The 53,061-nt window shown below is 44.6% G+C and overlaps 2 protein-coding genes across 2 annotated transcripts; both read left to right on the top strand.

Moving 5' to 3' along the window:
* The first annotated feature begins 3,150 nt into the window (after positions 1 to 3,150).
* On the top strand, positions 3,151 to 21,428 carry LOC144600298 (sodium- and chloride-dependent neutral and basic amino acid transporter B(0+)-like). Its single transcript, XM_078411865.1, has 10 exons — positions 3,151 to 3,200; positions 4,426 to 4,558; positions 6,732 to 6,872; positions 14,887 to 15,115; positions 15,414 to 15,539; positions 16,773 to 16,891; positions 17,792 to 17,818; positions 18,250 to 18,453; positions 18,544 to 18,714; positions 19,318 to 21,428. Exons 1-10 carry the CDS (start codon positions 3,151 to 3,153, stop codon positions 19,447 to 19,449), a joined length of 1,332 nt encoding a protein of 443 aa, XP_078267991.1. The 3' UTR covers positions 19,450 to 21,428.
* Positions 21,429 to 26,086: 4,658 nt separating this feature from the next.
* LOC144600297 (sodium- and chloride-dependent neutral and basic amino acid transporter B(0+)-like) lies at positions 26,087 to 50,725 on the top strand. Its single transcript, XM_078411864.1, has 11 exons — positions 26,087 to 26,149; positions 27,299 to 27,452; positions 31,865 to 32,042; positions 33,760 to 33,892; positions 36,066 to 36,206; positions 44,141 to 44,369; positions 44,668 to 44,793; positions 46,027 to 46,163; positions 47,503 to 47,706; positions 47,797 to 47,967; positions 48,571 to 50,725. The coding sequence occupies exons 1-11, from the start codon at positions 26,087 to 26,089 to the stop codon at positions 48,700 to 48,702; spliced, it is 1,668 nt and encodes a 555-aa protein (XP_078267990.1). The 3' UTR covers positions 48,703 to 50,725.
* Positions 50,726 to 53,061: the final 2,336 nt, after the last annotated feature.

Genomic DNA, 53,061 nt, shown 5'->3' with positions numbered 1-53,061 from the left:
AAAAGGGAGTAGAGGAGAGGGCTCAGCACACAGCCCTGTGGAACGCCGGTGTTCAGGGTGATGGTTGAGGAGGTGTCGTTGTCTAATCTAACAGACTGGGGTCTGTTGGTTAGAAAGTCCAATATCCAATTGCAGAGGGAGGGGTTGATGCTCAGGTCGTTGAGTTTGGCAATCAGTTTGGAAGGGTTGATGGTGTTGATAAACAGCATTCTCACGTAGGTGTCTCTGTTGTCAAGGTGGGAGAGGGTGGAGTGAAGTGCCGTGGAGATGGCATCCTCCGTACTCCTGTTCTGGCGGTAGGCGAACTGATAGGGGTCCAGTGTGGGAGGTAGGCAGCCTTTGAGGTGTGCCAAGACCAGCCTCTCGAAGCACTTAGTGATGATGGGAGTAAGTGCAACTGGGCGGAAGTCGTTGAGGCTCGCTGCAGTGGAGTGTTTTGGCACCGGCACGATGGAGGTGGTTTTAAGACTCGTAGGGACAGCTGCTTGGGCAAGTGACAAGTTGAAGATGTCAGTCCAAACATCTGTCAGCTGCGCAGCACAGATCCTGAGGACACGCCCGGGGATACCATCAGGGCCAGCAGCCTTCCGTGCATTAATCCTGCTCAATGCCGTACACACGTCGGTGGGGGTGAGTGTGAGGTGCTGATGATCAGCAGGGAGCACAGCCTTGATGGCCACCTCTTGATTGTCCCTGTCAAAGCAGCCATAAAAGTGATTAAGCTCCTCAAGGAAGGAGGCGTTGCTGGATGTGGGGATCGAGTTGGTGGGTTTGTAATCCGTGATGGCCTGGATGCCTTGCCACACGCGTCGGGAGTCGGAGTTGTTCTTGAAGTGCTCCTCGATCTTTAGCTTGTAGCTGTGCTTGGCCTTCTTGATGCCCCTCTTCAGGTTAGCCCTGGGGGAACTGTAGGCCCGAGCCTCACCTGACCTGAAAGCGGTGTCACGTGCTTTCAGCAGTAGTCTGAAAGATAATAATAAAGGAAAGAATGCATTGATTTAACAGAATGTAAAATTCAATGTTTGAGATGAATATATTAATGTTAAACTGTAATGATGAAATGAATGATGAACAGAATCTCTGAACTGTCAAACCTCCCTTCACCTGTATCCACCTATCTCTTGCCAGGCTTCATCCCACACTCACCTATTTTTTCCAGATTTTTTTCCCTACTGTAATCAGTTTGAAGAAGAGTCCTGACCCGAAACATCACCTATCCATGTCCTCCAGAGATGCTGACTGACCCGCTGAGTTACTTTAGCACTGTGCGTTTTGCTGAACCTTGGAATTGTTGGTTGTTTATAATGTCTTGTTTCCTAGAATGAGGATAATGATTTATTCCTCACTGCTTGTTTTTCTGGGGACATTGAAAGCAAACACCGCTCTGAAGGTCTGGAGTCACGTGTACATCAGTCCCTCAAGTCCTGGCAACACCCTCATAAATCTTCTCTGCACTCTTTTCATCTTAATGACATCCTTCCAACAGTAGGATGACCGAAAGTGAACACAGTACAGCTAATACTGCCTCACCAACAACTTGTACAACTATAACATCATATCCCAAGTACTATACTCAATACCCTGACTGATGAAGGGCAAAAAAAACCTCAAAGAGCTGAGCGGGTCAGGCGTTATCTCTGGAAGACATGGATAAATAGCAAAAGCGTTCTCTACCATCCTTGTCCATCTTGGTAACATAAATGAGGCTTGACCTTAAGAGGTCAGCAAACCTGATGTATTAATGTCCAGTCAGAATGTTCCCTTGCTCATCCTTGCTGTCCTTTTAAAATAAACCATTCTTCAATCTTCCAGAGCTTCAGCTGTGGCTAAAGATGATGCAAATACCTCTGCAAGGGCTTCCAAGTGTGCAAGTTCAGCTCCCAGGGATGTATTTAGATGGTTTATCACTAGGGCAATATGTAGATGACAAACAGGAGAGAACCAGGATATATCTTCTATTTCCGGGAGACTAGTCATATTGATGTGGGTAGTCACCTGTCTCTCAGTCTTTATCATTGTGTCCACGATAAAGTTCTTGTGTGTTGGCAGTGAGAGAGGCAATTGGTAAAAATTAACTGATGAACAGAGGTCCAGCAGTAGAGCTGCTAACTCTCAGCGCCAGAGACCCAGATTCGATCCTGAGTACGGGTGCTGTCTACACGGAGTTTGCATGTTTAGTTTAATTTAGAGATACAGCGCGGAAACAGGCCCTTCAACACACTAAGGACAATTTCCATCCAAAGCTAATTAATCTTTAAACCTATACGTCTTTGGAATATAGGAGGAAACCTGAGCACCCGGGGAAAACTCACGTGGTCATTGGGAGAATGTACAAACTCCACACAGAGAGCACCCATAGTTCTCCCTGTGTCTGTGTTGGTTTTCTCAGGTGCTGTGGTCAGCTCTCACATTCCAAAACCGTGCAGTTTTGTTGGTTAATTGGCCTTTGATTATAGTCTCTGGTGTGTAGGGAGTGGATGAGAAAATGGGATAACATGGAACCAATCAGATTTGACCAGCGTATTTGCAGCTCTTGATAACGCTTGGGGAGCGCAAGACAATGTTTTTACGGCGCGCTTCCAAGTCTCGCAGCTGCGACAGGCTCCAGAAGAGAACATCGACAATTTTATTACGAGACTAACTTTGGCTGTTCAAGATTGCAAGCATAAAGATATCCAGCCGCTCAAGTTCAAAGAAACAATGTTCATGTAGGCGTTGATTATCAGTACCTGTGACGAAAAAAACATGCGAGAGCCTTTTGTGTGAAAAGCATGCTCTGTCCTGGGACAAGGCGTGCTCCACTGCTCGTTATATGGAAGCTGTGAATAAGGGTCTTACCAGCTTCAACCTAATCATTCACAGCTGATTCAAGCAATATGGGATCGAGAACCCCCTCCCAAAGACGTCTATGTTTGCCATCGCCGACTAACCCGTGACTCACAGCTACGACCACGTCAACCTTCACAAAGGTGCCTTCGCTGCGGTGAAAGTCACAGACAGTGGTCTGACTGCAAGCACAAAAACATAGTTTGCAGGTTCTGTCGAAAGGTAGGGCACATCGAGAAGGTATGTTTTGCAAAGCAATGCACTGGGGGGAAACGGCAAACATCGACTCACAACTCTACATGAGTAGACGGCCATTACATAGACATGGGGACCATATTCAAAACCCATGGGACGAAAAGTCAGAGCCAGCCTCCGTAAGTGGTTATGCTGACAGTGGACAACCAACCCGTGAGGTTTGAACTGGATACAGGTTCAGCCGTCACTTTGATAGGTGAGTCGTCATTACTGCGAATATCAGCGCCTAGACTCAGTCTTCCACAGCTACACCGGAGATGGTGGCGATGTACTTGGAGTTTTTACGGCAGAAGTTGTTCAGACTGGTGACCTGTTCCACTTACCAGTGAATGTGGTCAGGGGAGGCCAACAGTTGCGTAGAAATTGGATGAAGAAAATTCTATCCTATATTAACCGTCTTAGTGGAAGCCCAGCATTAACCTCCCCACTACAGAAACATCAGCGCGGAAACTGTCAGCCTAAAGTTTACAAAGCCCGTCCAGTGCCTTACGCTGTCGGCCCGAAGGTGGAAGAACTGTCTGCCTACAGAAAATGGGTGTGATCGAACCAGTGCCATACTCTGTGTGGGCAGTTGCGATTGTACCAGTTGTCAAGTCTGATGGATCCATTAGCATTTGGGGTGACTATAATCAAACTGCCAACACTGCGACAAAATTGAACACGTATCCCCTACCACGAATTGAAGATTTATATGCATCCCTCTCAGGAGGACAGCACTGCTCAACATTAGACCTGAAACGTGTCTTTAATCAAGCTACGCTGGACGAAGAGTCGTGCGACATTACAACAATCAACATATATCGGGGCCTATTTCGCTGCAAGCAGTTACCATTTGGAGTGAGTTCTGCCCCTGGTATATTCCAGTGTCTTATTGATAACCTTGTTGAGAATATCCCTTATGTGGTTTTTGGTTGGCAGATGGTTGTACAATGGCCAGAGATGAGAAGACTAAAAGAGCGAGGTAAGGAGGCAAGGACTGAACAGATGTGAAATGTGAACCCACGGGAAGGGTTATAGGTGGAAGGGAATGGGAACAGCGAGAAAGGGAAAGGGAGAAATGAGTGATAATCCAGGTGGGGCAAAGGGAAGAGAGGAGGGGAAAACGGGGAGTGGCTTTTGGGAGGTGAGTTAGCTAAAATGTGGAATTGAACATTCATTCCATTGGGTTGTACGCCACCCAAACTGAATATGAAGGGGTATACTTCCAGTTTGCATGCAACCTCACTCTTGCAATGGAAGAGGGCCAGAACAGAAAGGGCAAATTCATGTATATTTAGCTAAATATTTTTGTGCTCTTTATTTAATGATGACTGATACAAGATGCCTTCTGGTTTTTTTTTTTAGAAATTTTGTTTTACGCCGCACAAGTTCAGTGGGCGAGACGGGGGAGATAGTCTGGCACTTGGCCCTCTGTCTGCTTCTGGCCTGGCTGATCGTTTGTGGAGCACTTTCTAAAGGAATCAAATCTTCAGGAAAGGTGAAATGATTGCTGACAAACAGCACTAAAAACTGGTGACAATGTACAGATGTCCACATTTACAAATACGCTTTAAAATTACTGTGGGCAACACACAAAGAAACTTGTAGAGGGAATTAATATCAAAACAAGGATCCCAATTAAAAGAGATGACAGTACAGAAATTAAGGAAATGGCTGACTTATTGAAAAATTCCTTATGTATTCATTCCAGAGGAAAAGCTGCATTTTGATGATGTTATAGGAGTCCGTGTGCATTAACCATTAAAATCCTCTGGCTATGAACTGAAAGTAATCAATGGGGCTGACCACTGGGATTTAGAAATTGATGACAGGTCAAAAGTCAGGTTTCTTGCAGCTAGTGGCTCTCCTTAGAATCTCCAAAGACTTTCCATATTCAATAAGGGACCTCCCTGGCATGTGGTAAAACATGCTCCATCTGTTGTAATGTGCACAGATACAAGAATAATCTTGAAACTCGACATCAATCAGGGAAAAGCTAAATGATCTGTTAGATGTACCGAGTTTTAGCAATTTGACAGAGTTGCTTTTATAGGTGCAAAAGCTTTAAGCATCACTGCACTAGTTGCTGAAACATAATGGAAACAAGAAATTGTATTCTGAGAGTTGGACCAGTTTCTACTGAGTTCACAGTTCTTGCTCATGATGAGTTAATTTGTTCAATGGTACTTAATTGCCATGTAATTCTTAGATTTGGGTGCAATTCTGTAAAATCATATACGTTAGCACAAAAACGCAGCATTTGTAGTGCATGAATAGTAGATGTCACCACGGCAGTACGCAAAGGGTGAATGTCAAAACAAAGAACTGCAAATACTGGTTTGTCCACAAAAGGACACAAAGTGCTGGAGTAACTCCGTAGTGCTGGAGTAACTTTCATTTCACTGCGCATTTATGTGTATGTGACAAATAATATTGACTATTGACTATAGGTAAGGTAGCATCTCTGGAGAACATGGATAGGTGACGCTTCTGGTCGTTCGGAGATGTTACTGATCAATCGATTAATTAATCAATTAATGCTCTCTTAATCGCTAATTTTAGATTTGCGGTGATTATTATTTATGAGCCAAGATATACACAAAGCAAAAGTCTGTGTATGGAATTAGTCGTCAACTAAAGCAGACGAGACTCGAGCAGTGAAACAAAATGTTCAAGGGACCACATTTCCCAATGTGGGCCACCTAAGATTGCAAAATAAGCTAAAGAATACATTTGTGGTGCATAATTGATTCAAAATGGGCTTCTCCTGTGTAAATGTTTTGCTCCTCTGAATATTGTAGAATGATTTAAATTCTGTTTAATACGCTTCTCAATTATGTGATGTAATAATAATAATAATATATTTCTTTATTCGTCCCACACCGGAGAAATTTACAGTGTTACAGCAGCAATGTGGATAGCAAGAGAGCAAGAGATCATTCATTATAAATAAATAAAAGATACATAAATTGTCATCAGCTTTCTGTGTGTTCTTACCTGTTATTGTTGACTGGTCTGCTGGGAGCAGTGCTGATTGTGCAGTCTCACAGCAGCGGGAAGGAAGGACCTCCTATATCTCTCCTTCACGCACCTGGGGTGAAGGAGTCTGTCAGTGAAGGAGCTACTCAGTGCAGTGACAGTGTCCTGCATGGGGTGGGAGTCGTTGTCCAGCAGCGATGTTAGCTTTGCCATCATCCTCCTCTCTCCCACCACCTGCACTGAGTCGAGGGGGCAACCCAGGACAGAGCTCTGTGAATAATCATCTTTAACTCCAATTCTTTTACTTAGTGTAGACACAAGGAATTGCAGATGCTGATTTACAAAATAAGACACAATGTGCTAGAGGTACTCAGTGGGTCAGGCAGCATCTCTGGAGAACATGGGTATGCTGTAGAAGGTTCCTAACCAAAACCACCAATTGTGTTCCCCAGAGATGCTGCATGAAAGCATTTTATTTATGACTGTGCTAACGTATATGATTTTACAGAACTGCACGCAAATCAAAGAATTTCACTGTATGTAGATGCATGACAATTAAGTGCCATTGAGCAAATTAACTGCGTTACTCCAGAAGCTGTGTGTCTTTTTTTATTTAGTGTTTCATTAAATCAAATATTGCAGATGTTAAAGCAGGAACAGAAGACAATCTAACAATCCTTTTCCACGTTCAGGTCGTTTATTTCACAACAACGTTTCCGTACGTGGTTCTGACCGCACTTCTGATCCGAGGACTGACCCTGGAGGGAGCTTGGAAAGGGATTGAATTCTACATTGGGAGCCAGTCGGACTTCTCAAAGCTGGCTGATGCTGAGGTAATCTCACCAGTGTAATCCACCTTCTTTTGGCTGAATATTTCAATCAGATATTTCCACGTGTGGAAGAAATTAATTTAGAGGGAAATTAATGGAAAATGAAAAGCGGAGACTTTGCAGATTTTTTTCGAGATTTTATTGCATGATATCATGGAGAGAATGGCTGCAGTAAATTGCCCACCAGTTCTCTGACTTCACAGCAGAATTAGCCGACAATTCTGTTATACTGTGCAGTAAACAACTGTTGATTTTTGTTAGATACTACTCTATGAAAATATTCCATCAACTACATGGGTACCTATTATTTAATTAGTCATTACATACTTCTTGTTTTTGTTAATCTTATTCAACAACAAATGGTTAATGCAAGTCAAACACGATCCAACGGCATCTTGACATTATTTTATCTCACCTCTTAGGCGTCCCGCACCACCAACCCCTCTCCGAGCCAATCACAACCTCCCCATTTACAGTAACATTTCTATGCCACTAGTGGTAAGGGACGCGGGTGGTCTACTGTAACTTCTCAGGAGGGGAAAACAAGCTTTGTTATCTCCTCTACTATTTCACATTTACATTTACCATCCACCTGCAACACATTCCCAGACAAGATGTAATACGTCTAAACGTACTCTGCCGATTCCCATGAACCTCTTCTGCACCTGGTCAACCAGAGATACCAATTGTCACATCCAAGCACCCTTTCGTTACCTTGTTCAATTACAATCAAAATTAAGGAAGGATATTAATTTTTCTTCCACAGTTCCCTCCTTGTTGATCTTTATGAAAGGATTTTAATATTTTCTCTCAGTAATCAGTTGTAGAAATGGAGGCATACATGTCCCATTATAATTTTGGTTGGAACTCGTCCTTGAGCTCGCAAAGGGATACCTCCTTCAATGTGCATAGGGATATGGGCACAACCCTAACTTCAAATCAGATAAGGAAGCTTGCTTTTAATAGACAATAGACAATAGACAATAGGTGCAGGAGTAGGCCATTCAGCCCTTCGAGCCAGCACCGCCATTCAATGCGATCATGGCTGATCACTATCAATCAGTACCCCGTTCCTGCCTTCTCCCCATACCCCCTCACTCCGCTATCCTTAAGAGCTCTATCCAGCTCTCTCTTGAAAGCATCCAACGAACTGGCCTCCACTGCCTTCTGAGGCAGAGAATTCCACACCTTCACCACCCTCTGACTGAAAAAGTTCTTCCTCATCTCCGTTCTAAATGGCCTACCCCTTATTCTCAAACTGTGGCCCCTTGTTCTGGACTCCCCCAACATTGGGAACATGTTATCTGCCTCTAATGTGTCCAATCCCCTAATTATCTTATATGTTTCAATAAGATCCCCCCTCATCCTTCTAAATTCCAGTGTATACAAGCCCAATCGCTCCAGCCTTTCAACATACGACAGTCCCGCCATTCCGGGAATTAATCTAGTGAACCTACGCTGCACGCCCTCCATAGCAAGAATATCCTTCCTCAAATTTGGAGACCAAAACTGCACACAGTACTCCAGGTGCGGTCTCACCAGGGCCCGGTACAACTGTAGAAGGACCTCTTTGCTCCTATACTCAACTCCTCTTGTTACGAAGGCCAACATTCCATTGGCTTTCTTCACTGCCTGCTGAACCTGCATGCTTCCTTTCATTGACTGATGCACTAGGACACCCAGATCTCGTTGAACTCCCCCTCCTCCTAACTTGACACCATTCAGATAATAATCTGCCTTTCTATTCTTACTTCCAAAGTGAATAACCTCACACTTATCTACATTAAACTGCATCTGCCATGTATCCGCCCACTCACACAACCTGTCCAGGTCACCCTGCAGCCTTATTGCATCTTCCTCACAATTCACACTACCCCCCAACTTAGTATCATCTGCAAATTTGCTAATGGTACTTTTAATCCCTCCGTCTAAGTCATTAATGTATATCGTAAATAGCTGGGGTCCCAGCACCGAACCTTGCGGTACCCCACTGGTCACTACCTGCCATTCCGAAAGGGACCCATTTATCCCCACTCTTTGCTTTCTGTCTGTTAACCAATTTTCTATCCATGTCAGTACCCTACCCCCAATACCATGTGCCCTAATTTTGCCCACTAATCTCCTATGTGGGACCTTGTCGAAGGCTTTCTGAAAGTCGAGGTACACCACATCCACTGACTCTCCCTTGTCAATTTTCCTAGTTACATCCTCAAAAAATTCCAGTAGATTTGTCAAGCATGATTTCCCCTTCGTAAATCCATGCTGACTCGGAACGATCCCGTTACTGCTATCCAAATGCTCAGCAATTTCGTCTTTTATAATTGACTCCAGCATTTTCCCCACCACTGATGTCAGACTAACTGGTCTATAATTACCCGTTTTCTCTCTCCCTCCTTTCTTAAAAAGTGGGATAACATTTGCTATCCTCCAATCCACAGGAACTGATCCTGAATCTATAGAACATTGAAAAATGATCTCCAATGCTTCCACTATTTCTAGAGCCACCTCCTTAAGTACTCTGGGATGCAGACCATCAGGCCCTGGGGATTTATCAGCCTTCAGTCCCATCAGTCTACCCAAAACCATTTCCTGCCTAATGTGGATTTCCTTCAGTTCCTCCATCACCCTAGGTTCTCCAGCCCCTAGAACATTTGGGAGATTGTGTGTATCTTCCTCAGTGAAGACAGATCCAAAGTAACGGTTTAACTCGTCTGCCATTTCTTTGTTCCCCATAATAAATTCCCCTGCTTCTGTCTTCAAGGGACCCACATTTGCCTTGACTATTTTTTTCCTCTTCACGTACCTAAAAAAACTTTTGCTATCCTCCTTTATATTATTGGCTAGTTTACCCTCGTACCTCATCTTTTCTCCTCGTATTGCCTTTTTAGTTAACTTTTGTTGCTCTTTAAAAGAGTCCCAATCCTCTGTCTTCCCACTCTTCTTTGCTATGTTATACTTCCTCTCCTTAATTTTTATGCTGTCCCTGACTTCCCTTGTCAGCCACAGGTGTCTCTTACTCCCCTTAGAGTCTTTCCACCTCTTTGGAATAAATTGATCCTGCAACCTCTGCATTATTCCCAGGAATACCTGCCATTGCTGTTCTACCGTCTTCCCTGCTAGGGCCTCCTTCCAATCAATTTTGGCCAGCTCCCGCCTCATGCCTCTGTAATCCCCTTTGCTATACTGTAATACCGACACTTCCGATTTTCCCTTCTGCCTTTCCATTTGCAGAGTAAAACTTATCATGTTGTGATCACTGCCTCCTAATGGCTCTTTTACCTCTAGTCCCCTTATCAGATCAGGATCATTACACAACACTAAATCCAGAATTGCCTTCTCCCTGGTAGGCTCCAGTACAAGCTGTTCTAAGAATCCATCTCGAAGGCACTCTACAAACTCTCTTTCCTGGGGTCCATTTCCAACCTGATTTTCCCAGTCTACCTGCATGTTGAAATCTCCCATAACCACCGTAGCATTACATTTTTGACACGCCAATTTTATCTCCTGATTTAACTTGCACCCTAAGTCGAGGCTACTGTTTGGGGGCCTATAGATAACTCCCATTAGGGTCTTTTTACCCTTACAATTTCTCATTTCTATCCATACTGATTCAACATCTCCTGATTCTATGTCACCCCTTGCAAGGGAATGAATATCATTCCTTACCATCAGAGCAACCCCACCCCCTCTGCCCACCTGTCTGTCTTTTCTATACGTTGTGTACCCCTGAATATTCAGTTCCCAGCCCTGGTCCTCTTGTAGCCATGTCTCAGTGATCCCTACAACATCATACTTGCCCATGACTAACTGAGCCTCAAGCTCATCCACTTTATTTTTTATACTACGCGCATTTAAGTACAACACTTTAACTTCTGTATTTACCTCCCCTCTCACATCGTTCACAATTGGCCCTGCCCTTAATTTCTTTTCCGCTCTAGAACTTCTGTTCCCATTCTTCCGAGAGTCTTTTGCAATATCTCCTGTATTCCCTTTTACCTCATCTTCATATTCACAATTTGTTAACCCCTCCCCCCCACTACTTAGTTTAAAGCCACAGGTGTCACACTAGCAAACCTGCCTGCCAGAATGTTTGTCCCCCTGCTGTTAAGATGCAACCCGTCCCTTTTGTACAAGTCACCCCTAGCCCAGAAGAGATCCCAGTGGTCCAGAAATCTAAATCCCTGCTCTCTGCACCAGTCCCTCAGCCATAAATTCATACCCTCTATCTCTCTGTTCCTGGCCTCACCAGCACGAGGTACCGGTAGCAGTCCAGAGATAACTACCTTCGACGTCCTACTTCTCAGCGTTTTTCCCAACTCTCTAAACTCCCGCTGTAGCACCTCCTTCCTCTTCCGCCCGACGTCATTCGTGCCCACGTGCACAACGACTTCAGGTTGATCGCCTTCCCTCGCTAGGATTTTCTGAAGCCGGTCTGTGATGTGTTGAACCCTGGCACCAGGGAGGCAACAGACCATCCTCAAGTCCCTCCTGCTGCCACAGAATCTTCTATCCGTCCCTCGGACTATGGAGTCACCGACCACTACGGCTCTTCCAGACTTCGGTCTCCCCTGTCGTGTATCCTTGCCAACAGGTCCGCCACTCGGACTGGAAACGTCTTCTGCCCCGACAGTTCCCAAGAGGGTATACCTATTTGCAATAGGCACAGCCACCGGGGTCTCCTGTAGTCCACGTCCACTCCTCCCTGAAACAGTCTCCCACCTTCGCTCGACCTGGACCCTTGGCGTGACAGCCTCACAATAGGTCCTGTCGAGGAAACTCTCGCATTCCCGGATGGCCCTGAGGTCATCCAACTGCCTCTCCAACTCCACCACACGTCCCTTCAGGAGCTGCACCTGGACACAGTTCTTGCAGGTGTAGCTCCCAGAAGCTCCCGCGACGTCCCTGTCTTCCCACATCCTGCAGGAAACACACCGCACCAACTTTTCCGCCATCACCTTGTGCCTATAACCAGCTCTGGCTTAAAACAATGGTATCCTCCTCACCTCAGCCTCGCAGCCAAAGACTCGCACTTCCCTCACTGGGCACTTCCCTCACTGGGCACTTCCCTCACTGGGCACTTCCCTCACTGGGCACTTCCCTCACTGGGCACTTCCCTCACTGGGCACTTCCCTCACTGGGCACTTCCCTCACTGGGCACTTCCCTCACTGGGCACTTCCCTCACTGGGCACTTCCCTCACTGGGCACTTCCCTCACTGGGCACTTCCCTCACTGGGCACTTCCCTCACTGGGCACTTCCCTCACTGGGCACTTCCCTCACTGGGCACTTCCCTCACTGGGCACTTCCCTCACTGGGCACTTCCCTCACTGGGCACTTCCCTCACTGGGCAGCACCTGAACAGGGCTGCACCCTTTTGTGAGCCTTGCTTATATCACCAATTTAAATTGCCTGATTGTCCAATTTACCTAACTTCTCACTTAAACTGCCTGTTGAACTGTGATTAGCACTTACTTTACTGCTCAGCCAACGGGCGTCCTTGCTCTGCTCCCGGACTTTTCAAATTGACTACTACTTCCTTTTGGCGCTCTTTTTAAACTGCCTGTTCAACTGTGATTAGCACTTACTTTACTGCTCAGCCAACGGGCGTCCTTGCTCTGCTCCCGGACTTTTCAAATTGACTACTACTTCCTTTTGGCGCTCTTTTTAAACTGCCTGTTCAACTGTGATTAGCACTTACTTTACTGCTCAGCCAACGGGCGTCCTTGCTCTGCTCCCGGACTTTTCAAATTGACTACTACTTCCTTTTGGCGCTCTTTTTAAACTGCCTGTTCAACTGTGATTAGCACTTACTTTACTGCTCAGCCAACGGGCGTCCTTGCTCTGCTCCCGGACTTTTCAAATTGACTACTACTTCCTTTTGGCGCTCTTTTTAAACTGCCTGTTCAACTGTGATTAGCACTTACTTTACTGCTCAGCCAACGGGCGTCCTTGCTCTGCTCCCGGACTTTTCAAATTGACTACTACTTCCTTTTGGCGCTCTTTTTAAACTGCCTGTTCAACTGTGATTAGCACTTACTTTACTGCTCAGCCAACGGGCGTCCTTGCTCTGCTCCCGGACTTTTCTTACAGCTGTGAGTTCACTGTGTTCCGTGTGAAAGTTGTTGGTTGAATTTCATACTCCAACTTCTATCTGAATCATATTACTTGTAACTATCTAGATGCCTCACTTCACCCTCATATCCTCTCTGATCCCACATAATGTTAGTATATTCATGTATTTAATACTACAAACATAGTTAATAAGGAATATGTCTACATTTTGACACTCTTTTTTATCACTACAAAAATGTTATGGTTCTTGTGTTTCCTTCTGTTCGAGGTTTCTGTCTGAGTGCTGTAGTTTATATCTGGGGGCATGTACCCAATCAGGTTTTTCTTGTACTTTTACTGCTGTTCGTGTTGTTAGCAGCAACAAATATGGTCCTTTCCATCTAGGAGAGAAAGAACCTTTGTTTATTGCTCACACATAAACCTGATCTCCTGGTTTAAACGGGTGCACATTTTCTTTTGCCGGAGGGTCCTGGGCTTGCTTAATTTTCTCATAAATTTTACCAATCGTTTCACTCATGGCTTCAGCATATCTTAAGGATTTGTTATCATTCCACATCAGGGCTACCTTCTCAGTAGTCATCAGGGGTGGGGTTCCTGTTGTCATAGATCACCCCATCAAAATCTCGACTGGTTGATATGGTATGTGTAATTTCCACTGCAATCCACGAGCTTTCGACAAGTTCTACACTAATTTATTGGTGAAAAGAGTTCCTCTGTCAGTGTTTATTCCCATGGGTATCCCGAATGTAGGTATTATTTCTTTCATTAAAATATTGACTACCATCCTTGCATCATCCCTCCTTGTGGGGTGTGCTTCCACCCATCTGGAAAACATATCAACTATGACCAGAATGTACTTAAAACCCTTTGCTGCTGGCATATGTACAAAATCAATTTGCAAATTCTCAAAAGACATTTCACATTGTGGTAGATGATCAAATTTTGCAGGCATCTTCCATCTATTATTTTGTTGACACACCTGACATGGTCTTGCAACTTTATCAATTATGACTGATATACCTGGTGCATACCTTTGCTGGGACAATACATGTGGCATCCCCCCTTTTCCCATGTGAGCCTGTCCATGAGCTTGGCGAGACAGGGGCAAAAAAAGGCTCTTGGGGCAAACTACCCGACAATCAGGGAGGACCCTGATTCTGGACACTTTTCTGCTTCTTTCTTCATGGGATGAATGAGATATTTAGCTAAAGAAATGAATGCTGCTTTTGAATTGTTACATAAATCATATTAACAATTGCATTTTGGTTTAGAGGTCTGAAGAAAATGCAACTGAACAGCTTTATTGTGGGTATGTGTATGAAGGAACTGCAGATGCTGGTTTAAACCAAAGATAGACACAAAATGCTGGTGTAACTCATCAGGACAGGCAATATCTCTAGGAGAGAAAGAATGGATGGCGTTTCGGTTCGAGACTGAGGAAGGGTCTCGACCCAAAACGTCACCCATTCCTTCTCTTCAAAGATGCTGCCTGTCCTGCTGAGTTACTCCAGCATTTTGTGTCTATCTTTAGCTTAATTATAGGTTTAGGTTTAGATTTATTATTATCGTCACATCTACCAAGATATAGTGAAAAGCTTTGTTTTGCCTGCTATCCAATCAATCATGTCATATACTATACATAAATATAATCAAGTACAAACTCAAGTACAATGGGTGGAGCAAATGGCAATGTACAGAATGGAGACTATGGTTCTCAGCATTGTAGTGCACCAGTTTCAGAGATAAAGTCTAATGACTGGAATAGTGAGAGGTGAATCGGACAGTACCCTAGCTTATGGAAGGGCCATTCCTTTGCCCACTTTTACAGTTAATCGATATCCTGTTGTAACATTGGACAACCTCCTTCACTGTCCACTGTACCAACAATTTTGGTCCCATCGGTAAATTTAACTCTATGCGAACTAATTACAATTTCCATTCACCAGGTCTGGAAAGATGCTGCAACACAAATATTCTATTCTCTTGCAATTGGCTGGGGCAGTTTAATAACCCTGTCGTCCTACAACAAATTCCACAACAACTGTTACAGAGACGCCATGACTGTCTGCATCATTAACTGTGCCACGAGTGTGTTTGCTGGATTTGTCATCTTCTCCATCCTGGGACACATGTCTCACGTACAGGACAAGCCTGTTTCAGAGGTCGCTAAGTCAGGTACCTGTGCTCTTAGACTTGCCATCTTCTGTTGTGATTTAGATCCAGTGATGGAGTGGAGGTAATGGGGCTGAGCAAGAGATCAGTTGGAAGGTAATTGGAAGAGAGAGACATAGGGGAGGGGAGAGCAAGGTATGGGGAAATGTAAAGTAAATAAGTAAGTATATGGAAGAGAGGAGCACTGGGGACTCAATCTGATTGTTAGATTAATTAGTGGACTTTTGCATTATAAACATCGTTATAATCTTTTTCTTTTATACATAATTAATCTGATCTGAGCACTGTATCTCCCATTCAGGTTTTGGTTTGGCTTTCATTGTTTATCCAGAGGCTTTAGTGCAGTTGTCATGGGCGCCTCTTTGGTCCGGCCTGTTTTTCTTCATGCTGATCACCCTGGGACTCAGCAGTCAGTGTGTTGCTGTAGGTAAGAGCCACTTCAATCCTTTGCCAAGTCTTTGCCATTTCCCTAAAATCAGGGTGTCTGGGTCTTGAAATTGGATCGCGCTGAAATTTACATACAATTCTAATAGTCATATTTTTGTAAAAGCGTTTAATAGTATTTCAGAGTTGTTTCCAATACAAACCCTCATTCCTTTACTGTGCAGCAAGAGCACAAAAAAAAGAAATTGGAGCAAATGCAGTCTTTCCCTTGTATAGAAGGGAAAGAAACATTTAGACAGGTACATGGATAGGATGGGTTTAGAGGGATATGAGCCAAATGCAGGTAGGTGGGGCTAATGTAGATCGGACATATTGGCCGGTGGGAGCACTTTGAGCCAAATGGCCTGTTTCCACACTGTAAGACTATGACTCTATGACGCTGGAACATAGAACAAAGGACAGTATAGCACAGGAACAGACCCTATGCCCCACAATGTCTGTGCTGAACTTGGGTCAAGCATGGGCAGATGGAGCATCTTGGTCGGCATGGGTGGGTTGGGCCGAGGGCCCTGTTTCTGTGCTGTATGACTCTATGACTCCTCTGCCTGAAACATTGGAGGGACGTACTCCCCTTCTAACTTCATGAGGGGAACATTACCAGGAATGTTTGAGCTCCACCCATGGTTGAAGTATGCCGTGCCCCTGATGGAGCAAGTTGGTGACTTTAATGCTTGCCCTAGTCCTAGACTGCCCAATCACTCCCCATAGCTCAGGCCCTCAAGTCCTGGCATCATCCTCATAAAACTTCTCTACACTCCTTCCAGCTTAATGACATCCTTCCTATAGCAGGGTGACAAAAACTCAACATAATACTCCAAATGTGGACTCAACAACCTTTTTTACAATTGGAACATAACATCCCAACTTATATACTCTGGACCCTTACTGATGAAGGCCAGTGTACCAAAAGCCTTCTTGACCACCCTGTCTAGCCATGACACCACTTTCAGGGAACTAGCCCACTGCCCTACAGTAGTCCGCAGGGCACTGGCGTTTACTGTGAAGGTCCTGCCAACTACTGCACTCAGTGCTCTGACTGCTGAAGGTCAATGTACCTAAAGCCTTCTTGACCACCCTGTTTACCAGTCATGTCACAATTGGATAGAAGAGGCTGCCACAGCTCTTCTGGTCTGCTCAGTGCTGGAACATCCAGCGCAGTGATTCTCTGAGATTTTGTAAATTATTCATTAAACTCGTTTAACTTTTATTTGATTAGAAGCAGTAATAACGACCCTACTGGATCAGTTCCCTGGGTTTCTGCGATCAAGGCGTCTGTTTCTTACAGCTGCTGTTTGCCTGATATTTTATTTGCTCAGCCTTACCTGCACAACACAGGTAAGATGCAATTCAATAGTATCTTTACAGGCCAGCTTTAACTTATCACGTGGGGAATTTGATATGATTAAATAATAGAGACTCGTTGTTTAACTTGCTTGACAAGTCACATATTATTCTGATTGTGAAATACTTCACAGCATCAAAATCTGGGACACAAAGCAACTGCAGGTACTGGCTTACAAAAAAACCCACAAAGTAACTCAGCGAGTCAGGCAGTATCTGTAAAGAACATGAATAGGCAACATATTGTGTCGAGACCCTTCTTCAGACTGATTGTAGTGGGGGGGGGGGGGGGGAGGGGGGGGGGAAGAGATGTGGGGAGGAGTGAGAAAAAGCCTGGCAGGAGATAGGTGGATATAGGTATGGGGTTTTGTTTATTGGCAGGTGGATGGACAAAGGCCAAAGATGAAAAGAAGACAAAAGGCTGTTAAGATAAGTGGAGAAGGGGAGTGAAAGGTGAAACCAGAGGAAGGGATATAGGTGGATGGGAACAGCGGAATGGGAAGGTGGGTGGGGAGGTGCAGGATAGGTACGCATCTGGGTAGGGCACAGGAATGGAAGGTGAAAAAGGGGGTAGCAGGGAGTGGGGGGTTGTTACCTAAAATTGGAGAATTTAATGTTCAGATCATTGAGCTGTAAGCTTCCCAAGTGGAATATGATGTTCAGTTCCTCTTTCTGGCAATGGAGGTGGTCTAGGACAGTGCGTCACACGCTGTGATCATACTTCCAGAGGTTGGGCTGCAGAGAGCTCAACAGCACTTTTCCAACAGCAGTAAGTATCTCCAATAGATGTTGGCCTTTCCAACAATCCCTGTGAGAGTGTGATAACAATAGTCAATCAATTAATTTATGCCACTGAACTACCTGGTGTCTCACCCAGAAGCCCAGTACCACGAGGATGCCATTCATCTGGGCCATTTGACAGTGCCCAGAGAGGATGCCACAGAGTGGTCAAGGTCACAGTGTGGAAACAGCTCAAATGTGAACACTCACTTGGAAGCATTCACAGTAAATGGAGCATTTTACAGTTGGACTTCAATAATCTGGCAGCACTGGGGCTGTGCAGGTGTCTGGGTAACACATTTGCTCCTGTTAAGATTAATTTTAAGTATAAAAGTCAGGAAGTCATCATGGGAAGGAAGTGGAGGCTTTGTAAAGAGTACAGAGCAGATTACCAGAATGCTGCCTGGAGTAGAAGGTACTGGCTATAGAGAGAGGCTAGACAAACTTGGATTGTTTTCTCTGGAGCGTGGAGGTTGAGGGAAGACCTGATATAGATAAAATTATGGGAGATTATATTTTTAAACATTAAATATAAAATTATGACATTTAAAAAAATTATATAAATTAGACAGAACCATTTTCCCAAAGTGGAAATATCAAAGTATACAGGGCATAGCTTCAAGGTAAGAGGGACAAAATTTAAATTTGGATTCTTGTTGTCCACAGGAGTGAACAGATTCATCAAGGACATTGAGATGATGATTGGGGAGAGGAGTTGGCTCTTCTGGTTGTGGTGGAGAGCGTGCTGGCTTTACATCTCTCCATGCTTGATGGCAGTAAGGAGATCTTGAGATCTTACAGCAGTTTAAACAGAATAATTAGCAAGTGGTTGTTCCATCTCCTATTTCTGACATGTTTTTGTACAGGCAATCGTAGTGTGGTCTCTGGTAACATTCGCCCCACCAACATATGGGCTTGTTGAATACCCCGTCTGGGCAACAGCTCTCGGCTGGTGTATGATCACCTTCTGTATTATGTGGATCCCCATCGTTGCCATTAAAAGAGTTGTCCAAGCAGAGGGCTCCACTCTGTGGCAGGTAAGGGAACACCTTGAAGTCTATGAGAGAGGAAAGACTTGCGATTCAAGAGAATATCTCTGTCAAGCTAGCAATGTGCAATACAAGCATTCTGTGTCTTCAGCATTTCTGCCAGTCTTTTAATACATTTTAATCTTTTGCAATAAAAAAAATCACAATTTACATGACCTAATGGCAAGAATATGGTCGAAGTAGAGAGCAGGGCACAGGCGATGTAAGAATTTAGGTTTAGGTTTATTATTGTCACATGTACCAAGGTACTGTGAAAAGCTTTATTCTACATGCTTTTTAATCAGATCAGTTAACACCACACATAAATACAATCAAGCCAAACTCAAGTACAATAGGTAGATTGAAGGGGAGGATGCAGAGTGCAGAATATAGTTCCTAGCTTTGTCACTTCCACAGACATTGTCCAATTTTCACAATCAGGTTATAGGTGAATTGGACAATACCCCAGCTTATGGAAGGACCGTTCAGAAGCCTGATAACAGAGGGGAAGAAGCTGTTCCTGAGTCTGGTTGTGCGCGCTTTCAAGCTTCTGTACTTCTGCCGTATGAGAGCACACAAAAACGATATAATCTTTCAAATTATTTTTCACAGAAAATTTCTGCTGCATGCACATCGGCTCCTGATTGGGGCCCGTACTTGGAACAACATCGAGGGAACAGATACAGGCAGGGGCCTGATTCTGCAGAAGGCCATTTACAGTGTACAGCTCTGAGCAGTCCCTGATTTACGAAAGTGACAGGGAAGTTTCTGTTTAATTTGTAAACAATTCCCTGGAAGTTTGTAATTTATTCCCACCTTAGCATCAGTGGGAGTTGTCCTGAACAATCAGCATCAGTGACTTGGGTTATATCCCTGTATCATAGTTTATATCTTGCATATTGCTTGACACCAGTTCAGATTCAGTTTGGTTTATTCCCATATGCACCACAGTGCCATGGAATCCCTCGAACACACAAAGTATACAATATAGTAAAGGGATTTGTTTGTCTGACCTGCCTGAATCTTGCCTTCAGATGGGGCCCAGTAACCCTATTAATTGCAGTTTAGATCAGCACCGCACACAAAGGAACTCTCATGCAACAGTGAAGAGTCTCTCGAACAAGGTGGTTCATTCAGGCCTTGTCACAGGGGAAGCACGGCTCGAAGATACGTCACTGACTCAAAAAACTTATAACAATCTGTAGTATTCGTGTTATGATGGTTACATTTAATGTTTATACTTCAAAATAATTCATCAGCAACCCACCTTTCCGTAGAGCATTTGATACTGGTTTACTAGGAGTTGCCTCTATCTGTTTGACAGCCTGCACTTTATCTCATAGAGTCATAAAGTGATACAGTGGGGATTCAGGCCCCTCGGCCCAACTTGCCCACACCGGCCAACATATCCCAGCTACACTAGTCCCACCTATCTGCGCATGGTCCATTTCCCTCCAAACCTGTCCTATCCATGTACCTGTCTAACTATTACTTAAATAACAGGATAGTCCCCGCCTCAACTACCTCCTCTGGCAGCTTGTTCCATACACCCACCACCCCTTCTCCTTGTACCATGTCCTCTGGTCCTCGATTCCCCTACTCTATTCTGTGCGTCTACCCACTTTATTCCTCTCATGATTTTGTATACCTCTATAAGATCACCCCTCATCCTCCTGCGCTCCAAGGAATAGTCCCAGACTACTCAACGGCTCCCTATAGCTCAGACCCTCTAGTCCTGGCAACATCCTCGTAAATCTTCTCTGAACCTTTCATGCTTGACAACATCTTTCTTATAACATGGTGCCAAGAACTGAACACAATACTCTTAATGCGGTCTCACCAATATCTTATACAACTGCAACATGACCTCCCAACTTCTATACTGAATACTCTGACTGATGAAGTCCAATGTGCCAAAGGTAATTTTGCTCACCTTATCTATCTGTGACTCGACATTCAAGGAACCTTGCACCTGCATTCCTAGATCTTTCTGCTCTACCACACTCCACAAAGACCTACCGTTCACTTTGTAGGTCCTGCCCTTGTTAGACGTCCCAAAATGCAACACCTCACATTTCTCTGTATTAAATTCCATCAACTATTCCTCAGCCTACCTGTCCAATCGATCAAGATCGTGCTGCAATCTTTCACAACCATCTCCTTGCCAAACAACCATTTCCCCGTTTCCTCTGTAAATATGTGCTCTAGATTGAGACCATACCTTATTGTTCAGACTCTTCTTATTTTATCTGCAGTGATCTCTGCTGTCCATTCTAAACAATGTCCCTAACTAATTACTGCCTCTTCTACAGTGAACTTAAAGTTGGGCTGAGTGACCTTTAGTGCTGAGTTATTCCAGCATTTTGTGTCTATTATTGAGGGCTGCCGCAAGGCTCAGTGCTGGGACCCCAGTTATTTACAATATATATTAACGATTTAGACGAGGGAATTAAATGTGACATCTCCAAGTTTGTGGATGACATAAATCTGGGTGGCAGTGTGAGCTGCGAGGAGGATGCTATAAAGCTGCAGGGTGACTTGGAGAGGTTGAGTCAGTGGGCAGATGCATGGCAGATGCCATATAATGTGGATAAATGTGAGGTGGCAAGAACAGGAAGGCAGATTATTATCTGAATGGTGTCAGATTAGGAAAAGGGGAGGTGCAACAAGACCTGGGTGTGCTTGTAAATCACTGAAAGTAAGCATGCAGGTACAGAAGGCAGTGAAGAAAGCTAATGGCATGTTGACCTTTTTTTCCAATCTCCTCCTCAACGGAGATGCGACCTTTACCGTGTCGTGTCTCCGTTCGCGCTACGGCCTAACACTGTGGAGTCGGCGGCCTCCAGCTGGGATCCACCTTGAAGACTCCGGTCGCAGGGCCTGGACTTACCATCTCGGAGGCTTCGGCCGTGGGCCCTGCAGACCGCAACATCGGGAGTTCACAGGTCCCTGGCTGGCGACCGGCTTTCGGGAGCTCCAGCCGTAGCATCTTCGACTGCCCCGGAGCGCGAGGTTTGATCGACCCGCTCGCAGGCCCATCATCGCCCTGCGTGGCTCGGCCGCAGCACTTTCCATCGCCCGGTGGGGGCTCAGGACCTTCATCGGCCTGCTCGGCTCGGCCCTGGGACTTTCCATCGCCCGATGGGGGCTTCAAAAGTCGGGAGCCTCGATCGCCTCGTGGCGCCACGGGAGAAGAATGAGGAGGAGATAAGAATTTTCTTTGCCTTCCATCACAGTGAGGGTGTGCCTGGAGCAATCACTGTGATGGCTGTTTGTGTTAAAAGTTGTAATTGTGTGTCTTGTGTTCTTTATTGTCTACTGCCGGACCCTGACGGGAGAGGACGCTGGCACTATTTGTTCGCCGCTTCTCCGTCAGGACAGTTCGTTTGTTTGTTTTTATGTCGTGACTGTTTTTGTAAAGCGTCTTTGAGCATCTGGAAAAGCGCTATAAAAAATAAATGTTTATTATTATTATTATTATTGCAAGAGGATTTGAGTTTAGGAGCACGCAGGTCCGACTGCAGTTGTGCAGGGCCCTGGTGAGACCACACCTGGAGTATTGTTCTCCTAATTTGAGGAAGGACATTCTTGCCATTGAGAGAGTGCAGCATAGGTTCACCAGGTTAATTCTGGGAATGGCGGGACTGATATATGAGGAAAGAATGGGTCGACTGGGCTTGTATTCACTGGAATTTAGAAGGATGAGAGGGGATCTTATGGAAACATATAAAATTCTTAATGGATCAGACTGGCTAGATGCAGGAAAAGTGTTCTCCATGTTGGGGGAGACCAGAACCAGGGGTCACAGTTTAAGAATAAGGGGTAGGCCATTTAGCTCTGAAATGAGGAAAAACCTTTTCACCCATAGACTTGTGAATCTGTGGAATTCTCTGTCACAAGAGGCAGTGAAGGCCAATTCACTGGATGTTTTCAAGAGAGACTTAGAATTAGCTATTAGGGCTAACGGAATAAAGGGATATGGGGTAAAAGTAGGAATAGGGTACTGATTTTGGGTTATCAGCCATGATCATATTGAATGCCGATGCTGGCTCGACAGGCCAAATGGTCTACTCCTGCACCTTTGTCTATGTTTCTGTCTGTAAGTTATCTTTACCATCTTGGCCTCCTTTTCCATCATCCTTTTGCAATATGTACATCTCTAGGATGAAACATGTTAGAAACTTTACAATTTTCTTATAGAACATAGAACAGTATAGCACAGGAACAGGCATTAGAGCCCACAATATCGGTGCCAAACATGATGCTAAGACCAATTCTAATTTGCCTGCACATAATCCATATCTCCGGGTTCAAACCTGACTATGGGTGCTTTCTACAAGGAGTTTGTACATTCTCCTGGTGACCGTATGGGGTGTCTCCAGGTGCTCTGTTTTGCTCCCACATTCCAAAGACATGTAGTTTTGTGAGTTAATTGGCTTCTGTAAAATTATTCCTAGTGTATGGGGATTGCTGATCGGCGTGGACTCGATGGGTCATTGTCTCTCTAAACTAAATTAAACTAAAGGAACTGCAGATGCTTGGTTACAAAATCAGACGCTAAGTGCTGGAATAACTCAGCCGCTCAGATGGCATCTCTGGAGAACATGGACAGGTGATGTTTTGGGTGGGACTGTTCTTCAGACTTCAGTGTTTGGTCCATGGAGAGGGGGAGCATTTAGGGTGGTATTGATAACAGAGCTCATGCATCATGAACACACAAAGCCATACCCACCTACCCAAACAAAGACACAAAGTGCTGGAGCAACTCAGCGGGTCAGAAAGCATCTCTGGAGAACATGGATGGGTGGTGTTTTAGGTCGGGATGCTTCTTCAGACTTCAGTCACCCCTCACCCTCATTCCACCCACCTTCCCTAGACTCCATGTGTACTGCTACTGAATCAGTTACCTATCCACGCTCTCCAGAGATGCTGCCTGACCCACTGAGTTACTCCAGCACTTTGTGTTTATGGAACTTTGACCGATGTGCAGTCATTGCAATCTGAAGGCAATGTGATTTGGACCTTAAAGTTCCATTTCCTGTCAATCATTAAAATTAGTTAATTTGTTCAAAATTACTTTTTGTCAAGCAGTGTATCATTTTAAACCATCCATTTTATAGCTTTACAGAAGGTCAAATGAACTCTGATAAATCGACCACTATGTTTATCCTTTATTCCTGGCCTTTTAATTACAAAGGTTTGTACAGAGGATGAATAATGACGTTGATCCTGAGACTGGAATGGCAGGGAATGGTGGATTCCTAACCAATGGGAGCTGAGTGGCTCAAGCCCATCATCAGTGGTGCATTGAAGGAACCACAGCAAAGAAGAAACGCCACCAGCCCTGATGGTCTGGACTATATCTACAATTCTCTGCAATTTCTTGCGGTCTTGGATGGAGCTGTTCCCAAACCAGGCTGTATCCCAATGTATCCCAATAAAATGCTTTCTCCAGCACATCTGTAGATGTTGGTGAGGGTTGTTGGGAACATGCCCAACTTCCTAGGCCTTCTCAGGAAGTCGAGGCGCTGGTGTGTTTCTTGACCACTGCTTCAATATGGGTGGTCCAGGATGAATTGCTGGCGACATTTATTCCTAAGAACTTGAAGCTTTCAACCATATCTACTTCAGTGCTGTCAATGAATACTAGTGTATGTGTTCCCATTTCCCCCCTCCCCCACACCCCTCCCACTGAATCCCTACACTCAGCCCTCCCCTCCCACTGTTGTTCCCAACAGCAACCACACCTCATACTCCTTCCATCCCTGTCAGATTCCAGAATCTGCAACATTCTGTTCACCCGCCCTCTGTTGCTATCTCCATCCTTCCCTTCTGCACCTGACTGTGGCCTGCCAATCGTCCCACCTTCACCTGCATCCACCTATCGCTTGCCAGATCTTTTTAGTTTGTAGATAAAGCAAAGAAACAGGCCCTTCAGTCCACCGAGTCCATGCCAACCATCGATTACCCATTCACACTAGTTCTACATTATCCCACTTTCTCACCCATTCCCGACACACTAGGGGCAATTTACAGAGGCCAATTAACCTGTAAACCTGTCTTTGGGATGTGGGAGGAAACCAGAGCACCCGAAGGAAACCCACGCATTCACATGGGGAATGTGCAAACTCCACACAGACAGCACGTGAGGTCAGGATCAAACCCCCTGGCAGCTCATTCCCCATACCCACCACCCTCTGAATGAGAAGGTTGCCCTCTAGGTTCCTATTAAATCTTGCGTCTCTCACCTTAAACGCAAGTCCTCTGTTTTTTCATTCTCCTACCCTGGGTAAAGGACTCTGTGCTTTTACCCTATCTATTCCCCTTGTGACGTTAAAATCCTCTATATGTTCACCCATCAGCCTCCAATGCTCTAAGTATTGGCATGATTTTAACCAGAATTGATCACTGAGCAGCATTGTTGCAGGTTAGATGAAAAGTGGATCATCTAGCACCGTGCTGTGCAATCTAATCCAGTTTAACTAAGAGATTGTGAGAGAGTTGCACTGAAGAATTTAACATAAGCAAGTTGAGGAGAAGATAGCAGGTATATTCAAACTTATTGACATCTTTCGTGCAGCAGGGTAACCAAACTGAACCAAGAGGAGGTAGTTGAGGGAGGTCCTATTACAGCATTTAAAATACACTTGGACCGGTACATGGAGAGGAAAGGTGATGAGTGATATGGGCCATATGTGGGAAAATGGAACTAGCTGAGATGGGGCATCTTGGTCGGCATGGGCAAGTTTGGCCGAAGAGTCTGTTTCCATGCAGTATGGTGCGAACACTCATAAAATTCTGATCATTGGCTCTTTGATCCAAGGCTAACTTCCATTACTATTTATAGTTAACTGTGGGTTTCAAATTAATGCAGAGTTGGGCAGACTTTTCAAGATTATCGTATATGCTAAATTATTGAACAGATTACCAATTCTACCTTAAGAGAAGTGAATTATCCAGTTAGTTTGTGCCATTTCTGATCAGCTTCCTATGCTCCTGATTTCAAAATGGAAAATCAAAAATGCACGATACTTGCACTTTGGCACTTCTTCTATCGCGTCCATCATCTATGTTTCAAATGTTCGGCCAGGCTCTTGCACAGTTGAGTGCTCCAAAATGAAAGAATAATCCTTCATCTATAAATTAATTAACAACATAAAAATTCTTGGACCCTGGATCCACCAGACTCAGTAGACCAAGATACACTTCTTTTAAACAGTGTAAGGCACTTGCCTCTGGCTGTGCAAGACGTTTTCCCAGGAGTAGAAATAAATTGCTATTATTCAGAATCAAGAGAGGACAAAATTCAAAGGCATTGGATGAAGTAATCTCAACAAGGACAACTTAAACATATCGGAGAATCGTTTATCATTGCCCCAAAATGGAGGAGAGAGAATTGGCTTTATCCATCCATGGCTGTCAAGCACACAGTCCAGGTTTGACAGTAAGTATTTGATCAGGAATTGTCAATAACATGCTGATGATCTGGGCATTTTAGTGATGTGTTGCAGTTCCCTGAGGAGTTCAGAAGTGATGCAAACGGCCGCTATTTCCTGGTAAATGAAGAGGAGTGCCATGTTTCCGTGGATGTCCAATCCCTCCATACTTTCACCTCCTACTGGGATAACTTAAGGGCCCTTCCTTGTTCCTGGACCACAGCCCCTGTCAGGCCTTCGATTGAACACTCTTTGCCTGAACCCTAACATTGAATAACTCCTCTTTAAATTCCCCTCACTTCTCCAAATAAGAGATATTGCTAAAGGAACCTATCAAAATCCAAGCCATATCTGTGTCTTTATGGGACAGGTAGGACATTTGATGGTCACATTGATGCCTCTCCTTACTGAACGATTGATCAGCAGGGAAGTAGGCCTTTCCATACCAACCCCTTCGCACAAGTTCTAGTCTCCTTATCTGCCAGCTTTCCATTCTCCCAGTTTTTTTCATCTCTGTCACATCCACTGTGACCATATTGTGCCTCACACAATCTGAAGATATCACAGCTATCACCTCTACCATGGATTCCGTTCCACTATAATTGACATCAACTATGTCTGTTCCAAGATGTCCCATCGAAGCAAGTTCCATATGTCCACTTTTGGTCCACATCCCTCTAAACCTTTCCTGTCCATGTACCTGTCCATATGTCTTTTAAATGTTGTTTGTAATATTTGCCTCAATTACCTCCCTTGGCAACTCGTTCCATATACCCATCACCCTCTGAGTGAAAACCTTGCTCCTCAGGTTCCTTTTAAATTTTCCCCTCTCACCTTTAACCTACGATTATGCCCTGGTGGTAATTTCCTGGTTCTTATCACCTCATCTTCCCCCTTTTACGTCATCTTAAAACCATCATTCATATTTCTATCTTCTATATCTAACGACAATGTCTTATTTGAGTTCATTGACTTGAAACATCACCATGTTTTTTGCTCCACAGATGCTGGGTGACCTGTTGACTATCTTCAGTAGTTCCACTTCTAAAGCTATTTTTTGCATATTTTTCATTGTTTCTGTAAACTGTCCCCCTGTTTGTTTTGAATACATATCTAATGATGACTAACCAGTTGGTCATTTCCCCTCTCTCCCCCAGTCCGCCACCGATGGACACGTGGGTGAAAGTGATGAGAACGTGGAGCGAGGTAACTGGTCCTCGAAGACCGACTACCTGCTCTCTGTGATCGGCTGTGCTGTGGGTCTGGGCAACGTCTGGAGATTCCCTTACCTGGCGTACAGGAACGGAGGAGGTACTGTAGAGGTTCCACAATACATGAGAGGGAAATTCAGAAGAAAAGCCAACAGTTCATTGATTTATAAATAGCATTAAACTCAAAGAATGTTAATTATACCAAGTTCACAAGGAGAACCCAAGAAGCAAGTACTTTAGTTTCATGTCCCACCCCGGTCTCCATTCCCATTGGACAGAAGATACAGAAGCTTTAAAACGCACATGACCAGACACAGAAACTACTTCTTCACCTCTGTTATCAAGCATCTAAATGGTCTTTCCATTAGCTATGGGTATCAGCCGCAGTTTGCATCACTTCTGAACTCCTCCGGAAACTGCAACACATCACTAAAATGCCCTGTTGCAGATATTGGACTTTGTCAATGGAACTGCTGTGCTACAATGCTGAAAACTATATGTTGCACTATGTATCTTCCCCTCCGCTCGATCGATTGTACTTGAGTTTAACTCGATTGCATTTATCTACCTGTTTGGATAGCGTGTAAAACAACGATATTCACTGTACCTTGGGACACGTGAAAAGAATAAATCTGAACCTAAACCTATTACAATGCAAACAAGGCGGTTCCTAAAATATCTCTGTTGAGCTAGAAATATGCAACCCAAGATTCCTCTGTCTTCAATAGTTCTGTAAACGTTTAATATATTTTAGTCTTTTGCAATGAGAAAAATCATAATTTACACAACTTCATAATAAGGATGTGGTAGAATAGAAAGGGGACACAGGAGAGATCAGCGTTTACGTTTAAGTTGAGGTTTATTATTTTCATGTGTACCAAGGCACAGTGAAAAGCTTTGTTTTGCATTCTATCTAATCAGATCAGATACAAAACATAGGTACAATCAGTTTAAACTCAAGCACAATAGATAGAGCAATCTGGAAGTCAAGTCAAGTCAAGTCAAATTTATTTATAAAAGCACATTTAAAAACAACCCACATTGACCAAAGTGCTGTACGTCAGAGCAGGTACTAAAAGCACAATAAGAAACAGACATCACAGCACACAGGCACAAAAAAAACTGTTCAAAGGGAGCAGCACAAAACAAAACAGGTACAGAGTGCAGTTCTCAGTTTAGTTTAGAGATACTGTGCGGAAACAGGCCCTTCAGCCCACGGAGTCCGGGACGACCAGCAATCCCTATACATTAACACTATCCAATACACACTAGCGACATTTTTTACAATTATACCAAACCAATTAACCGACAAACCTGTCCATCTTTGGAATGTGGGAGGAATCCGGAGTACCCGGAGAAAACCCATGCAGGTCACGGGGAGAACGTACAAAATCCGTACAGACAAGCACCTGTAGTCATGATCGAACCAGGGTCGCTGGCACAGCAACTCTACCTCTGTGCTACCGTGCCACCATAAAGCATAAAAATCTAAACCTAAACAAGTCAAAAGAAAAGTCCTGACCCAAAATGTTACCTATTCATGTTCTCCAGAGATGCTGCCTGACTAGGATTGCCAGCTATCCCGTATTAGCCGAGACATCCTGTATATTGGGCTAAATTGGTTTGTCCCTTACGGGACCGCCCTTGTCCCGTATTAGGCCCAGGGGGCATTGTAGGCCCGGACGCTGTTGGCCCAGACAGTGTAGGCCCGGACACTGTAGGCCTGGACAGTGTAGGCCCAGACACAGTAGGCCTGGACAGTGTAGGCCCGGAGGCCCGGGCACCACCTAACGGAGGTTGCCTATCAACCCGCCTCCCATCCTGGGCGACCGCCATCAGTGGAGCGGGAGCACGTGGCTGCTGGCTGGGTGAGGTCATGTGGGGCGCGGGGCGGTGACGTCACTTTTTGTCCTTTATTCAGGAGTGAGAAAGTTGGCAACCCTATGCCTGACTCACAGAGTTACTACAGAACTTTGTGCTTAAACCTAAAATGCCAAGTGTTTGATCCATCCTGGCTTTCCCCTGATATGCCCTCCAGCAAATATGTCAGTCTTCACATTAAATTAAGAAATAGCTCAGAGAAGGGCAGAGTTCTTAACCTGGCCATAAAGTCTTATTGTCCTGGTGGCAATGCAGGGTCGTTGAGTTTGGCAATCAGTTTGGAAGGGTTGATGGTGTTGATAAACAGCATTCTCACGTAGGTGTCTCTGTTGTCAAGGTGGGAGAGGGTGGAGTGAAGTGCCGTGGAGATGGCATCCTCCGTACTCCTGTTCTGGCGGTAGGCGAACTGATAGGGGTCCAGTGTGGGAGGTAGGCAGCCTTTGAGGTGTGCCAAGACCAGCCTCTCGAAGCACTTAGTGATGATGGGAGTAAGTGCAACTGGGCGGAAGTCGTTGAGGCTCGCTGCAGTGGAGTGTTTTGGCACCGGCACGATGGAGGTGGTTTTAAGACTCGTAGGGACAGCTGCTTGGGCAAGTGACAAGTTGAAGATGTCAGTCCAAACATCTGTCAGCTGCGCAGCACAGATCCTGAGGACACGCCCGGGGATACCATCAGGGCCAGCAGCCTTCCGTGCATTAATCCTGCTCAATGCCGTACACACGTCGGTGGGGGTGAGTGTGAGGTGCTGATGATCAGCAGGGAGCACAGCCTTGATGGCCACCTCTTGATTGTCCCTGTCAAAGCAGCCATAAAAGTGATTAAGCTCCTCAAGGAAGGAGGCGTTGCTGGATGTGGGGATCGAGTTGGTGGGTTTGTAATCCGTGATGGCCTGGATGCCTTGCCACACGCGTCGGGAGTCGGAGTTGTTCTTGAAGTGCTCCTCGATCTTTAGCTTGTAGCTGTGCTTGGCCTTCTTGATGCCCCTCTTCAGGTTAGCCCTGGGGGAACTGTAGGCCCGAGCCTCACCTGACCTGAAAGCGGTGTCACGTGCTTTCAGCAGTAGTCTGAAAGATAATAATAAAGGAAAGAATGCATTGATTTAACAGAATGTAAAATTCAATGTTTGAGATGAATATATTAATGTTAAACTGTAATGATGAAATGAATGATGAACAGAATCTCTGAACTGTCAAACCTCCCTTCACCTGTATCCACCTATCTCTTGCCAGGCTTCATCCCACACTCACCTATTTTTTCCAGATTTTTTTCCCTACTGTAATCAGTTTGAAGAAGAGTCCTGACCCGAAACATCACCTATCCATGTCCTCCAGAGATGCTGACTGACCCGCTGAGTTACTTTAGCACTGTGCGTTTTGCTGAACCTTGGAATTGTTGGTTGTTTATAATGTCTTGTTTCCTAGAATGAGGATAATGATTTATTCCTCACTGCTTGTTTTTCTGGGGACATTGAAAGCAAACACCGCTCTGAAGGTCTGGAGTCACGTGTACATCAGTCCCTCAAGTCCTGGCAACACCCTCATAAATCTTCTCTGCACTCTTTTCATCTTAATGACATCCTTCCAACAGTAGGATGACCGAAAGTGAACACAGTACAGCTAATACTGCCTCACCAACAACTTGTACAACTATAACATCATATCCCAAGTACTATACTCAATACCCTGACTGATGAAGGGCAAAAAAAACCTCAAAGAGCTGAGCGGGTCAGGCGTTATCTCTGGAAGACATGGATAAATAGCAAAAGCGTTCTCTACCATCCTTGTCCATCTTGGTAACATAAATGAGGCTTGACCTTAAGAGGTCAGCAAACCTGATGTATTAATGTCCAGTCAGAATGTTCCCTTGCTCATCCTTGCTGTCCTTTTAAAATAAACCATTCTTCAATCTTCCAGAGCTTCAGCTGTGGCTAAAGATGATGCAAATACCTCTGCAAGGGCTTCCAAGTGTGCAAGTTCAGCTCCCAGGGATGTATTTAGATGGTTTATCACTAGGGCAATATGTAGATGACAAACAGGAGAGAACCAGGATATATCTTCTATTTCCGGGAGACTAGTCATATTGATGTGGGTAGTCACCTGTCTCTCAGTCTTTATCATTGTGTCCACGATAAAGTTCTTGTGTGTTGGCAGTGAGAGAGGCAATTGGTAAAAATTAACTGATGAACAGAGGTCCAGCAGTAGAGCTGCTAACTCTCAGCGCCAGAGACCCAGATTCGATCCTGAGTACGGGTGCTGTCTACACGGAGTTTGCATGTTTAGTTTAATTTAGAGATACAGCGCGGAAACAGGCCCTTCAACACACTAAGGACAATTTCCATCCAAAGCTAATTAATCTTTAAACCTATACGTCTTTGGAATATAGGAGGAAACCTGAGCACCCGGGGAAAACTCACGTGGTCATTGGGAGAATGTACAAACTCCACACAGAGAGCACCCATAGTTCTCCCTGTGTCTGTGTTGGTTTTCTCAGGTGCTGTGGTCAGCTCTCACATTCCAAAACCGTGCAGTTTTGTTGGTTAATTGGCCTTTGATTATAGTCTCTGGTGTGTAGGGAGTGGATGAGAAAATGGGATAACATGGAACCAATCAGATTTGACCAGCGTATTTGCAGCTCTTGATAACGCTTGGGGAGCGCAAGACAATGTTTTTACGGCGCGCTTCCAAGTCTCGCAGCTGCGACAGGCTCCAGAAGAGAACATCGACAATTTTATTACGAGACTAACTTTGGCTGTTCAAGATTGCAAGCATAAAGATATCCAGCCGCTCAAGTTCAAAGAAACAATGTTCATGTAGGCGTTGATTATCAGTACCTGTGACGAAAAAAACATGCGAGAGCCTTTTGTGTGAAAAGCATGCTCTGTCCTGGGACAAGGCGTGCTCCACTGCTCGTTATATGGAAGCTGTGAATAAGGGTCTTACCAGCTTCAACCTAATCATTCACAGCTGATTCAAGCAATATGGGATCGAGAACCCCCTCCCAAAGACGTCTATGTTTGCCATCGCCGACTAACCCGTGACTCACAGCTACGACCACGTCAACCTTCACAAAGGTGCCTTCGCTGCGGTGAAAGTCACAGACAGTGGTCTGACTGCAAGCACAAAAACATAGTTTGCAGGTTCTGTCGAAAGGTAGGGCACATCGAGAAGGTATGTTTTGCAAAGCAATGCACTGGGGGGAAACGGCAAACATCGACTCACAACTCTACATGAGTAGACGGCCATTACATAGACATGGGGACCATATTCAAAACCCATGGGACGAAAAGTCAGAGCCAGCCTCCGTAAGTGGTTATGCTGACAGTGGACAACCAACCCGTGAGGTTTGAACTGGATACAGGTTCAGCCGTCACTTTGATAGGTGAGTCGTCATTACTGCGAATATCAGCGCCTAGACTCAGTCTTCCACAGCTACACCGGAGATGGTGGCGATGTACTTGGAGTTTTTACGGCAGAAGTTGTTCAGACTGGTGACCTGTTCCACTTACCAGTGAATGTGGTCAGGGGAGGCCAACAGTTGCGTAGAAATTGGATGAAGAAAATTCTATCCTATATTAACCGTCTTAGTGGAAGCCCAGCATTAACCTCCCCACTACAGAAACATCAGCGCGGAAACTGTCAGCCTAAAGTTTACAAAGCCCGTCCAGTGCCTTACGCTGTCGGCCCGAAGGTGGAAGAACTGTCTGCCTACAGAAAATGGGTGTGATCGAACCAGTGCCATACTCTGTGTGGGCAGTTGCGATTGTACCAGTTGTCAAGTCTGATGGATCCATTAGCATTTGGGGTGACTATAATCAAACTGCCAACACTGCGACAAAATTGAACACGTATCCCCTACCACGAATTGAAGATTTATATGCATCCCTCTCAGGAGGACAGCACTGCTCAACATTAGACCTGAAACGTGTCTTTAATCAAGCTACGCTGGACGAAGAGTCGTGCGACATTACAACAATCAACATATATCGGGGCCTATTTCGCTGCAAGCAGTTACCATTTGGAGTGAGTTCTGCCCCTGGTATATTCCAGTGTCTTATTGATAACCTTGTTGAGAATATCCCTTATGTGGTTTTTGGTTGGCAGATGGTTGTACAATGGCCAGAGATGAGAAGACTAAAAGAGCGAGGTAAGGAGGCAAGGACTGAACAGATGTGAAATGTGAACCCACGGGAAGGGTTATAGGTGGAAGGGAATGGGAACAGCGAGAAAGGGAAAGGGAGAAATGAGTGATAATCCAGGTGGGGCAAAGGGAAGAGAGGAGGGGAAAACGGGGAGTGGCTTTTGGGAGGTGAGTTAGCTAAAATGTGGAATTGAACATTCATTCCATTGGGTTGTACGCCACCCAAACTGAATATGAAGGGGTATACTTCCAGTTTGCATGCAACCTCACTCTTGCAATGGAAGAGGGCCAGAACAGAAAGGGCAAATTCATGTATATTTAGCTAAATATTTTTGTGCTCTTTATTTAATGATGACTGATACAAGATGCCTTCTGGTTTTTTTTTTTAGAAATTTTGTTTTACGCCGCACAAGTTCAGTGGGCGAGACGGGGGAGATAGTCTGGCACTTGGCCCTCTGTCTGCTTCTGGCCTGGCTGATCGTTTGTGGAGCACTTTCTAAAGGAATCAAATCTTCAGGAAAGGTGAAATGATTGCTGACAAACAGCACTAAAAACTGGTGACAATGTACAGATGTCCACATTTACAAATACGCTTTAAAATTACTGTGGGCAACACACAAAGAAACTTGTAGAGGGAATTAATATCAAAACAAGGATCCCAATTAAAAGAGATGACAGTACAGAAATTAAGGAAATGGCTGACTTATTGAAAAATTCCTTATGTATTCATTCCAGAGGAAAAGCTGCATTTTGATGATGTTATAGGAGTCCGTGTGCATTAACCATTAAAATCCTCTGGCTATGAACTGAAAGTAATCAATGGGGCTGACCACTGGGATTTAGAAATTGATGACAGGTCAAAAGTCAGGTTTCTTGCAGCTAGTGGCTCTCCTTAGAATCTCCAAAGACTTTCCATATTCAATAAGGGACCTCCCTGGCATGTGGTAAAACATGCTCCATCTGTTGTAATGTGCACAGATACAAGAATAATCTTGAAACTCGACATCAATCAGGGAAAAGCTAAATGATCTGTTAGATGTACCGAGTTTTAGCAATTTGACAGAGTTGCTTTTATAGGTGCAAAAGCTTTAAGCATCACTGCACTAGTTGCTGAAACATAATGGAAACAAGAAATTGTATTCTGAGAGTTGGACCAGTTTCTACTGAGTTCACAGTTCTTGCTCATGATGAGTTAATTTGTTCAATGGTACTTAATTGCCATGTAATTCTTAGATTTGGGTGCAATTCTGTAAAATCATATACGTTAGCACAAAAACGCAGCATTTGTAGTGCATGAATAGTAGATGTCACCACGGCAGTACGCAAAGGGTGAATGTCAAAACAAAGAACTGCAAATACTGGTTTGTCCACAAAAGGACACAAAGTGCTGGAGTAACTCCGTAGTGCTGGAGTAACTTTCATTTCACTGCGCATTTATGTGTATGTGACAAATAATATTGACTATTGACTATAGGTAAGGTAGCATCTCTGGAGAACATGGATAGGTGACGCTTCTGGTCGTTCGGAGATGTTACTGATCAATCGATTAATTAATCAATTAATGCTCTCTTAATCGCTAATTTTAGATTTGCGGTGATTATTATTTATGAGCCAAGATATACACAAAGCAAAAGTCTGTGTATGGAATTAGTCGTCAACTAAAGCAGACGAGACTCGAGCAGTGAAACAAAATGTTCAAGGGACCACATTTCCCAATGTGGGCCACCTAAGATTGCAAAATAAGCTAAAGAATACATTTGTGGTGCATAATTGATTCAAAATGGGCTTCTCCTGTGTAAATGTTTTGCTCCTCTGAATATTGTAGAATGATTTAAATTCTGTTTAATACGCTTCTCAATTATGTGATGTAATAATAATAATAATATATTTCTTTATTCGTCCCACACCGGAGAAATTTACAGTGTTACAGCAGCAATGTGGATAGCAAGAGAGCAAGAGATCATTCATTATAAATAAATAAAAGATACATAAATTGTCATCAGCTTTCTGTGTGTTCTTACCTGTTATTGTTGACTGGTCTGCTGGGAGCAGTGCTGATTGTGCAGTCTCACAGCAGCGGGAAGGAAGGACCTCCTATATCTCTCCTTCACGCACCTGGGGTGAAGGAGTCTGTCAGTGAAGGAGCTACTCAGTGCAGTGACAGTGTCCTGCATGGGGTGGGAGTCGTTGTCCAGCAGCGATGTTAGCTTTGCCATCATCCTCCTCTCTCCCACCACCTGCACTGAGTCGAGGGGGCAACCCAGGACAGAGCTCTGTGAATAATCATCTTTAACTCCAATTCTTTTACTTAGTGTAGACACAAGGAATTGCAGATGCTGATTTACAAAATAAGACACAATGTGCTAGAGGTACTCAGTGGGTCAGGCAGCATCTCTGGAGAACATGGGTATGCTGTAGAAGGTTCCTAACCAAAACCACCAATTGTGTTCCCCAGAGATGCTGCATGAAAGCATTTTATTTATGACTGTGCTAACGTATATGATTTTACAGAACTGCACGCAAATCAAAGAATTTCACTGTATGTAGATGCATGACAATTAAGTGCCATTGAGCAAATTAACTGCGTTACTCCAGAAGCTGTGTGTCTTTTTTTATTTAGTGTTTCATTAAATCAAATATTGCAGATGTTAAAGCAGGAACAGAAGACAATCTAACAATCCTTTTCCACGTTCAGGTCGTTTATTTCACAACAACGTTTCCGTACGTGGTTCTGACCGCACTTCTGATCCGAGGACTGACCCTGGAGGGAGCTTGGAAAGGGATTGAATTCTACATTGGGAGCCAGTCGGACTTCTCAAAGCTGGCTGATGCTGAGGTAATCTCACCAGTGTAATCCACCTTCTTTTGGCTGAATATTTCAATCAGATATTTCCACGTGTGGAAGAAATTAATTTAGAGGGAAATTAATGGAAAATGAAAAGCGGAGACTTTGCAGATTTTTTTCGAGATTTTATTGCATGATATCATGGAGAGAATGGCTGCAGTAAATTGCCCACCAGTTCTCTGACTTCACAGCAGAATTAGCCGACAATTCTGTTATACTGTGCAGTAAACAACTGTTGATTTTTGTTAGATACTACTCTATGAAAATATTCCATCAACTACATGGGTACCTATTATTTAATTAGTCATTACATACTTCTTGTTTTTGTTAATCTTATTCAACAACAAATGGTTAATGCAAGTCAAACACGATCCAACGGCATCTTGACATTATTTTATCTCACCTCTTAGGCGTCCCGCACCACCAACCCCTCTCCGAGCCAATCACAACCTCCCCATTTACAGTAACATTTCTATGCCACTAGTGGTAAGGGACGCGGGTGGTCTACTGTAACTTCTCAGGAGGGGAAAACAAGCTTTGTTATCTCCTCTACTATTTCACATTTACATTTACCATCCACCTGCAACACATTCCCAGACAAGATGTAATACGTCTAAACGTACTCTGCCGATTCCCATGAACCTCTTCTGCACCTGGTCAACCAGAGATACCAATTGTCACATCCAAGCACCCTTTCGTTACCTTGTTCAATTACAATCAAAATTAAGGAAGGATATTAATTTTTCTTCCACAGTTCCCTCCTTGTTGATCTTTATGAAAGGATTTTAATATTTTCTCTCAGTAATCAGTTGTAGAAATGGAGGCATACATGTCCCATTATAATTTTGGTTGGAACTCGTCCTTGAGCTCGCAAAGGGATACCTCCTTCAATGTGCATAGGGATATGGGCACAACCCTAACTTCAAATCAGATAAGGAAGCTTGCTTTTAATAGACAATAGACAATAGACAATAGGTGCAGGAGTAGGCCATTCAGCCCTTCGAGCCAGCACCGCCATTCAATGCGATCATGGCTGATCACTATCAATCAGTACCCCGTTCCTGCCTTCTCCCCATACCCCCTCACTCCGCTATCCTTAAGAGCTCTATCCAGCTCTCTCTTGAAAGCATCCAACGAACTGGCCTCCACTGCCTTCTGAGGCAGAGAATTCCACACCTTCACCACCCTCTGACTGAAAAAGTTCTTCCTCATCTCCGTTCTAAATGGCCTACCCCTTATTCTCAAACTGTGGCCCCTTGTTCTGGACTCCCCCAACATTGGGAACATGTTATCTGCCTCTAATGTGTCCAATCCCCTAATTATCTTATATGTTTCAATAAGATCCCCCCTCATCCTTCTAAATTCCAGTGTATACAAGCCCAATCGCTCCAGCCTTTCAACATACGACAGTCCCGCCATTCCGGGAATTAATCTAGTGAACCTACGCTGCACGCCCTCCATAGCAAGAATATCCTTCCTCAAATTTGGAGACCAAAACTGCACACAGTACTCCAGGTGCGGTCTCACCAGGGCCCGGTACAACTGTAGAAGGACCTCTTTGCTCCTATACTCAACTCCTCTTGTTACGAAGGCCAACATTCCATTGGCTTTCTTCACTGCCTGCTGAACCTGCATGCTTCCTTTCATTGACTGATGCACTAGGACACCCAGATCTCGTTGAACTCCCCCTCCTCCTAACTTGACACCATTCAGATAATAATCTGCCTTTCTATTCTTACTTCCAAAGTGAATAACCTCACACTTATCTACATTAAACTGCATCTGCCATGTATCCGCCCACTCACACAACCTGTCCAGGTCACCCTGCAGCCTTATTGCATCTTCCTCACAATTCACACTACCCCCCAACTTAGTATCATCTGCAAATTTGCTAATGGTACTTTTAATCCCTCCGTCTAAGTCATTAATGTATATCGTAAATAGCTGGGGTCCCAGCACCGAACCTTGCGGTACCCCACTGGTCACTACCTGCCATTCCGAAAGGGACCCATTTATCCCCACTCTTTGCTTTCTGTCTGTTAACCAATTTTCTATCCATGTCAGTACCCTACCCCCAATACCATGTGCCCTAATTTTGCCCACTAATCTCCTATGTGGGACCTTGTCGAAGGCTTTCTGAAAGTCGAGGTACACCACATCCACTGACTCTCCCTTGTCAATTTTCCTAGTTACATCCTCAAAAAATTCCAGTAGATTTGTCAAGCATGATTTCCCCTTCGTAAATCCATGCTGACTCGGAACGATCCCGTTACTGCTATCCAAATGCTCAGCAATTTCGTCTTTTATAATTGACTCCAGCATTTTCCCCACCACTGATGTCAGACTAACTGGTCTATAATTACCCGTTTTCTCTCTCCCTCCTTTCTTAAAAAGTGGGATAACATTTGCTATCCTCCAATCCACAGGAACTGATCCTGAATCTATAGAACATTGAAAAATGATCTCCAATGCTTCCACTATTTCTAGAGCCACCTCCTTAAGTACTCTGGGATGCAGACCATCAGGCCCTGGGGATTTATCAGCCTTCAGTCCCATCAGTCTACCCAAAACCATTTCCTGCCTAATGTGGATTTCCTTCAGTTCCTCCATCACCCTAGGTTCTCCAGCCCCTAGAACATTTGGGAGATTGTGTGTATCTTCCTCAGTGAAGACAGATCCAAAGTAACGGTTTAACTCGTCTGCCATTTCTTTGTTCCCCATAATAAATTCCCCTGCTTCTGTCTTCAAGGGACCCACATTTGCCTTGACTATTTTTTTCCTCTTCACGTACCTAAAAAAACTTTTGCTATCCTCCTTTATATTATTGGCTAGTTTACCCTCGTACCTCATCTTTTCTCCTCGTATTGCCTTTTTAGTTAACTTTTGTTGCTCTTTAAAAGAGTCCCAATCCTCTGTCTTCCCACTCTTCTTTGCTATGTTATACTTCCTCTCCTTAATTTTTATGCTGTCCCTGACTTCCCTTGTCAGCCACAGGTGTCTCTTACTCCCCTTAGAGTCTTTCCACCTCTTTGGAATAAATTGATCCTGCAACCTCTGCATTATTCCCAGGAATACCTGCCATTGCTGTTCTACCGTCTTCCCTGCTAGGGCCTCCTTCCAATCAATTTTGGCCAGCTCCCGCCTCATGCCTCTGTAATCCCCTTTGCTATACTGTAATACCGACACTTCCGATTTTCCCTTCTGCCTTTCCATTTGCAGAGTAAAACTTATCATGTTGTGATCACTGCCTCCTAATGGCTCTTTTACCTCTAGTCCCCTTATCAGATCAGGATCATTACACAACACTAAATCCAGAATTGCCTTCTCCCTGGTAGGCTCCAGTACAAGCTGTTCTAAGAATCCATCTCGAAGGCACTCTACAAACTCTCTTTCCTGGGGTCCATTTCCAACCTGATTTTCCCAGTCTACCTGCATGTTGAAATCTCCCATAACCACCGTAGCATTACATTTTTGACACGCCAATTTTATCTCCTGATTTAACTTGCACCCTAAGTCGAGGCTACTGTTTGGGGGCCTATAGATAACTCCCATTAGGGTCTTTTTACCCTTACAATTTCTCATTTCTATCCATACTGATTCAACATCTCCTGATTCTATGTCACCCCTTGCAAGGGAATGAATATCATTCCTTACCATCAGAGCAACCCCACCCCCTCTGCCCACCTGTCTGTCTTTTCTATACGTTGTGTACCCCTGAATATTCAGTTCCCAGCCCTGGTCCTCTTGTAGCCATGTCTCAGTGATCCCTACAACATCATACTTGCCCATGACTAACTGAGCCTCAAGCTCATCCACTTTATTTTTTATACTACGCGCATTTAAGTACAACACTTTAACTTCTGTATTTACCTCCCCTCTCACATCGTTCACAATTGGCCCTGCCCTTAATTTCTTTTCCGCTCTAGAACTTCTGTTCCCATTCTTCCGAGAGTCTTTTGCAATATCTCCTGTATTCCCTTTTACCTCATCTTCATATTCACAATTTGTTAACCCCTCCCCCCCACTACTTAGTTTAAAGCCACAGGTGTCACACTAGCAAACCTGCCTGCCAGAATGTTTGTCCCCCTGCTGTTAAGATGCAACCCGTCCCTTTTGTACAAGTCACCCCTAGCCCAGAAGAGATCCCAGTGGTCCAGAAATCTAAATCCCTGCTCTCTGCACCAGTCCCTCAGCCATAAATTCATACCCTCTATCTCTCTGTTCCTGGCCTCACCAGCACGAGGTACCGGTAGCAGTCCAGAGATAACTACCTTCGACGTCCTACTTCTCAGCGTTTTTCCCAACTCTCTAAACTCCCGCTGTAGCACCTCCTTCCTCTTCCGCCCGACGTCATTCGTGCCCACGTGCACAACGACTTCAGGTTGATCGCCTTCCCTCGCTAGGATTTTCTGAAGCCGGTCTGTGATGTGTTGAACCCTGGCACCAGGGAGGCAACAGACCATCCTCAAGTCCCTCCTGCTGCCACAGAATCTTCTATCCGTCCCTCGGACTATGGAGTCACCGACCACTACGGCTCTTCCAGACTTCGGTCTCCCCTGTCGTGTATCCTTGCCAACAGGTCCGCCACTCGGACTGGAAACGTCTTCTGCCCCGACAGTTCCCAAGAGGGTATACCTATTTGCAATAGGCACAGCCACCGGGGTCTCCTGTAGTCCACGTCCACTCCTCCCTGAAACAGTCTCCCACCTTCGCTCGACCTGGACCCTTGGCGTGACAGCCTCACAATAGGTCCTGTCGAGGAAACTCTCGCATTCCCGGATGGCCCTGAGGTCATCCAACTGCCTCTCCAACTCCACCACACGTCCCTTCAGGAGCTGCACCTGGACACAGTTCTTGCAGGTGTAGCTCCCAGAAGCTCCCGCGACGTCCCTGTCTTCCCACATCCTGCAGGAAACACACCGCACCAACTTTTCCGCCATCACCTTGTGCCTATAACCAGCTCTGGCTTAAAACAATGGTATCCTCCTCACCTCAGCCTCGCAGCCAAAGACTCGCACTTCCCTCACTGGGCACTTCCCTCACTGGGCACTTCCCTCACTGGGCACTTCCCTCACTGGGCACTTCCCTCACTGGGCACTTCCCTCACTGGGCACTTCCCTCACTGGGCACTTCCCTCACTGGGCACTTCCCTCACTGGGCACTTCCCTCACTGGGCACTTCCCTCACTGGGCACTTCCCTCACTGGGCACTTCCCTCACTGGGCACTTCCCTCACTGGGCACTTCCCTCACTGGGCAGCACCTGAACAGGGCTGCACCCTTTTGTGAGCCTTGCTTATATCACCAATTTAAATTGCCTGATTGTCCAATTTACCTAACTTCTCACTTAAACTGCCTGTTGAACTGTGATTAGCACTTACTTTACTGCTCAGCCAACGGGCGTCCTTGCTCTGCTCCCGGACTTTTCAAATTGACTACTACTTCCTTTTGGCGCTCTTTTTAAACTGCCTGTTCAACTGTGATTAGCACTTACTTTACTGCTCAGCCAACGGGCGTCCTTGCTCTGCTCCCGGACTTTTCAAATTGACTACTACTTCCTTTTGGCGCTCTTTTTAAACTGCCTGTTCAACTGTGATTAGCACTTACTTTACTGCTCAGCCAACGGGCGTCCTTGCTCTGCTCCCGGACTTTTCAAATTGACTACTACTTCCTTTTGGCGCTCTTTTTAAACTGCCTGTTCAACTGTGATTAGCACTTACTTTACTGCTCAGCCAACGGGCGTCCTTGCTCTGCTCCCGGACTTTTCAAATTGACTACTACTTCCTTTTGGCGCTCTTTTTAAACTGCCTGTTCAACTGTGATTAGCACTTACTTTACTGCTCAGCCAACGGGCGTCCTTGCTCTGCTCCCGGACTTTTCAAATTGACTACTACTTCCTTTTGGCGCTCTTTTTAAACTGCCTGTTCAACTGTGATTAGCACTTACTTTACTGCTCAGCCAACGGGCGTCCTTGCTCTGCTCCCGGACTTTTCTTACAGCTGTGAGTTCACTGTGTTCCGTGTGAAAGTTGTTGGTTGAATTTCATACTCCAACTTCTATCTGAATCATATTACTTGTAACTATCTAGATGCCTCACTTCACCCTCATATCCTCTCTGATCCCACATAATGTTAGTATATTCATGTATTTAATACTACAAACATAGTTAATAAGGAATATGTCTACATTTTGACACTCTTTTTTATCACTACAAAAATGTTATGGTTCTTGTGTTTCCTTCTGTTCGAGGTTTCTGTCTGAGTGCTGTAGTTTATATCTGGGGGCATGTACCCAATCAGGTTTTTCTTGTACTTTTACTGCTGTTCGTGTTGTTAGCAGCAACAAATATGGTCCTTTCCATCTAGGAGAGAAAGAACCTTTGTTTATTGCTCACACATAAACCTGATCTCCTGGTTTAAACGGGTGCACATTTTCTTTTGCCGGAGGGTCCTGGGCTTGCTTAATTTTCTCATAAATTTTACCAATCGTTTCACTCATGGCTTCAGCATATCTTAAGGATTTGTTATCATTCCACATCAGGGCTACCTTCTCAGTAGTCATCAGGGGTGGGGTTCCTGTTGTCATAGATCACCCCATCAAAATCTCGACTGGTTGATATGGTATGTGTAATTTCCACTGCAATCCACGAGCTTTCGACAAGTTCTACACTAATTTATTGGTGAAAAGAGTTCCTCTGTCAGTGTTTATTCCCATGGGTATCCCGAATGTAGGTATTATTTCTTTCATTAAAATATTGACTACCATCCTTGCATCATCCCTCCTTGTGGGGTGTGCTTCCACCCATCTGGAAAACATATCAACTATGACCAGAATGTACTTAAAACCCTTTGCTGCTGGCATATGTACAAAATCAATTTGCAAATTCTCAAAAGACATTTCACATTGTGGTAGATGATCAAATTTTGCAGGCATCTTCCATCTATTATTTTGTTGACACACCTGACATGGTCTTGCAACTTTATCAATTATGACTGATATACCTGGTGCATACCTTTGCTGGGACAATACATGTGGCATCCCCCCTTTTCCCATGTGAGCCTGTCCATGAGCTTGGCGAGACAGGGGCAAAAAAAGGCTCTTGGGGCAAACTACCCGACAATCAGGGAGGACCCTGATTCTGGACACTTTTCTGCTTCTTTCTTCATGGGATGAATGAGATATTTAGCTAAAGAAATGAATGCTGCTTTTGAATTGTTACATAAATCATATTAACAATTGCATTTTGGTTTAGAGGTCTGAAGAAAATGCAACTGAACAGCTTTATTGTGGGTATGTGTATGAAGGAACTGCAGATGCTGGTTTAAACCAAAGATAGACACAAAATGCTGGTGTAACTCATCAGGACAGGCAATATCTCTAGGAGAGAAAGAATGGATGGCGTTTCGGTTCGAGACTGAGGAAGGGTCTCGACCCAAAACGTCACCCATTCCTTCTCTTCAAAGATGCTGCCTGTCCTGCTGAGTTACTCCAGCATTTTGTGTCTATCTTTAGCTTAATTATAGGTTTAGGTTTAGATTTATTATTATCGTCACATCTACCAAGATATAGTGAAAAGCTTTGTTTTGCCTGCTATCCAATCAATCATGTCATATACTATACATAAATATAATCAAGTACAAACTCAAGTACAATGGGTGGAGCAAATGGCAATGTACAGAATGGAGACTATGGTTCTCAGCATTGTAGTGCACCAGTTTCAGAGATAAAGTCTAATGACTGGAATAGTGAGAGGTGAATCGGACAGTACCCTAGCTTATGGAAGGGCCATTCCTTTGCCCACTTTTACAGTTAATCGATATCCTGTTGTAACATTGGACAACCTCCTTCACTGTCCACTGTACCAACAATTTTGGTCCCATCGGTAAATTTAACTCTATGCGAACTAATTACAATTTCCATTCACCAGGTCTGGAAAGATGCTGCAACACAAATATTCTATTCTCTTGCAATTGGCTGGGGCAGTTTAATAACCCTGTCGTCCTACAACAAATTCCACAACAACTGTTACAGAGACGCCATGACTGTCTGCATCATTAACTGTGCCACGAGTGTGTTTGCTGGATTTGTCATCTTCTCCATCCTGGGACACATGTCTCACGTACAGGACAAGCCTGTTTCAGAGGTCGCTAAGTCAGGTACCTGTGCTCTTAGACTTGCCATCTTCTGTTGTGATTTAGATCCAGTGATGGAGTGGAGGTAATGGGGCTGAGCAAGAGATCAGTTGGAAGGTAATTGGAAGAGAGAGACATAGGGGAGGGGAGAGCAAGGTATGGGGAAATGTAAAGTAAATAAGTAAGTATATGGAAGAGAGGAGCACTGGGGACTCAATCTGATTGTTAGATTAATTAGTGGACTTTTGCATTATAAACATCGTTATAATCTTTTTCTTTTATACATAATTAATCTGATCTGAGCACTGTATCTCCCATTCAGGTTTTGGTTTGGCTTTCATTGTTTATCCAGAGGCTTTAGTGCAGTTGTCATGGGCGCCTCTTTGGTCCGGCCTGTTTTTCTTCATGCTGATCACCCTGGGACTCAGCAGTCAGTGTGTTGCTGTAGGTAAGAGCCACTTCAATCCTTTGCCAAGTCTTTGCCATTTCCCTAAAATCAGGGTGTCTGGGTCTTGAAATTGGATCGCGCTGAAATTTACATACAATTCTAATAGTCATATTTTTGTAAAAGCGTTTAATAGTATTTCAGAGTTGTTTCCAATACAAACCCTCATTCCTTTACTGTGCAGCAAGAGCACAAAAAAAAGAAATTGGAGCAAATGCAGTCTTTCCCTTGTATAGAAGGGAAAGAAACATTTAGACAGGTACATGGATAGGATGGGTTTAGAGGGATATGAGCCAAATGCAGGTAGGTGGGGCTAATGTAGATCGGACATATTGGCCGGTGGGAGCACTTTGAGCCAAATGGCCTGTTTCCACACTGTAAGACTATGACTCTATGACGCTGGAACATAGAACAAAGGACAGTATAGCACAGGAACAGACCCTATGCCCCACAATGTCTGTGCTGAACTTGGGTCAAGCATGGGCAGATGGAGCATCTTGGTCGGCATGGGTGGGTTGGGCCGAGGGCCCTGTTTCTGTGCTGTATGACTCTATGACTCCTCTGCCTGAAACATTGGAGGGACGTACTCCCCTTCTAACTTCATGAGGGGAACATTACCAGGAATGTTTGAGCTCCACCCATGGTTGAAGTATGCCGTGCCCCTGATGGAGCAAGTTGGTGACTTTAATGCTTGCCCTAGTCCTAGCCTGCCCAATCACTCCCCATAGCTCAGGCCCTCAAGTCCTGGCATCATCCTCATAAAACTTCTCTACACTCCTTCCAGCTTAATGACATCCTTCCTATAGCAGGGTGACAAAAACTCAACATAATACTCCAAATGTGGACTCAACAACCTTTTTTACAATTGGAACATAACATCCCAACTTATATACTCTGGACCCTTACTGATGAAGGCCAGTGTACCAAAAGCCTTCTTGACCACCCTGTCTAGCCATGACACCACTTTCAGGGAACTAGCCCACTGCCCTACAGTAGTCCGCAGGGCACTGGCGTTTACTGTGAAGGTCCTGCCAACTACTGCACTCAGTGCTCTGACTGCTGAAGGTCAATGTACCTAAAGCCTTCTTGACCACCCTGTTTACCAGTCATGTCACAATTGGATAGAAGAGGCTGCCACAGCTCTTCTGGTCTGCTCAGTGCTGGAACATCCAGCGCAGTGATTCTCTGAGATTTTGTAAATTATTCATTAAACTCGTTTAACTTTTATTTGATTAGAAGCAGTAATAACGACCCTACTGGATCAGTTCCCTGGGTTTCTGCGATCAAGGCGTCTGTTTCTTACAGCTGCTGTTTGCCTGATATTTTATTTGCTCAGCCTTACCTGCACAACACAGGTAAGATGCAATTCAATAGTATCTTTACAGGCCAGCTTTAACTTATCACGTGGGGAATTTGATATGATTAAATAATAGAGACTCGTTGTTTAACTTGCTTGACAAGTCACATATTATTCTGATTGTGAAATACTTCACAGCATCAAAATCTGGGACACAAAGCAACTGCAGGTACTGGCTTACAAAAAAACCCACAAAGTAACTCAGCGAGTCAGGCAGTATCTGTAAAGAACATGAATAGGCAACATATTGTGTCGAGACCCTTCTTCAGACTGATTGTAGTGGGGGGGGGGGGGGGAGGGGGGGGGGAAGAGATGTGGGGAGGAGTGAGAAAAAGCCTGGCAGGAGATAGGTGGATATAGGTATGGGGTTTTGTTTATTGGCAGGTGGATGGACAAAGGCCAAAGATGAAAAGAAGACAAAAGGCTGTTAAGATAAGTGGAGAAGGGGAGTGAAAGGTGAAACCAGAGGAAGGGATATAGGTGGATGGGAACAGCGGAATGGGAAGGTGGGTGGGGAGGTGCAGGATAGGTACGCATCTGGGTAGGGCACAGGAATGGAAGGTGAAAAAGGGGGTAGCAGGGAGTGGGGGGTTGTTACCTAAAATTGGAGAATTTAATGTTCAGATCATTGAGCTGTAAGCTTCCCAAGTGGAATATGATGTTCAGTTCCTCTTTCTGGCAATGGAGGTGGTCTAGGACAGTGCGTCACACGCTGTGATCATACTTCCAGAGGTTGGGCTGCAGAGAGCTCAACAGCACTTTTCCAACAGCAGTAAGTATCTCCAATAGATGTTGGCCTTTCCAACAATCCCTGTGAGAGTGTGATAACAATAGTCAATCAATTAATTTATGCCACTGAACTACCTGGTGTCTCACCCAGAAGCCCAGTACCACGAGGATGCCATTCATCTGGGCCATTTGACAGTGCCCAGAGAGGATGCCACAGAGTGGTCAAGGTCACAGTGTGGAAACAGCTCAAATGTGAACACTCACTTGGAAGCATTCACAGTAAATGGAGCATTTTACAGTTGGACTTCAATAATCTGGCAGCACTGGGGCTGTGCAGGTGTCTGGGTAACACATTTGCTCCTGTTAAGATTAATTTTAAGTATAAAAGTCAGGAAGTCATCATGGGAAGGAAGTGGAGGCTTTGTAAAGAGTACAGAGCAGATTACCAGAATGCTGCCTGGAGTAGAAGGTACTGGCTATAGAGAGAGGCTAGACAAACTTGGATTGTTTTCTCTGGAGCGTGGAGGTTGAGGGAAGACCTGATATAGATAAAATTATGGGAGATTATATTTTTAAACATTAAATATAAAATTATGACATTTAAAAAAATTATATAAATTAGACAGAACCATTTTCCCAAAGTGGAAATATCAAAGTATACAGGGCATAGCTTCAAGGTAAGAGGGACAAAATTTAAATTTGGATTCTTGTTGTCCACAGGAGTGAACAGATTCATCAAGGACATTGAGATGATGATTGGGGAGAGGAGTTGGCTCTTCTGGTTGTGGTGGAGAGCGTGCTGGCTTTACATCTCTCCATGCTTGATGGCAGTAAGGAGATCTTGAGATCTTACAGCAGTTTAAACAGAATAATTAGCAAGTGGTTGTTCCATCTCCTATTTCTGACATGTTTTTGTACAGGCAATCGTAGTGTGGTCTCTGGTAACATTCGCCCCACCAACATATGGGCTTGTTGAATACCCCGTCTGGGCAACAGCTCTCGGCTGGTGTATGATCACCTTCTGTATTATGTGGATCCCCATCGTTGCCATTAAAAGAGTTGTCCAAGCAGAGGGCTCCACTCTGTGGCAGGTAAGGGAACACCTTGAAGTCTATGAGAGAGGAAAGACTTGCGATTCAAGAGAATATCTCTGTCAAGCTAGCAATGTGCAATACAAGCATTCTGTGTCTTCAGCATTTCTGCCAGTCTTTTAATACATTTTAATCTTTTGCAATAAAAAAAATCACAATTTACATGACCTAATGGCAAGAATATGGTCGAAGTAGAGAGCAGGGCACAGGCGATGTAAGAATTTAGGTTTAGGTTTATTATTGTCACATGTACCAAGGTACTGTGAAAAGCTTTATTCTACATGCTTTTTAATCAGATCAGTTAACACCACACATAAATACAATCAAGCCAAACTCAAGTACAATAGGTAGATTGAAGGGGAGGATGCAGAGTGCAGAATATAGTTCCTAGCTTTGTCACTTCCACAGACATTGTCCAATTTTCACAATCAGGTTATAGGTGAATTGGACAATACCCCAGCTTATGGAAGGACCGTTCAGAAGCCTGATAACAGAGGGGAAGAAGCTGTTCCTGAGTCTGGTTGTGCGCGCTTTCAAGCTTCTGTACTTCTGCCGTATGAGAGCACACAAAAACGATATAATCTTTCAAATTATTTTTCACAGAAAATTTCTGCTGCATGCACATCGGCTCCTGATTGGGGCCCGTACTTGGAACAACATCGAGGGAACAGATACAGGCAGGGGCCTGATTCTGCAGAAGGCCATTTACAGTGTACAGCTCTGAGCAGTCCCTGATTTACGAAAGTGACAGGGAAGTTTCTGTTTAATTTGTAAACAATTCCCTGGAAGTTTGTAATTTATTCCCACCTTAGCATCAGTGGGAGTTGTCCTGAACAATCAGCATCAGTGACTTGGGTTATATCCCTGTATCATAGTTTATATCTTGCATATTGCTTGACACCAGTTCAGATTCAGTTTGGTTTATTCCCATATGCACCACAGTGCCATGGAATCCCTCGAACACACAAAGTATACAATATAGTAAAGGGATTTGTTTGTCTGACCTGCCTGAATCTTGCCTTCAGATGGGGCCCAGTAACCCTATTAATTGCAGTTTAGATCAGCACCGCACACAAAGGAACTCTCATGCAACAGTGAAGAGTCTCTCGAACAAGGTGGTTCATTCAGGCCTTGTCACAGGGGAAGCACGGCTCGAAGATACGTCACTGACTCAAAAAACTTATAACAATCTGTAGTATTCGTGTTATGATGGTTACATTTAATGTTTATACTTCAAAATAATTCATCAGCAACCCACCTTTCCGTAGAGCATTTGATACTGGTTTACTAGGAGTTGCCTCTATCTGTTTGACAGCCTGCACTTTATCTCATAGAGTCATAAAGTGATACAGTGGGGATTCAGGCCCCTCGGCCCAACTTGCCCACACCGGCCAACATATCCCAGCTACACTAGTCCCACCTATCTGCGCATGGTCCATTTCCCTCCAAACCTGTCCTATCCATGTACCTGTCTAACTATTACTTAAATAACAGGATAGTCCCCGCCTCAACTACCTCCTCTGGCAGCTTGTTCCATACACCCACCACCCCTTCTCCTTGTACCATGTCCTCTGGTCCTCGATTCCCCTACTCTATTCTGTGCGTCTACCCACTTTATTCCTCTCATGATTTTGTATACCTCTATAAGATCACCCCTCATCCTCCTGCGCTCCAAGGAATAGTCCCAGACTACTCAACGGCTCCCTATAGCTCAGACCCTCTAGTCCTGGCAACATCCTCGTAAATCTTCTCTGAACCTTTCATGCTTGACAACATCTTTCTTATAACATGGTGCCAAGAACTGAACACAATACTCTTAATGCGGTCTCACCAATATCTTATACAACTGCAACATGACCTCCCAACTTCTATACTGAATACTCTGACTGATGAAGTCCAATGTGCCAAAGGTAATTTTGCTCACCTTATCTATCTGTGACTCGACATTCAAGGAACCTTGCACCTGCATTCCTAGATCTTTCTGCTCTACCACACTCCACAAAGACCTACCGTTCACTTTGTAGGTCCTGCCCTTGTTAGACGTCCCAAAATGCAACACCTCACATTTCTCTGTATTAAATTCCATCAACTATTCCTCAGCCTACCTGTCCAATCGATCAAGATCGTGCTGCAATCTTTCACAACCATCTCCTTGCCAAACAACCATTTCCCCGTTTCCTCTGTAAATATGTGCTCTAGATTGAGACCATACCTTATTGTTCAGACTCTTCTTATTTTATCTGCAGTGATCTCTGCTGTCCATTCTAAACAATGTCCCTAACTAATTACTGCCTCTTCTACAGTGAACTTAAAGTTGGGCTGAGTGACCTTTAGTGCTGAGTTATTCCAGCATTTTGTGTCTATTATTGAGGGCTGCCGCAAGGCTCAGTGCTGGGACCCCAGTTATTTACAATATATATTAACGATTTAGACGAGGGAATTAAATGTGACATCTCCAAGTTTGTGGATGACATAAATCTGGGTGGCAGTGTGAGCTGCGAGGAGGATGCTATAAAGCTGCAGGGTGACTTGGAGAGGTTGAGTCAGTGGGCAGATGCATGGCAGATGCCATATAATGTGGATAAATGTGAGGTGGCAAGAACAGGAAGGCAGATTATTATCTGAATGGTGTCAGATTAGGAAAAGGGGAGGTGCAACAAGACCTGGGTGTGCTTGTAAATCACTGAAAGTAAGCATGCAGGTACAGAAGGCAGTGAAGAAAGCTAATGGCATGTTGACCTTTTTTTCCAATCTCCTCCTCAACGGAGATGCGACCTTTACCGTGTCGTGTCTCCGTTCGCGCTACGGCCTAACACTGTGGAGTCGGCGGCCTCCAGCTGGGATCCACCTTGAAGACTCCGGTCGCAGGGCCTGGACTTACCATCTCGGAGGCTTCGGCCGTGGGCCCTGCAGACCGCAACATCGGGAGTTCACAGGTCCCTGGCTGGCGACCGGCTTTCGGGAGCTCCAGCCGTAGCAGCTTCGACTGCCCCGGAGCGCGAGGTTTGATCGACCCGCTCGCAGGCCCCTCATCGCCCTGCGTGGCTCGGCCGCAGCACTTTCCATCGCCCGGTGGGGGCTCAGGACCTTCATCGGCCTGCTCGGCTCGGCCCTGGGACTTTCCATCGCCCGATGGGGGCTTCAAAAGTCGGGAGCCTCGATCGCCTCGTGGCGCCACGGGAGAAGAATGAGGAGGAGATAAGAATTTTCTTTGCCTTCCATCACAGTGAGGGTGTGCCTGGAGCAATCACTGTGATGGCTGTTTGTGTTAAAAGTTGTAATTGTGTGTCTTGTGTTCTTTATTGTCTACTGCCGGACCCTGACGGGAGAGGACGCTGGCACTATTTGTTCGCCGCTTCTCCGTCAGGACAGTTCGTTTGTTTGTTTTTATGTCGTGACTGTTTTTGTAAAGCGTCTTTGAGCATCTGGAAAAGCGCTATAAAAAATAAATGTTTATTATTATTATTATTATTGCAAGAGGATTTGAGTTTAGGAGCACGCAGGTCCGACTGCAGTTGTGCAGGGCCCTGGTGAGACCACACCTGGAGTATTGTTCTCCTAATTTGAGGAAGGACATTCTTGCCATTGAGAGAGTGCAGCATAGGTTCACCAGGTTAATTCTGGGAATGGCGGGACTGATATATGAGGAAAGAATGGGTCGACTGGGCTTGTATTCACTGGAATTTAGAAGGATGAGAGGGGATCTTATGGAAACATATAAAATTCTTAATGGATCAGACTGGCTAGATGCAGGAAAAGTGTTCTCCATGTTGGGGGAGACCAGAACCAGGGGTCACAGTTTAAGAATAAGGGGTAGGCCATTTAGCTCTGAAATGAGGAAAAACCTTTTCACCCATAGACTTGTGAATCTGTGGAATTCTCTGTCACAAGAGGCAGTGAAGGCCAATTCACTGGATGTTTTCAAGAGAGACTTAGAATTAGCTATTAGGGCTAACGGAATAAAGGGATATGGGGTAAAAGTAGGAATAGGGTACTGATTTTGGGTTATCAGCCATGATCATATTGAATGCCGATGCTGGCTCGACAGGCCAAATGGTCTACTCCTGCACCTTTGTCTATGTTTCTGTCTGTAAGTTATCTTTACCATCTTGGCCTCCTTTTCCATCATCCTTTTGCAATATGTACATCTCTAGGATGAAACATGTTAGAAACTTTACAATTTTCTTATAGAACATAGAACAGTATAGCACAGGAACAGGCATTAGAGCCCACAATATCGGTGCCAAACATGATGCTAAGACCAATTCTAATTTGCCTGCACATAATCCATATCTCCGGGTTCAAACCTGACTATGGGTGCTTTCTACAAGGAGTTTGTACATTCTCCTGGTGACCGTATGGGGTGTCTCCAGGTGCTCTGTTTTGCTCCCACATTCCAAAGACATGTAGTTTTGTGAGTTAATTGGCTTCTGTAAAATTATTCCTAGTGTATGGGGATTGCTGATCGGCGTGGACTCGATGGGTCATTGTCTCTCTAAACTAAATTAAACTAAAGGAACTGCAGATGCTTGGTTACAAAATCAGACGCTAAGTGCTGGAATAACTCAGCCGCTCAGATGGCATCTCTGGAGAACATGGACAGGTGATGTTTTGGGTGGGACTGTTCTTCAGACTTCAGTGTTTGGTCCATGGAGAGGGGGAGCATTTAGGGTGGTATTGATAACAGAGCTCATGCATCATGAACACACAAAGCCATACCCACCTACCCAAACAAAGACACAAAGTGCTGGAGCAACTCAGCGGGTCAGAAAGCATCTCTGGAGAACATGGATGGGTGGTGTTTTAGGTCGGGATGCTTCTTCAGACTTCAGTCACCCCTCACCCTCATTCCACCCACCTTCCCTAGACTCCATGTGTACTGCTACTGAATCAGTTACCTATCCACGCTCTCCAGAGATGCTGCCTGACCCACTGAGTTACTCCAGCACTTTGTGTTTATGGAACTTTGACCGATGTGCAGTCATTGCAATCTGAAGGCAATGTGATTTGGACCTTAAAGTTCCATTTCCTGTCAATCATTAAAATTAGTTAATTTGTTCAAAATTACTTTTTGTCAAGCAGTGTATCATTTTA

This window comes from Rhinoraja longicauda, chromosome 15, assembly GCF_053455715.1.
Source record: "Rhinoraja longicauda isolate Sanriku21f chromosome 15, sRhiLon1.1, whole genome shotgun sequence".
NCBI lineage: Eukaryota > Metazoa > Chordata > Chondrichthyes > Rajiformes > Arhynchobatidae > Rhinoraja > Rhinoraja longicauda.
This window is presented reverse-complemented; position numbering and strand designations above follow the sequence as displayed.

What these genes read in the sequence shown, in the direction of transcription:
- LOC144600298 (XM_078411865.1), top strand. Translation starts at nt 3,151, where the DNA reads ATGGGGACCATATTCAAAACCCATGGGACGAAAAGTCAGAGCCAGCCT. An exon ending in GAATCAAATCTTCAGGAAAG is followed by an intron (nt 4,559 to 6,731) that starts GTGAAATGATTG and finishes TTCCACGTTCAG; the next exon opens with GTCGTTTATTTCACAACAAC. An exon ending in CAGTCAGTGTGTTGCTGTAG is followed by an intron (nt 15,540 to 16,772) that starts GTAAGAGCCACT and finishes TTATTTGATTAG; the next exon opens with AAGCAGTAATAACGACCCTA.
- LOC144600297 (XM_078411864.1), top strand. Translation starts at nt 26,087, where the DNA reads ATGGAGGAGAGAGAATTGGCTTTATCCATCCATGGCTGTCAAGCACAC. An exon ending in CACACAGTCCAGGTTTGACA is followed by an intron (nt 26,150 to 27,298) that starts GTAAGTATTTGA and finishes TCTCTCCCCCAG; the next exon opens with TCCGCCACCGATGGACACGT. An exon ending in TTCAGAGGTCGCTAAGTCAG is followed by an intron (nt 44,370 to 44,667) that starts GTACCTGTGCTC and finishes TCTCCCATTCAG; the next exon opens with GTTTTGGTTTGGCTTTCATT.